Below are 60,948 nucleotides of genomic sequence, written 5' to 3' on the forward strand. Positions count from 1 at the left end.
GTGGTGAGGAACCTTTCTGGTTTGAATTCTAAAGGATCTGACCAAACACTAGGGTCTCTGTGGATCTTCCACAGGTTATGCATTAGTCGAGTTCCCTTTTTTATGTGGTAGCCACCTAAGATGCAGTTTTCTATGAATACACGAGGTGATGAAAGAGGTGCTGGTGGATACAATCTTAATGTCTCTTTCACTATGGCTTGAAGATACACAAGTTTGCTTATGTCTGATTCTCTTATGTATCCATCTTTCCCAATTTGCATGTCTATTTCTTCTTTAGCCTTTTCCATTGCAAGAGGATTTCGTACTAGCAGACTAAGTGCCCATGTAAGAGTAACAGCAGTTGAATCAGTTCCACCCAAAATCAATTCCTGCAAATATGTTCAAGCTTCACCAAGAATTCTTCGAACAAAAACAGGAAATAAACTGGAAATACTATTCAATATTTGACAGAATACAATTTTGCTTCCATGTCCATGTTCATAGCATTTTAGTAAATGGCTCATTACTATACTTACCAGGGTAGTGGCTTTGCAAATGGTATCAGCATCAAACCCATGAATCGGAGCCCCATTAAGTGCTGAAATCATCACATCCATGAAGTCTTGATCGCCCTTAACCTTTTCACCCAAACCCTTCTTCTCACGGTGCTCCTCCAACCACTCACTCAACAACGTGTCCATTTCCTTAGCCGTTGCTTTCATGGCCTTCTCATGGCCCCCCAGATCCAACCACCTCAAGCAAGGAACCCCATCAGCCACAGTGAAAGTGCCCATCAAATTCATGAACTCATCTAAATTCTTCATAAACCTTTCTGCCTTCTCCTTGCCCTCCACATGCGCCACACCAAAGTACCTCTTCCCCACCACCATCCTCACTATTATATTGAAAGTCAAATGTTCAAACCACTCTTTCATGTCCACCAAAGTAGCAGCACCATAACTAGATTCATTCTCCTTCTTGTTGTTTACACTAGTATTGCATAAATCGCATAGCTCTTTGAATGAGGTTTGAATCTCTGAGATACGAATGTGGCTGAGTTGCTCTATTCTGCGGTTGGAGAGAAACTCTTTAGTCACAATCTTTCGAAGCTCTCGCCAATAGGGTCCGTATGGAGCCAACCCTACGAAGGCTTGGTTGTAGGACATGACTTCCACAGCAACGAGTTTAGGGCGTGATGAAACGGCAAGGTCGTTTGTGGTGAAGAGTTCCTTGGACATTTCCCAGTTGCTGAGCACCAAAGCATCTTTCAGACCGAGTTTGATGGTGAACAAGGGTCCATACTTGTCAGCCAAAGCAGCCAAAGTTCTATGGGGTGTTTTTGAACCATTTAACAGTGAAAGATGACCAAGTATTGGCCATGCACCTTTCACTATAGGAGCCCGTTTCTCAGAAGAAATTCTACGATATAGATAGAAAAATAACAAGATTAGAGAAAGAAACGATGCAATAAGAGTGGTGGTGTTTAAGGTTAAGCAATTTAGGAGAAAGTCCATTTTTGCTTGTTAAGGTGGAATGTCTTGAAACTGTTTTTCTTTCTGCTTTTATAGGGAAAGCATGGGTCTAACCTTTCTGCATGGCCACATGTTTGACCAATATGGCGTCATTTTTTGTTTATAATAATGAATGGAAGCTTGTGTGGAATAGTCAAAATTTTTGTAATGTTGTGTATGAAATATAAGATATTCTACTATAGCAACTTTTTGTTACGTGATCTGCAAGTATTATAATATATTAGTCGATAGTTCTGCATAATAGAGACAAAACTTGGAGACGAAACAAGGGTTATTATGAATACTTCAAATATTGATTTTTTTTTTTAAAAATACATTTTTTTTAATTTATAAATAACTTTTTATATTACTGTAATATTTTTTGTTTTTGTTCCTACAAAATTAAAATTCAGTATTTCTATTCTTATAACATTTATTTTTACTGTACATAAAACTTATTTTAGGAAACTCCGAAAGTTTTACATTGACCAAACCCACCTACTAGTTTATTTTAAGGTGGCTGAAGCGAATAATTGGACAACCTTGGTGACCAAGGATAGTTGACCAGGAAGGATAAAAGTGTAGCAGTGAGACATTGACTCATGTGACCAATAACAAGACCAACGCATTCATGCATCTTTCACATTGAATATAACTAATTATAATCAAACAGAAAGAAAGAAAAGGAAAAGGAAAGAGTAGAAAATTGTTATAATTAATTTTAGTAGAAAGATGAAAAATAAATTTTCTATGCTTTTTGAAAAATACAATTTGAAATATATTAAAAAGTTTCTAATTACGTATTTTAGAAACATTATGAAAAAATATATACTTATAAATATTACATTGACCGAAGAACGTGATTGAAAAATAGGAGATAAAAACGTAATAATAATAATGAGAGAACAAAAATTATATTCGTTGAACCTAAACTCTACTAAATTTCGTTTAAATAATCAAAATAATTATAAAATAGTTTAAGTTATTTATAAAAATAATCACTATGATATATTGACACAAATTGTGCCCAAATATTAACAGGGACATTAATAATATGCCAATTTAATTATATTAATATTTAAAAGTTAATTTGATATTTTTTTTACGTTATATATCTTATAGTACTGAATTGTAATTGGGATATATATACGGAAAAAAATGAAATAGTAAAAATTGATAAGCATCACCGTTTTTTGCTATGTATACTTTTAAACTCGCACAATAGACCTTTTTTTACACAAAACCGTTGTCTATTCAGACACGGTGGCAGTTTCGTAATTAACGAAACCTTATAAGCCTCGGTTCAGACGAGACCGGTGCCAAAAAGAGATCTCACTTCGGTTGTGAAGGCAACCGGTGCCTAATTATCAGTGTCTGACGTAGTTTCTGACGCGGTTAAGAGAAACCCGAGGTGAAAGAACTATACGACATTGGTTGGTAGGAAGGACCGAGGCATAAGCCTCTACTACCTCAGACCCGAGGCATATAAGCCTCTCTTTTTTTTCCCAAAATTTTCCCCAAGTTAACCTAGCTCCCTCCGCACTCTCGCCTCCCCTGGCTCTCCCTCCCTCCCTCCCCTGGCTCTCGCCTCCCCTCCCCTCCCCTCGCTCTCGCCTCCCTTGGCTCTCGCCTCCCTCCCCAGGCTCTCGCCACCTCTCGCTCTTGGATTCTTCTCTCCCTCCATTCCATTGCCGCTTCTTCCTTACCCCCGCGAACCTCCCACAACTAAACCACACCACGCCACTGCCAGCCCCAGATCTACCACCGTTTCCGTAAAGAGCACGCGATGAAGAGGAAGGAGAGGCATCGCGTAGTCGGCGGCGGCGGAGGAAGAGCAGCGCGCGACAGAGGAGTGGACAATCTCCGATGAGATGCGGCGGCTGGAGGAGAATATCGGCATGGCGGTGGCGGATGCGGAGGGCGCGGGGGCGAATGCGGAGGGCGCGGAGGCGAATGCAGAGGATGTGGCGGAGGAGGAGGAGAAGCGGCAGAGGAAGCGGTGATGGCGGAGGCGGAGGCGGAGGCGGCGATTGAGGTGGCGGAGGCGAATCCAGAAGCTTTTTTCTCCAGATTTCATTTCTTTTTGTTTTGAATTGAATTGAATCTGAGTTCACACCGAAGATTTGATTTTGTTTTGATTTGTTTGGTTCCTTTGTTAAATTGAATTTGATTTTACTTGTTAAATTGATTTGTTGAATTGAATCTGAGAAGGATCCTTTGTACCAAAAAATTTGTTTTATCTGCCATTGAAGCGTGATTTAAGCGTGTTTGGTCTGGTTTGTTTGTGAAATTTTTTTGTCAAGAAGCTTGAGCAAAGACATAAAAGAAGCTTGAGGCACCAAAATGATACGAGTGGCTAAAGAAGAAGAAAAAAAAATAAAAAAAAAGGACCTTACTGCCTCGGTTCAGGCTCCAACCGAGGCAGTAAAGGGAGTGAAACGATTTCGGTTATTAGAACCGAGGCCTAATCGTATCATTATATGTCCCGTTTCAAAACCGAGACATAAAGTCCACCGCTTTTTACCTCGCCCGAATATGCCTCGATTCAGGAACCGGTGTCTATCAGCGAAAATAATCGCTATTATTTCCCTTAACTGTACTAGTGATTAACCTCTCTTTTTTAATTGTTCAAACTCTTGTTCATAAGTACCGTTTGAGAATTTAGCTAAGTTGCTCAAAGTCAAAACTACTGTCGAAATAATGTAAACAAATTTATTCGTATTGATGTTGGTTGTGTTAAATTCTCTTTAAATTCACAAGGGAAGTAGGAGATAATATGATCTTACAAGGAAGTAACTAATCATACAATAAAACCAGATGCACACAAAACTGAAAATCTTTATCTTTCACTCACTTCCACTGATAGAAATTCCATGATCTGTAACAATGTTGCATGACAAATTTAAGATTACAAAGTGTAGTTTTAACTAATTTATTAGAACAGATAATAACACTGCTACCACATCACATGGATTCATAATAGTTTGAGGACAAACGTGGTTTAACAAGAATCTCAAGTGGAGTAGCTTTTTCATTGGTCATTCCAAGGGCTTCTCTCATATCAATAGTTTCATTAGGTTTATTAAATATTTCAAAAGAATGTAAGAAATTAGCTAGAGTTAAATGAATCATGTTAAGACCAAAGGATATTCCTGGACATATTCTTCTGCCACTTCCAAACGGTAGCAACTCAAAATTTTGACCTTTAACATCAACATCTCTGTGAGTAGTAATAAATCTTTCTGGTTTGAATTTCAATGGATCCAACCAAATATTAGGATCAGTTTGGATCTTCCACAAGTTTGTGATTAATCGAGTTCCCTTTTTTATGTGATATCCACCTAACATGCAATCTTCTGTGAATTCACGAGGTGCTGAAAGAGGTCCTGGTGGATACAATCTCAGTGTCTCTTTCACTACTGCTTGAAGGTATACTAACTTATTCACATCTGACTCACTTATGAATCTCTCTTTCCCAATGTGAGTGCTAATCTCTTCTTTTACCTTTTCTAATATAAGAGGATTTTTCAACAAGAAACATATCACCCATGTAAGAGTGACAGTGCTTGTATCCGTGGCACCCAAAATCAGTGCCTGCAGATATCAAATGCAAATTCTATAATTAAGAAAGATGTTAGGCAAACAAAAATTTTACTTATAAATTAGTTTCTATTAATATTAATAATATAAGTAGCTAAAATTTTGGTAATAATATAAATTAGTTTCTAATTGGAGTATTGATTCTATTTAGCACTTTTAAATTAATTGACATTTTGTAAGACTTGGTTTATAAATTTGAATACCACTGGTACCATGTTATCTTAATAGATTTTTGTTTAGTAAAAGAAATCATTCAGTAAAATTACATGTAAGAAACTAATGAGCTTTCAGTTAAAGTTGGAGTTTTTATAAAAATGAAAAAGATACCCATAGATAAACCTAGAGTAATTATCATATAGTTACTGACTTTTACATGTAAGAAACTAATGAGATTTCAGTTAAAGTTGGAGTTTTTATAAAAATGAAAATGATACCCATAGATATAAACCTATAGTAATTATCATATAGCTACTTACTTTTAAACATGCCGAGGATGTTAAAGGAAAATAATATTTGGTAGTGTAATGAAATGTACGGATTAAATATACGGAGGATTTGAAAGAAAAATAATATATAGTTGATACTTTAATATATTAATGTTTTAATTATATTTGTTTATACATTTTAATAATATTATTATATTGTTAGAATAGATTATAAAGAATTTTGTTTTATAAGGCGCGCGTAAAGTATAATTTTTCTTTAAATGAACCAGAAACAGATTAAAGAAGCAATAAGAAGACCAAATTTAAGCATATACAATCCATGAAAAATTGTTATATGCAACACACATACCAATGTTGTGGCTTTGTTTATAGTAGCAGCATCGAAGCCATCGATGGTGGCACCTTCAAGAACTGAAAGCATCGTATCCATGAAGTCTTGGTCGTCACTTTCAACACCCTTTTCACCAAATAAAGCCCTCTTCTTGCTGTGCTCCACCAACCACTCATCTAAGATCACATCCAATTCTCTGGCAGTTTCTTTCATGGCTTTCACTCCCAAATTCATCCACCTCAGAACAGGAACAGCATCAGCCACCGTGCACACTCCCAACATCTGCATGAACTCCCTCAAAGCCTTCACACACTTTTCTGCATCTTTCTCACTAACCACTGCGGTTTTACCTATTGCCAAAACAAATCTCTCTTCAATATATCTTTAAATTCAAACAACAAAAATGGAAAGAACATTCTTTTAATCACACTTTATAAGGTTTTCTGAGATGCAAGATCAGAAGAGAGAGCTTCTAATGCTTGTTTTTAGACAGAAAGATTTTACCAAATAATCGCTTCCCAGCCATGGTTTGGAAAACTATATTGAACACCAACTCTGTGAACCACTGCTTCATCTCCACCACCACACACTCATCACTCCCCTTCTTCTCCGACCAAACATGAAACAGCTCTTTAACAGAACTTCGAATCTCAGAAACCCTAACGCGGCTTAGAAGCTCCGTTTTGCGGTCGGAGAGGAACATGGTCACAATCTTCCGTATCTCACGCCAGTAAGGACCATAGGGTGCGAACCCAAAACTTGCTTGGTTGTACGCAACGTGTTCAATGGCCACGAGCTTGGAGCGAGAGGAGACGACGACGTCGTTTGTGGTGTAACATTCTTTCGTCATTTTCCAGTTGCTGAGAACCAAAGCGCGTCTAGAACCGAGCTTGATGGTGAAGAGGGGTCCATATTTGTCAGCCATGGCTGCCAACGTCTTGTGGGGTGTTGGTGAGCCCCCGAGAAGCATGAGATGGCCGAGTATGGGCCATGCACCTGAGGCCATTGGAGGTTCTGGCAGATTACTACCGGCTTTGGAGGGACGAAAGAGAAATAGAGAGAAAGATAACAGTAATGTTAGAGAAAAGAGAGCAAGTGCAGTGGTGTTTAGGTTACTCACAAGGAACAAATCCATTTTGCTAGGGTTGATGGAGGAATGATACAAATGTTTATATGTGTTTATATGTTGCTTATATGTATTTTTAACTTAATCAAAGAGTATCTAAATTAAGGGATACCAAAACTTCTTTTACTTTTTAAGATTCATTTCGTTTCTTATTATAAATTTGTATAAATTTGTGTTAAGAAGTGAATTTTAAAACTAACTCAATCTTATAAAATCGGTTTGTAAAGTGAGGTTTGTATTCACTTATATATTATTAAATCGGCCTTATCCCTAATAGATGTAGAACTTCCAATTATCCCTAATCAATGTAAGACTTTCAATACAATCTTTCACGCGGAGGTATATACATTTTGAGTGTGAGACTCAACCCCAAATAAAATTGCATCCACTTATATATTATAAATCGACCTTATCCTTAGTCGACGTGGAACTTTTAACCGTTTGATTCAATTTAATAAATGATGATGTTACATTTTAAAAATAACTAAATGAAAAATATAAAGGGGTAAAAAAAATAGTAATTCATTGGAAATTATTGTCATATAAGAGACGTTTAATCCATGACACTTGCACTACTGTAATAAGAATGTCACTTTTGGTGTTTGTTCAGCAAAACTGGCACACTTGGAAGGATAAGACGTCTAGCACAACTGAACAATTCAAAACAGACAAATAGAGAAAGAGAAAGAGTTGTTCTATGCTTATTTTAAGGTCAGATATACGAAAATAGTTAAGTCGGCTGAGAATAAAATGAAATGGTTACAATCTGCACATTTGTTTAATATTTTCAAACATCTGCCCCATCCCATAAAAAACCGTTATGTTTGGTATAGCTAGTCATAGATTCCAAGTACAGGATTGAACTAATTACTTAATTAAAAGTTTTAAAATTTTGCGAGCAAACTTTATTTTGTCCAGGGATCGATATTAAAGAAAGGAAAATTAATATTTATTATTAAATAGATTCTGTTATCGTTAATTAAATAATTTGATACTAACATAAATATCCATTTATTACATTAAATGTTACTTTATACTAAACTTACTTTAAAAATATCTAAACAATTTTAAAATAATTTTAATTTTTTAACTTTTAAAATTATATTAGAGTTGGCTAAATTTATTCAAATAACACCACAATTTCATCTATAATAATATACGTAATAGTTAATTTGATATTTTGGTAAACTTATTAAAAGTTTTAATAAGATTGGAATTCAACTTACTTCTTCATCAGAAGCTAATTTCTTCTTGTTATGGACGTATTCAGCGCGTCAATTTTGTTATATTTGGTGTAGCTAGTTATAGATTCCAAGTACAGTAGTTATAGATTCCAACAAGTTTGACCTAATTATTTAGTTAAAAGTTTTAAATTTTGACAGGAAATTTGATTTGGTCCAGAGTGATATTAAAAAGGGAAAATTAATTACTGCATTGAGCTTTTGCAAGCAAATCAAGGAAGACAGTTAGGTTTGAGATTTTCATTTCCTATTTCCTCTTTACATAGAAATTGTGTTCTACAGTTAAACAAAGTTATTTTATATATTTTTTATCAAACACCATCCATCCAAGATATTCCTTTTAATTCAAAATCGTAAAACCATGAATTTTATTCTTTAATTTACGTTAAATATAAGAATCAGCCTCATATTTAAAATTTCAACCGTTATATTATAATTTAACCAATTACATAATACTTGGTAAATCTTATTATAACAAGGAAATTTTGATCACAAGCGTAGTTGGTGGCTTATTTAATTGTTGCTTAATAGTAGTACATGCAACTGGTTTCAGCATCTATGAGATTAATTACTTGACACACCTTGGCCAAACACATGCTACACTCGACGATTATTCGACACTTATTATCAAGTTCTAGTTCTTAAAACCCATATAGATTGTTTAAACCTTCCCTGTCATCTTGTCTTGTATTCCGTCTTACCCCTGAATATGTGGGTGCCATAATCGCGTTAGGATCGTTACTGTGTCCAAGCCCCAGATTGTGACCAAGTTCATGCAAACAAACAGTTTCAACATCAATGGTTGGTGATGACCCTGTAGTGCTCCAGTTTTCATCTGCATCCATGTGCATTCTTCCATCATCTGGAGCAAAAGCGTGTGCCAGAACCCCACCTCGCCCATCAAATGGGTAAAAATCAAAGTGTAAGCCACGGTGGAAGCCAGCGACTATGTCAGATTGACCAGTGGTTTCAGTGAACGTGAAACTGTTGTTCTGTCCCCAGGTGTTAAAGGCATTCCTCAATGCTTGTTTAAAGTCATTCTGGCTGACGGAAACAGATGAAGGCATTCGAGTCACTCGATAGGTTAAGGTAAACTTGCTCCATTTTGGATTTCCTGGGAAGTAAGTGTAGTTTTGGGGGGGCGACGACGACGACAAACCATTAGGGTTAGGGTTAGGAGTGGCTGTGATATCAGGCAATCCACAACGTGGGAGGCTCATGGTTTCGATGGTTTGATCATCCACCACACCACTGGTGTGCAAGCCATGGAAAGCTTGGTACTGTTTCAGAGCAGATTCATCGTTTGCATCGAAGTTGTTGTCGGAAGATGATTTGTCGTTTACTTGGTAGCCTAAATTTTTGAGGTGGCTTCTGAGGATGCCTACGCCATCCGCGTTTTGTCCCCTACGAATGCCCCTCAGGTTTTGGAGAGTTCTTATAAATGGAATTGCACACTCGACAGAGGGAAAAGGATTCAACGCACAGAGTACGAGGAACAAGAGTAAAGGTTTTAGAGCAAGAGACATGGTTGGATAAAAAAAGAACTAGGGTTTCTAGTTTTCTAAATGTTTGATGTGTATTTTGGTGCATGGATGCATGGACATTTATAAAAGGAAGGGGAGTTGGGATATTCTAATTGGTGTGGTCAGATGCATATTAGAAAAGATTTTTTTTATGTAAAATTCAATGTACTTTAATTACTCTGTAAATTCAAAAGTCTTATAATCTTTTATTACCTTGGGTAACACCTAAAAATTTATTGGCTACATCTAGAGGGTTGATTTATAAACTTCAGAATTTTATAAACATATGTTTACAAGTTTTACGAAAAAAATGCTTGTTGTTTAATTTGAAATTGGTAATTTTGATTGAATTAACATCACTACAATTACAAAAAATGTGTGTATATAAAATAATTTATCACCTTTATCAATCAAGAGAGTTGAGCAAAAATTATTCTATATATCAAGAAACAAAATTAAGTATTGTTTCAATTTAGACGGTAAAATTGAGTGAATATTATAACAAAGTTCTAACAAATTCTTTTTTAATATTATAATATATATAATAAAAAAAATAAACTCAGTTATCTTTTGCTAAAATATTTCTTTCATTTAAGATCTTAACTAAATAAAAAAAAAATTATAAGAGTTAAGCCCAATTAAGCCCATATAATTTGATCAGGTTTTCATCGATCATCTATCTTGGAGTATTGGGTCAAATTCCTGACGATCCAGATGGTACATAGATCCCAGTGTTGAGCTAGAGTGTATGAAACGTCTGAAAAAGTTCGTTAAGTCTATTTTGAATACTTTCTTATCAAACTTTTTCACTTATTTTGTTTTAATTAGTTATCTTGTTTTATCAATTTTAAATTTGGTGTCATCTCCTCGCACAATCGCTTTAGTTTTCTATCTAGTGCTTCACTTTCTCTAGTGTCATCTTTTGGTACGTTTCTCCTTTAGTGTTCGTCTCTAGCTATGTAATAATTTATAACTTTATTTATTTTTCTTGTAAAATTAAGAACTTATTGGTTTTATTTTAGCTTACCAATGAATGACAACCAATCGTGTCATACTTGATTTAAATTGACCTTTTAGGTCGGCCCACTAATGCAAAAAAAGAGTTTTCAACGTTGTTAGAAAAGTAGTCCCTATATCTCAAGTCAAGAAGGGGGTAAATTGAATTTCAAAAGTTTTATAAATCTTTAAAGAATCTTGAAATCACTGATAAAAGGTGTTTGAATCAATCAAGTAAAGAAATATAAAGAAAGACTAAAAACACAAAGATTTATACTTGTTCAATTCTCACAAGCCTACATCCAATCTTCCCTCAACAACCTTAGTTGGGGGAGGGGGGAATCCACTAATCAAGATTTGAGTCCAAGAATACAATGATACACTCAATGTTATCCTTACCACACTCAAATCTTAACACAATCAATACAATAGAGGATACACTCACTCTCACACTTGGCCTACCCAACACAGGTATCAAATCATACACAAAGTATAAGAACCTAATGAGATTACACTCAAGTAGTGCAGAAATATCAGAACAAGTAAGCTCTAGTGAGTCTTGATGGGTTTCTTGATTCCTTCTTCACCAATGTAACTTCAAAACCTCAAAGAACTCTTCTTGAGAATGCTTGTACTCAACTCAAAGAGAATGCTAGTATATGTCAATCAAAACGTTAAAGAGTCACGACTCCAATCTGATTTATATAGAAAATCAGATTATGTCTCAGTTTAATCGATTAGATTAATAACGTAATCGATTATGCTTTTTTTTCTGTTTTAATTGATTAGATCACTTATATAATTGATTAATTTGACACTTATGCCTTATACTGCTTCTATCAACTAAACTAACAGATTAGGTTATTGGCATAATGGATTAGACTAATGTTTCTGTTTTAATCGACTATGCCATTTATGTAATCGATTAAAGTATCATTATGCCTTGTTTCACTTCATTTCACATAGTCTAACATATTAGATTATCTGCATAATAGATTATGCCTAACTTTTTTTTAATCGATTATGCTACTTATGTAATCAATTATAACATACAGTTTTGTCCTGATTTTGCTTCCTATGTGTTCTTACTTCTTTTAATGGATTAGATTACTTATGTAATCGATTAATACTACCAAAATTATATATTCATGACTTGTTTAAGCCTATTTCACTTATCTACACATGATCTATACATCTAGCATAAACATGTTTAATGTTTTAAACATTTATTCACCAATTATGTTGTGCAAGAATAATTAAAACACTTTCTATTCATTATTAACCACTCATTATCAAAAACTAATATGAGTGGAGTCTAATGTTCCCCTATCAACACAGGTGATCAATTGGTGATGTTTAACAAGTCCCTGTAGTAAAAAAAAACTCATGGTGACAAATTTGCAATTTTAGTGAACTTTTAAACAACGGTTATTTAAATAATCGTCTTTAAAAGTGAAAATGATGACAATTATAGAAAGAACCATCGTTAAAAATGCAGTACTTTCAATAATCCTCTGAAGACAAACGTGGTTTAATAAGAATATCAACGGGAATAGTTTTTTCGTTGGTCATTCCAAGGGCTTCTCTCATATCAATAGCTTCATTAGGTTTATTAAATATTTCAAAAGAGTGCAAAAAATTAGCTAAAGTTAAATAAATCATGTTAAGACCAAAGGATATTCCTGGATATATTCTTTTGCCACTTCCAAATAGTAATAACTCAAAATTTTGACCCTTAACATCAACATATCTCTGAGTAATAATGAACATTTTTGGTTTGAAAACTTCAATGGATCCAATCAAATATTAGGATCAATTTGGATCTTCGACAAGTTTGTGATTAATCGAGTTCTCTTTTTTATATAATAGTCACCTAACATGCAATCTTTTTGTGAATTCATGAGGTGTTGAGAGAGGTCTTGGTAGATACAATCTCAGTGTCTCTTTCACTACTGCTTGAAGGTACACTAACTTGTTCACATCTGACTCATTTATGAATCTCTCTTTTCCAGTTTGAGCGTTGATATCTTCTTTTACCTTTTTTAATATAAGAGGATTTTCCAATAAGAAACATATTACTCATTGTAAGAGTGGTTGTGCTTGTATAAGTGGTGTGAGACCTTGGAAAATTAACCCATAATTATCTGTCTAATCTGTCTTTAATGCACTGCTGAGTCACCTGGCTGCTTCCTTAAATGCACCGCGCCACACACTCAGTCTCATTAAAACGCACTCACACAATCTGACGCACGCCGGCCAAGTGTCACTTTGGAACCTTCTGAATCTGAAGTGGGGGTGCAGGTGTCAGCAGAAGAGCGCACGTCCGTTTTGGGGCATGGGCAACACAGAAAAATCGTTTTCTGAAAAACTCTGCTCATTCTCTGCACGCTCCTTCTTCTTCCTCAGAACTCAACCTCCATTTTTTCTCCACCTTCTCTCTAGAAAACATTCAACTTCTCTCTACTGTTACTCACCCATTTCTTCTCCTTTCAACATTCAGAACCGTAGGAACGTTCCCTGCGCCGTGAGCTTCCATTTGAACCGAACAGTTTTCAGATCTGAAACGGGTAAGTTTCCCTTCAGTAGTTCGTTCTTAGGTTTTCTGAAAAACTAGGTCTTTGGCTGCATGCAAGTATTTAGTCTGAGTATATCGATTCTTCTTGTGGTTAGATTGATTGGAATAGTAAGCGATCGTTACTGCTAGAGAATGAACGTTGGACGAGTCTCCATTCTTTCGTATTAAACGTTGCAGTCATCAATCCGGGTAAGGGAAGCTTAGTAATTTAATTAATACTTGTGTGTTGTATGTAAGCATGATATGAACTGAATGTATGAGATGTATGCGGATTGTGTAGGCATGAACGAACGTTATTGTACTGGATGAATAGAGTATATGTTGGTTGAAATGTATGTTTATGGTTGATACGTATGAATATGAGATGAGCTATAAATTTGAGGTATGAATGATAAATGTGAATCATATAAAGTCTGGAAATTGAGATTGATATGAAGTATAAAGTATGAACTGATATGTTGAAAATTGTTAAATTGAACTAGATGAAAATCTGAAATATGAAGTCCTTGCTATGATAAAATACGTTCGTCATCGTACGGTCTTATACCGTTCGGTTTCTAATCAATTGCTTAAAAAGGAATTCTTTCATTTGGAAAGAATTCTGATCGAGAACGAACGACCAGTGAAGTGCTATGTTTGAGCGTTCGGCTCAACTTAGTCTTACCGTATTCTTCAAATTAAATAATAAAGTATTTCAATCGTCAGTCTTAAAATTTGTAATGCTCGGTCTTATACCAAGCGTTCGTCGTGAGAAGCGCTCGGTCTGATACTGAGCGTTCGTCTTAATTAATTATCGGTATTATATCTAGCGTTCGTCCTAAGTAGTGTTCGGTCTTATATCGAACGCTCGTCCTTACTTTGATTTCTAAACGAGCGTAAATAGCGTTCGTCCAAATTATTAGTAAATGTATATTATCACGTTCGGTCATTGACTGGCAGTCAATCCCTTTAAACAAGTCGTTCTCAGTATAGTTAATTATTTTCTCCTGTTGTGTCTTTATCCATTTGGATTCGACCTCGAGTCTTATACCTAAATTAATTCTGAACATTTATTTTATATCTCTAAGAGTCGGTTCATTCAACTGATTCGAGTAGCATTGACGTTCGTCATATAAGTATGTGTTGACCTATTCTGATTGACAACGAATCTTCTAAATATAGTCTTTAGCGTTCGTCTTCGTCCTTCAGAAGTATGAACGTTCGTTATTTTATACCTTTGAAACTAAAGATGAAAATGATGATAAATTATAAGACTTTGCAGTGCAAACACTATATTGAGTGATTATGAGTTTATGGAATTTGAACGAGCGTTCCAGGGAGGAATGACTCTTATATTTATTAAATATTAAATTTGGTAAAGTATGACTGTGGATAAGTTAAGACTCGTTGTCCATCCTGATGTTCCGTGAGTACTCATCCTCATGTAGAGGGGGTAGGTCATGTGTGGGAACGGCAGGAGGTCCTTAGTCCATAAGTTAACATGGGCGACGTAAGAACGGACTAACCTCGAGTGACAGCTGTGGAGTGTATTTCAGTTACTACATCACTCGGGTGCAAGGACGCTTGTAACTACACAGATTCATACAGTCCGGACGATCGGTCTAGTATATATATATATATATATATATATATATATATATATATATATATATATATATATAGTTCTGATGATGTTTTATATGTTGAGTTATGTGCTTGTGTGGATTGAAATGTTATTGTATATGTTGATGTATAAATTAAATTACCTAAGCTTACCCTTTCGTTTTCCTTGTGTTGCCTGTTGTCGTTGTACGTTCGTCTTGTCATTGCAATGATCATCCGTGTGGATGTGAGCAGATGGAGGTGCGTCACTTGAAGAAATGCTAGAAGAAGAAAATTTGGAAGACGCGAATCTGGTGGAAGTGAAAGTTAAAGCCGAGCCTTAGAGCGCTCGTTAAGTTTTAGATTAATAGACGTTCGTTTTGTTTTTTTTTTAACGTTCGGTTAAGTTTTGTAAAACCGTTCGTCTTTGAACTCTTCGTTTTTGGTTGTAATTGTAATTATCCCCGTACTTAAGTCGTTCGACTTTTTGAACCTCGTTTGTTAATGTTAAGACTGCATTTGTTTACTGTTAAATATAATTAATTCTAATTTATAGTTATTACTGTATTTTGGGATGTTACAAGTGGCATCCAAGAGAATGCCTGCAAATCAAGTGCAAGTTCTATAATTAAGAGAAATGCTAGGAAAACAAAAATTCTACTTGTAAATTAGTTTCTATTAATATTAAAATATAAGTAGCTAAAATTTTGGTAATGATATTAGAGATTAATTAACACTATAATTTATAAATCAATTATAAATTTTATTAATAATAGAGATTATGTTAGATATTGATAAATTTTATTTTCTAAAATAGTGTTTAAACTAGTCAATATAATAATTAATTATATTTATTTCTAAATTATTTGTTATTTAATTTCTTATAATGAATTAATTTTTTAAAGAAATTAATTTAAGTGATTTTTTGTTATTTAAGTTATTTAATTTTTAATTATTTGTTAGGATATTTTTCTGGAAGAAAAAATCTAATTAGAGTATTGATTCTCTAATTTTTCAATTTAATACTTTTAAATTGACATTTGTAAAACTTGGTTTATAAATTGAGTACCACTTGTACCATGTTATCTTAATAGATTTTTGTTTAGTAAAAAAAAAATCATTCAGGAAAATTACATGTTAGAACATGAGTTTTTAGTTTAAGTTGGAGGTTTTATAAAAATGAAAAAGATAACCTATAGTAATTATAATATAGTCACTGGGTTTTAAATATATGTGGAGGATTTAAAAGGAAAATAATATTTGGTTGTAATGAAATCTTTTTATGCAAATTAAAAAATAATACTTCAATATATTAATATTTTAATAGTATTTGTTTAAAATATGATGCCGATTAAAAATAATACTCCAATATATTAATATTTTAATTATATTTGTTTAAAATAGGATGAGGAGCTGCATCTCCATTGTAGTCCGATCAGCCATCAATGTTTTTTAATTGTTTGTTGCCGTCGAAATTATCCCTTTCAACCAATTCATTAGAGGACATTTTCAAGACGTGTTGAGTAAGGGTTTTGAATTTTTAGAGAAACCATAAAAAAGAATTTAAAAACCCACCTTAATTATTTAATTCTAGTTAAAAAAACATGAAAATTGGAAAGCTGCAAAAAAAAAAACTTAAATAAAAAAGTTATTTGAATAATGAGTTAATTTAGACAGATTTTTCAGGGTTAGTCAATATTTCTTTTAAATTTTTATTTTAGTTTAAATAAATGAAATAAATATATCAAACCTTTAAAAAATTAAAATCAATTACTTTTATAATAATTAATTATTAAATTTTAATAAAAAAATATCCTATATGAAAAATAAAATTTGAATTTAAAATATACCAATAAATATTAAATTTCATTATTAAATTGGATCTTAATTCCAACAAAATTATCATTCATTTCTCAAATCTAACCGTTATTATGTATTTTATTAAATTTATTTATCTTTGTTTAGGTCTAGTTATCACTATTAGAGTTTAAACAAACAAAAATTAATAATTTATTATATTGTATATTTATGCAGATAAAATTTAATTTCAAAAGTTGAAAAAAAATTATAGAGTTTGTGATCCAATTCAAATCACATCCAAAACAAATCGTGAATGGCGCACGGTTTATCCAACACCCGCTTGTCTGGCGCCCTCACAACTGACTTAGAGAAATATCTACTAAACTTAATTAATTAAATAATGCATAAAATTCTCCTAAAAATAAGATTGAAATATATTTTTATTTAACTTATTTTACTTCTCCAACCAAATTGTTTGAGTCACAAAATTCCAACAATCTCCTTGTTCACTCAAAGTCAACATATACACTAAGTTTTTTTGTCCTTGACCTTATCATCTAAAGTTTCTTTACTTTTGGAAGTCCCGATCACAATTTCTTGCTTAGTCTTTACGTCCTTACAATATTTCACAATTTTCTCATCTACTTGTAGTTGTTCTTTTGGCTTTTCCGCATTTTCAGCTTTTGTTTTGGGAAGAGTTGTCCTATAATGCTTTTCTTCCTCTAATTTTTCTGGTTTAATTTGACTTTCACTAACTTTAATACCCACTAGCTCTATTTTCTTGTCATTCAGAGATGAAGTTCTTTTAGGTCCTCTGACATCCGTACGAACTGCAGCTTGTTTGTTGCTCTCCAAGATTTGTCTTTTGGAAAAGGCAACCTTGTTTGTTTTCCATATTACAAAGTTGCGCATACGGGTGATTTCTCTTCTAGTTTGGGAAGCCCTTGTATCCGCATATTGTCTTCAACCTTGTGCACAACAAACTGCTCTTTATCAATCAAATTCAAAGCAAAACTCTTGTCTTTCATTCAAACTCTGAATAATTCTTTATTATCTGAATCTTTAATCATGCATGTTTTATCTTCAAATAGAACTTTATAGCATTTCTCTAGAAGTTGGCCAACACTCAACAAGTTTTGGTCAATTTCAAGAACATATAGAACATCAGTAATTAATTTCAAACCTGTGCAACCTTTGATCGCGATGGTTCCTTTGCCCTTCACTACTATTTTTGCTCCGTTTCCAATTCTGACATTTGTGTAGTAGGTTGCATCAAGATCTTTGAATAATTCTTAATCATAAGTGTCAACACCCAATTTCGTCCGGGTAAATATAATTCATCACAAAAATAAATAAAAAAAAAACATAAAAAAAACAAAATGAAAAATACTATTTATTTTACTTTTTGCACCCCCAAATTTTCTTTTAAACACTTAATCCAATGGCCCAAAATAATCTCACTTTTTTACTTCCTCACCACCCATATTTTCTTATCACACCCCATTCTCCACATCACCATCCACCTCACCCTCCACATCATCTACCTTTTTCATTTACTTTTTCCACATCATTTTCATATTAATTTTATATATCAACTTTTCTAATTATTCCACTTACATTTTTTAATTATATATTCTCCATCAACATTTTTTATCCATTTTTCTCCACCTTATTTTTCCACCCACTTTTTATATTATTTCTTTCACTTATTTTCCACATTAACTTTTACTCTTCACTATATTTTATTTCACCTAATTTCTTCACCAACTTTTTATATTATTTCTTCCACTTAATTTCCACACCTAATTTCTCCACCAACTTTTTATATTATTTTTTTCACTTATTTTCCACATTAACTTTTACTATTCACTATCATCATGCGAAGCATCCTTAATTGGTTGATCTTCTTCCGTCAGATTAGGTTGATCTGTTTCTTCAGCCATTTCATCAAGTTGTAACTCTGGTTCGGCTTGATGAGTCTCTCCCCCTGAGTTGTTTATCACAATAGGGCTTTGATCACTTATCAGCTTAAGTGTTGGTTTCTCCACTTTCTTGATGTCTTGGATTGTCTGATCTTCAAAGAACACCACATCTCTGCTTCGAACAATCTTTCTGTTTGCAGGATCCCATAATCTGAAACCAAATTCATCTCTTGGAGAACCAAGGTATATGCACTCTTTCGCTTTAGCATCAAGCTTTGCTCTTTCATCTTTCGGAATGTGAACTGATGCCTTACATCCAAAGACTCTCAAGTTGCGATATGAGGCATTTTTACCAGACCATACTTCTTCTGGAATCTTACCGTTTAATGGTCTTGAAGGTGATAAGTTGATTAAATCAGCTGCTGTCACCACTGCCTCCCCCCAGAATGACTTGGGAAGTTTTGCGTGAGACAACATGCTCCTGACCTTCTCGGCAATCGTTCTGTTGAATCTTTCAGCTACACCATTCATCTGAGGTGTCTTGGGAGGTACTTTCTCATGTTTGATCCCATGAGTCTTGCAATAGTGCTCGAACGGACCTCTATACTCTCCACCATTATCGCTTCTCAGACATTTCAACTTTCTACCAGTTTCACGTTCAACTGAGGCGTGAAACTCCTTGAAGATTCGTAGAACTTCATCTTTTCTCTTCAATGGATAGACCCACAATTTTCTAGAGTGGTCATCAATGAAGGTAACAAAATATTGAGCACCACCAAGGGACTTTTCAGATGTTGAACAAACATCTGAGTGTACAAGATCCAAAATATGCTCTTTTCTTCTTCCATTTTCAGATCTATGGAAGGACACTCTACGCTGCTTACCTGCTAGGCAGTCTTCACATAATTCAAGTGGTTGTCCTTTTATACTTTGGAGATGATCTTTTGCAAGGATCTCTAATCCTTTCTCGCTCATGTGGCCTAGTCTTTTGTGCCACAACTCCTTACTTTCTTCTTGAGCAACATTCGTCTCTCCTTTGTATATTTTTCCTTGCATGCAGTACAAGGAGCCTTCCTTCTTGCCTCGAGCAACAATCATGCTTCCTCGGCTAAGTTTCCATTTTTCATCTCCAAACTGGTTGTTCATTCCAGCATCATCTAGCTTGCCAACTGAGATAAGGTTTAGACGCATCTCTGGTACATGTCTTACCTCCTTCAGCACAAGTTTGTTTCCATTTTCTGTCGTCAAAGTCACTTCTCCTATGCCCACAATTTTGCTTGTGACATGATTTCCCATCTTCACTGTTCCAAAGTCTCCTTTTTGATAGGATGAGAAGAATCCCTCATGAGGAGTAACATGGAAAGATGCTCCGGTATCTACTATCCAAGTACAGTCATCAAAAGCAATATTTAGATAGTTTACCTCAGTGATAAGGAACACATTCTCATCATTTGATACCACCGCCGTTGTGGTCTTTTCTTCCAGCTTCTTTTTGGGATCTACCACATCAGGGTGTACAGTTCCATTCTTCTGATCTCTCTTCAGGAATCTACATTCTTGCTTCTTGTGGCCATCTTTTCCACAATAAAAGCATGTCAAACCTTTGGAACGAGACTTGAATCTTTCTCGTGACTTTTCACGTTTTCCTTTGCTTCTGTTTTCACTCCTTCCTCTATTCTCAACAACATTGGCTTCTGAGTGACTACTCGATCCCCTTTCTTTCCTTCTGAATTCTTCATTCAGTAAACTGTCTGTGATGTTATCCAGACTGAGCTTTCCATCTGGTGCTGAGTCACTGAGAGTGACCACCAATGTGTCCCAGCTCTCAGGTAGAGAACTAAGGAGTAAAAGAGCCTGTAATTCATCATCAATTTTCATATCTGCTTTCATTAACTGGTTCACAATACCTTTGAAGGTGTTGAGATGCTCGATCATATTCTGGTCGTCAGAGTACTCCAACTTTACGAGTCGTCTAACTAGGTGAGCTTTGTTCCTGGGAGTCTTCTTTTGAATCATTGATTCAAGCTTTGTCCATAACTCATACGCATTGGTATAAGTCGATACATGCTCAAAGAGACTTCTGTCGATGTATTTCCGAATCATAGCCACTGCTTTACGATTCAGAATCTCCCAGTCTTTTTCGGTCTTCCCTTCCGGAATTTCCAGATTTGTGATCGGCTCATACAAATCCTTGCAGTATAGATGATCTTCCATCATCGGCTTCCAGTAGGAATAATTATCCGCAGTTAGCTTGAACATGTCTCCTTCCATCTTGAGTTTCACAGGATTCTGACTTTTTCGAACCGGTAGCTCTGATACCACTGTTGGGAAACAGCGGTACTTGTTCCCTCCTCTACGAACCCCAAAATGGGCACTATGCAGAAGCGTAAAAATTAAAACGTAGGAAAAGAGAAAATTAACACTGGAATTTTAACGTGGAAAATCCTCTCGGAAAAAACCACGGGACCTAGTCCAGAAAAATATCTCCACTATGAAAGTAGGATTACAGTGTTTCTCTCACTCTCTGAGGATCTCTCAATAAATATCTCACCCTCTCGGATGGTATACAAAATTCTTTGTATCACACACTCACAAAATAGACTCTCTCTATTTTTCTCTCACACAACTGTGGCTTCACTTCTCTCTCACGTTCCCTTCTTCTCCTATGGTTTCTCACTCAAAAAAATTTGAGTGGCTTCTCTGTTGGTGTGTTGTTGCACGCTGCTTTGCTTCTCAATTTATGGAAGTGAGAAAGCCAAAACAAACAAAATGGTTGTTGAGGTGGTGAGTTGAATTTACGGAAAAGCAAGCAAAGTGGAAGACATTTTGGTGCATTATTTTGCTGATGGGGAACAATGGCTCCTGCATTTCATCGTGAAATGGGTCCCAATATTTGTTTTATTCCAACACATCATTCCACTTATTTATGATTCATCATCATAGTGAGGTGATATATACTTTTTATTTCTTGTAAACTGGTGTTTTACATCTATTAGTGTTTTAATTAGTGTGCTTTTCCATCCTTTTTTTTTTCTCATGAGGATTGTTAAAGGAAAGTGTGGTAACATAAACATTTTCAAAATAGTAAAAAAAAATCACACATAATTAGTTCATTCGAATTAATGTAAAATGTTTTGAGCAATTTTTCTTTCTCTATCTTATTGCTATTTCTTTTTATTATTATTTTACAAAAATTCCAACTCGTTAATCAAATGTTTCAAGAAAAATCTTCGAAATCTAGTAATTGACAAAGTTATATAAAAACCACAAACTCAGCCTGTTCTTGGTATTGAACAATCCAATTTTCTTTATAGGGACTAGATTAAACTTTTTGACAAAAAAAAAATTAACAAATGAGAAAATGGTTATTTTATCTTTTATCGATTGAAAAACCAAACGTAGTGACTTATTTATCTTTTTCTCTTGTAATCCAAAATCATTTTGTTATAATTTCAATCACTTTTAAAAAACTTGATGGTGTTACTCAAATCACTACCAAATCAACAAAAACCAACACATTTTTATTATACATTTGACAATTATTTCACATAAATTAGTGATCAATAATATATCAATATCAAGTTATATTTTGATAACCATATAAAGCTGCTATACCATCTTTATCATCTTGACTTAAATGTCTCCTTACTCCTTCGTAACTAGGATACATGATTGAGTCTCGAACACTACTATGTCCAAGTCCTAAAAGATGACCTATTTCATGCAACGACACAGTTTCTAAATCAATTTCACTACTTCTTGCCCTTGGAGCCACTCTCCTCCGCCAACCCAAGCCCCAAACCCATTCCCAACCCATATTCTCACTTGACCTAATACTTTCACCTCTAGGGCCACTAATCCATGACTCATCAGCATCTAAGTGTAACCTCCCATCTTGTGGTGCAAACGTGTGGGCCAAAACCCGACCCGGTCCATCAAATGGGTGCCCATCTCCATGGTCTCGACGGTGAAATCCTATGGCTACGTTAATCGAGTCAGGGTTAAAATTAGGATAAAGGTAAGAACTAAAACTATTTTGAAATGGAATCTCAGTGAATGTGAAGTCACTCACTCTTGACCAACTTTGAAAGGCATTGTTTACAGCAAACCTCACAAGATCCATTCTCAACACGTTAGTACTTGACACAAATCTATAGGTTAGTTCCCTCTTTGATTCTTCCCATCTCGGTGATCCTCGAAAGAAGGTATAGTTTGCAAGAACCGTCAAGCCTTTAAGGTTGTCGTGTGGGGTGACAACATCTGGTACTCCACAGCGTGGGAGACTCATTTTTCTTAAGGTTTCTGCATCCATGTGACCTGTGACATGTAGGTGATGGAACACTTGGTATTCTTTAAGAGCAACTTCTACGTTTTGGTCGAAGTGGTTGTCGTTAGAATAGTTGTTTAGGTAGCCAAATTTGTTGAGGTAGCTCTTGAGTTCGATCATGCCTCTCATCCTTTGTCCCATTTTAATGCCTCTTAGGTTTCGGAGTGTTCTGGTGAATGAATGCTCAGAAAACTCCATTGTTCTTGGCTCAACAATTAGAAATGGCTTCACTACAAAAAAAAGAAAGAAGGAGATTGAAAATGTTAAAAGATTAAGAGCCATGAGTGCTACTAAGGAGTTTAGGATTTTGTAATGGTTTGTTGAAAAGTTGCATGGATATGAAACTATTTATAAATGTATAGGCCAAAATATTTACTTACTGTGTTTTTACTTGCTAGTATGTTTTTAGAAATAATATATATATATATATATATAAACATATTTTCATCCAACTCTTTTACTTTATTAAAATTATTAAAAAAAATCAATATGAAACTAGTTACCATATTTGCTAAACAAATTAAGTTTAATGGTTTAAAAGTATAGACTTATTACTCTTCTATCGCCAATATTAATTAGGCTATTATATTAATTAAGCTAATTACTAGTAATTAAATATCTACATGTATATAGCCCACAATATATGACTGGATGAAATTAATAGGGAACTGAGCATGACTTTATTTTGTATGTATATCTATCTGTCTCATATACAATTTAAAAGAAAAATACGTATCAAGGGTTTAATTTTGGAAAATTAGTAATTATAATGAAATTTATTATATTAAAATATATAAGATTGAATATTGATAGAATCTAATAGCATTATTGTAACATCCCAAAATTATACAGTCATCAACTATATACTTAGAATAATCAGATGTATTAATATGGCAAAACAGTCTTAAAAAAAATAAAAAATAAGAGGGATTAAATTCGCGAATGGCCGAACGGCCTAACATGCATACATAAGTTACGAGCGTTTACAAAACAATGAGGACGAACGGTTTACAAAATAAAATACCGAACGTCCAAGTATTTACATCAAGCAAAAGGGCGCTCGCTCACAAGCGGCCCGCTATCCTGAATACACTAACTAAAAACCGAACGCGCTACTGTTCGGCCTTCACTTCTACTTCTACAAGATTCTCCTCAGCTATGATTTCCTCTTCAAGCGTTTGCTCCAGTGAAGCCTCTCCTTCTACTCACATCCACACGGATGATCATTGCAAGGACAAGACGGTTACACATATACAGACAACACAAAGGAAACGCAAGGATAAGCTTATTGAATTTAATTCAAGTCAAACATACATTTCATACATATCAAATACATCAAATGAATCACAACACATACATTCAATTCATCCATTAACTCAATCAAAATCCTGATACTAGACCGACTGTCCGGACTGTATGAATTCTGTGTAGCTACGACGTCCGTGCACCCAAGTGGGATAGCTGCAATACTCGTCAGCAGCCACCTGAGGTTAGTCCGTTCTGTCCAAGTTACAGTTATGGACTAAGACCTCCTGCCATTCCCACACATGACATACTCCTCTCTACTTGAGAACGAGCACTCACGGAATATCAGGATGACCCGCCAGCTAAGCTTATCACATTCATACTTTACAAATCTCAATTTCCAACCAAGAGTCGTTCCTCCCTAGAACGCTCGTTCAAATTCAACAATCATAATTTCATCTCTTACACCATTCACACATTTTAATCTTTCCTCTTATTCACACTTTCATTCTTAGTTCCACTTTCATAAAAGAACGAACGTCCAACCCTCTTTGTAATAGAGGACGAACGTCAATACAATACCAAGAAGGTTCGTTCACGAGTGGAATAAAACCAATACAGGTTATTAGACGGACTTCATATTAACTTGACTCAGTTAGATGAACTGAATCTAGTACGATCTGGAAAATACTTAGAATAATTTAAGTTCAATAACTCTGGAACGAATCCAATGGATAGATACGTCACCAACTAGTTTAGATAAATAAACTGGACACGAGGTAATTCAGGAGACCAACCGCCAGTCAATGACCGAGCGCGAAAATAGGCATTTAATGAAGTTTTGAACGAACGTCACTGAAGTCTTGGACGAACGTTACTAGATCTATTGGACAAACGCTATTTAAATTTATGGACGAACGCTATTGAAATTTATGGACGAACGCTATTTCAATTCAGGACGAACGCTATTATAGCTCGTTGCAATTTACGGAAAGAACGAGCGTTCGGTATAGGACCGAGCGCTACTTATCATTTACACTTTTAGGACGAGCGTTCGGTCTAAGACCGAGCGCCACTTAGGACGTACGCTTTGGGTCGAGACCCATCGCTGATTCAAGATATTTGAAATAGGATTTTTCATAAATTAGAATGTTGAAATTAGATTTTGAACAATATGACTAAGTGTTTGAATATAGTCTCAGGCTTCTCAATTTCTCACACAATACTCAGGATATTTACGTTTGGCCGAACGCTCAAACGCAAGGTTAATATAAGAGGGCGTTCGTACTCGATTAGAATTCTTTCCAAATGAAAGGGTTCAGCTATTTCAAAGATGACACTGAGAATAACGAACGGTCAAAGACCATTTCGATAACGATCGTTCTTTAACATAGAATTTCATATTCAGATTCATCTTACAGTAAATACATTTTTCATTATAAAGTTTTATACATTAAATTGCTCATATCATAGTACAAAATCCATACTTTTTCATACATCATCTCATCATACAGCTCATTTTCAATTTAATCAAACCATAGAACATTGCATCACTTTCATACATCAATTCAGGATCATACTCATATGCCAATCATCCAATATCAGAAATCATACTTCAAACAACACATAACGCACATGCAGTACAGTAAAATCATAAGAATTAAATCTAATAAGCTTCCCTTACCCGGATTCAGTAGTGATCGTCCTAAAATGAGTGGATCTTGATTCGTCTAAAAGAAGCTCTCTCAACGTTTCTCTTAAGCTCTCCAACTAAACTAACCAAAAGAAAATGAAGGGCTTAGTCTACATCGTTGCATGCAGCTGAATACAGTTTACAGGAACTCCAGAAACGAGCGTCCAAGTGAAACTTACCAGAACTGTAAGTTGTTCGGCTTAAAATGAAACTCGCGGTGCAGGGAACGTTCCTACGGTGCTGAAACGTGAACGGAGAAAAGGGTGGTAAGTTGCAGAAGAGAGAAGGAGAAGGGTTCAAGAGAGAAGGAGGAGAAATGTAGATTCTGAGTTTGGAAGGGGAGAAGGTGCGCGTGAGAGAGAGTGGGAGATTTTTCCAGAAATTCATTTTTGTTCAAATCCCACTGTCAGACGGACGAGCGTCCCTCTCGTCGACACTTGCACCCCACCACTTACTTCAGAAATTTCCAACTTGACAAGTGGCGCGCATGCATGGCTCGGTGGTGGATTTTTAATGCACTGGACGCGTGGCACGGAACATTAATGGAAGCAGAGAGGTGATTCAGCACAGTAATAAATGAGACGCGACAATTATTGACCTTAGATAAACGATGACAAATATAATATAACATTACTTGTCAAACTTGAGCTCTTTCCATGTGTTTATTGTTCAATAATTTGATTTTTAAATTACGAAGTGATAATTATTATTTTTGTGTGAAAACATCTAAAAGTAATTGAGTAGTTTAAAATATTAAATAGTAAACTATCTAATGTATGATGCAGTAAAATATTTTTTATTTATATCTATCTAAGTCTCTATTTCCAAAAAAGAATAGATTTAAGCTCAAATTAAATTGATCAATTTCGGGCAGTTCTTATTATTTGTTATGATCTCTTTTTGGTATTTTAATTATACGAGTTTTTTTTCTTTACAAAGAATTTTTTTTTTCATACAAAGAATATATTTCAACAAGTAGTCGAAAGTTAATTGCGCAAAGATTGAAGTATTTCTCAATAATATCTTATGCTTCGTATACATAATTAAGAATCGAATTCCTCATAGCATGTTTCAAAATTCAATGATCTATAAATTATGTTGGACTTTGTTAGGCCAATCAATAAAATTCTTATATTAAGTAGGATACTTAATGAGTTTAATTCTTATATTGTTTTATTTATATTCTTAATTCAATAAAGAAAATTGACATCTAGTGACAAATAAAGTCCACCCACTAATAAAGGATCTTTAAATTGATAGTGCCCACAAATTCGAGCAAAAGAAACACCCACTTGAAAGAAAAAAAAAGTTCTATAATAATAAAACTAATGGCAAAAGTTTCTTATTATAGATTCACAAAATAGTGTGATCATGCCAAGATTCAAATCAAGAAAAAAAAAATCACCATGAGTTTATTTAATTTAGCCTAATAATCTAAAATCCATGTAAACTTCTTTGCCCCTTCTAAAAGGGCAGATAGTGATGATGACATTATGAAAAAGGTTCATATACTTATGTTGGTCCCAAGTAGCTTCTAAGAAGAAAGTTTCGGATTATAGAACTCCAAATCCATAATTACATGTGTGCAAATGACGAAAGATGAGCCTAATTATCTCCAAAATATCTTACAATTTATAGTAAATAATATTAGTGAATAATAAGTTTTGGTTTCAAGAAAACAAAAGTTTTCAAAATGGAGTGAAATTTTTAAAATTATTTACACACCTATAAACTTCAATTCTAAAATAATAGATTTCGGTTCTTCTTATAATTTTTGCAAATAATTTTAAAAAAATGTCACTAACAATATCTTTTAAAATATTTGCATAACTATAAGTTTCGGTTCTACAAATAACTGAAATTTATTTCTTTTATTTAAAGTTAAATCTTTAGAAAAGTTACTTTTCTGTCACAACATTGTGTTGCTACTGTGAATCATTCGTTTATAGGTTTGCTCTTTTTTCTTGTTTCTCTTCTTGCTTTTTCTTTTGGTTTTTGTCTCTCGTTTTCTTTCTTTATTTGTAGGGTCATTTCTAAGTCCTTCATTAGCAATTTCTTCATTCGCAAAGATCTATTTGATGTTTGTTATTTTGATTCGTTGTTTTTGTTTGTTTGTTCGTCATTTGTATGTATTCTTTTTGTATATATATGTATAGTAAAAGCATGAAAATCTATATTTCAATACTAATTCTTAATTTTTTTCCTATATTAAACTTTGGTTTAATTTTTTAAGTTGTTTAATACTGAATATTTTTTTAAATGCCACAAAAGGTATAGGTTTCGACTGAATTTCAAAACTGAAACATATTCTTTTTTTTTATATATAATTTTGTATTGTTTTAAGTTTCGGTTTTAAAGACAACTGAAATCTAATGTTGAAGTTTATGTTTTAGTTCATACTAAAATCAAAAAACCTATTTTTTACCTCATCTTAATATGTTTCGACTCAAGAACTGAAATATAATATTAAAAATAACCAATATCAAAATCCTTCCCTAGTATAGGTTAAGGTAGATACATTCTAAAGAAATGTTACGCATATAGAAAATATCTTCTAAAATGTGGTATTGATGCTGCGAAATTTAATTGTGGAAAGACATGTAACTCTTCCCTATAACTAGGTTTGCATCCCTCTACTCAATTTTAAGCATGTTCATTGAAAAAAATAATTACTTATGAAAATATGATCAACAAGAAATTCATATCTATTGTTATAAATTTTATGTGAATCCAAAAAGGTTTAAAGGCTATCAAATAAAAGAAATTAAGGTTTAAAGGCTATCTAATAAACTCGAAACAAAAATAAATTCAAGTCTCAACAAAAATAAAAAAAATACAAAAAATCTTGTAACTTTCTTCCACTTTCTTTAGAGTGACTAATAGTTATCACGTTCATACATAAGTTAACTACTTAATGCATACATCTGCCAAAGCAAGCTAAAGGATACTTAGGTCTATAGACAATGTTCTTAAAATTGTTTGAGGCCCAAAATAATTTAAAAAACACCTTAATTCGCCTAGTCACTACAAAATAAAGTTAAAATGCTAAATATGTAATTATACAAGTGAAACTTAAAACCTTACTCAACTCGTACCTAAGCAAGAATCTTCTTTTAATTTTACTTTTTAAACATATATTTTACCCTTCAAAAACGGCACTAAATATATTTCAAGAAAATAATTTTTTTTTATTTCAAACAAGAATCGTGAGTGAAAAAGCATTTCACGTTCCCCACATTCATGAAGTAACTAACTACTACTCTAATGTTGCTACCTTCAACTCACTTCCACTTCTTCCACACTTTTCCTCTTTCTTCTTCTTTTCACTTTTTCCCTCTCCAATTCCCCAAAACCAAAACCAAATTCTTCATTCGTTGTTCAGCTACCAACTATGAAACCGGATCCCGTCGCTCCCCCGCCATTGAACAAATGGCGGAAAAGCTCCGCAGCCTCGGCATCACCGAATCGCCTCCCTCCACCTCTTCCGGCGGCGAAATTCGCGTGCTGTTCCCTCACGAACTCCCGAAGAAGCTCGGGGAGGAAATGTTCGAGCCGAGTTGGAGCACGCCGCTGAACCCGGTGCCGGTCCCTGGGAGCGGCATCGCGGTGTTGAGCGCGAGGGAGGTGGAGAGGCGGAGAAAGCGGAGGGAAGAGGAGTTGGTGAGGCGGAAGGAGCCGGTGCCGACGCTGGCGGAGCTGAGCCTCCCGGACTCCGAGATTCGGCGGCTGACGACGCTAGGGTTTGCGGCGAGGCGGAAGGTGCGGCTTGCGAAGGCTGGCGTCACGGAGCGGATTGTGAACGTGATTCACGAGCTGTGGAAGCACACCGAGGTGGTGAGGGTCTTTTGTGAGGAGTTTTCTAGATTTGACATGAGAAGGACTCATGATGTGTTGGAGGTAAGTTAATAAAGACCACTGCCACTTTTTGTATAGAAATTTTGTTTGTTTACACTTTTTTTCTTTGGCTTCCATGGATACCCATTCATGAAATTGGATTAAGCTTTTTCAATAAATTTCTTTATCAACACTATGTTTGAACAGAAACTAAGAAGGAGTAATTAAGCTTTTTTATTTATTTATTTATAAGGTACAATCAATTTATGCAGTTAACCTTATAACTTTCGTAAAAACTATCTCATAACTTTGTGGAGGCGCATGAATCAATTTTAACTTGTGTGAAAGAAAATAAGGTTTATTTAAAATCAACTTACATACTTAACTTGTGAAACAGTCTCTCATTTGACCTTTTTTTGAAAGTTGTGATGTATAAATTGATTTAATGTATGAAAATTCAATTTGTTTTGCCTTCTTAAGATACTGGGTGGATAAACCTATCTGCAAAACCCTGGCAAAGGAAACTAAAAGGGTAAAATAAATAAGGTTTCTCATACAAACCAAAATCAACTTGTGCACTTCAGTTGAGGCATTTTTAATTTAATTTTGTAAAAGGCTAAGGTACATAAGTTGGTATTAAAAAAGCATAACTTGTTTTACCTTCTTATTTTCTTGTTCTGCAAGTTTTTATAGTGAAGTTTATTTAAACTAAGACTTTATTTTCTTATCCTACAGGGAGTGCTTCTTGAGAAATTTACTAAAATAGAATTTTAGTGCAGTGAAAATGAGATTTGGCTTTGTACACGACATTTTATTTTATCCTTTTAACTCAGTTAAAATGTAAGGAAACCTCTTCAGCTGTGTAAGTAATGTAGGAAAACTGCATGTGGTTCAGAACTCAACAATGCAGCTCTTGGAGTTGTTAAACGTTACTGTTCATGAGTGAATATAGAAAAATCCCATTTGGTTCTAAACCCAGCAATGCAACTATTGAAGTTGTTAAACTATTAAGTATTCTGCCTGTGCACCAGTGAATAATTGACACCAACTTGCAGGGTTTGATTAAGTTCCGGGTTCTGCTTGTTAAGTTTGTATTTTTTTTTCCTATAAAATTACAATAGTGTTACTTTATTTCAGGTTGTCTCTAGTTTACAAGACATTGTTAAAGAAAATAAAATAAAATGATTTGTTGCTTTTATTGTTACCCGGGCAAATGTTTTGAGTTAGGTGGCAAAGTGAAAATAAAGTATTATATTTATAGTTATAAGTTAAAGCATATAAAGTGAAAATAACCAAACGCTGCTCAAGTTTTCAGTCACCGTAGCTCTTTACCTCCCCCATCAATAACCTATTGTTGGAGAGCTATCTGCACTTTAGCCTTTTTTCTCTCCAGTATGATATCATATTATGGTGCCCCGTGTATAAAATGATTTGATTGTATCCTTTCTTTTTCTTTCATTGTCAGAGAAAAACTGGTGGCCTTGTTGTTTGGAGATCTGGAACTAAGGTAATACTGTACAGAGGGACTGATTATAAGTATCCTAACTTCCTATCAGATAAACTTTCAAGACAAGACAACACTAGTGATGATGCTACGCAACTTGTCAACGGCGATGATAAATATTTTTGTAAAAGTGAGAGTCACTTATCTGAATCAAATTCAGAAGCAACTGCTGTGGAAAATTCATATGCCAAAACAGCAAAACCTGCACTGATACTAGGTGTTGGTACTCCCAACAAAGTACGATTTCAACTGCCCAATGAAGCAGAGCTAGCTGAAGATACAGACTGCTTGCTAATGGGGCTTGGGCCAAGATTTATTGATTGGTGGGGAAGTGACCCTCTGCCTGTTGATGCTGATCTTCTGCCTGCCGTTGACCCTGGTTACAGAAAGCCTTTTCGTCTTCTTCCATATGGTGTGAATCCTAAACTAACAGCTGAAGAAATGACCACTTTGAAGAGACTTGGCAGACCTCTACCTTGTCATTTCGCATTAGGTAAGTTTGTGCTACTTTTTCTTAACTGACCAAATTTAGGTTTAATTGCTTTTCTTCTTTTGTTTCACAGGGAGAAACAGAAACCTTCAAGGATTGGCTACTGCAATTATTAAGCTTTGGGAAAGATGTGAGATAGCCAAGATTGCTGTGAAAAGAGGTGTGCAGAATACCAGCAGTAAGATAATGACTACAGAGTTAAAGGTCAGTTATTGTTTTCACTGTTAATTTTCAGATTTTATGAAATTTAGCGCTTATAATATGAATAATTTCTTAGAATTTAGGTTTTAGACTTAATTTATGAAACTATCTTTTTGCATTCCATTTATAGACTACATTTTAGTCGTATACTAGTCAATATGGTAATAAACCTCCTCCTTTGAGGTTGCAATTAAGGAAAACTTTAAAGAGGTCACAACTAAGGTGGGATATATAGTGGTAACTGCAATTAAAGCTGGTTTTCAACAATCCCTCTCATGCTGAAGACATTGCCTTGAGTCTGGCAAATGCAGTTGGCCCAACACTCTGGTACCATCTTAGAATTTAAGTTTGAGCTTAACTTAACTCTACAAAATTAGTTTGTAGGATGAGATTTTGAATCTTATTTCTATATATCACTAGTGGGACTAAACCGTGTTAGCCATATACTGCAAGTCTATGTGGGATTAAACCACTGCTGGAGATTGTAATTAAGACAACTCTCAAAGAGGCTCCAACTAGTCATAAATTGTTAAATAGTTCTTTTAGTACTTGTGATTACTAAAGATTGTAATCACCTTATGATGTTCTTTTATTTGGTGTAATTAAAATAAGTAAAATGTATCTTGTGAATAAATTCTTAATGTTTTGATCTCTGGTATGACTCTTGAGGACAGGAATAGTAGACCTGAAGATTTGGAACTGATAGGGTTGGCTTTTTACTTTTCTCTTTTCTCTTTTTCCTGAGATGAATAAAAAGACATAGATCCACTATCATTTTTGAATTTAATATTACATCATCGTTCTGCAAACTGTCAGAGGAACCTGTTAAACATAGGTTTTGTAGCAATAGTAATCACATAAATTTTATGTAATTGTAATTTGTAATATTTGTGATGGTTGATTTGAAAAATTTAATTACAATCGAATCTTGTATAAAAATCAAAATGATATATATGATAAAAATATCTGCTTCTTTGCAGCGTCTGACAGGAGGAATTCTCCTTTCTCGGGATAGAGAATTTTTTGTTCTGTATCGAGGAAAGGACTACTTGTCAACTACAATGTCTTCAGTCATTAAAAAGCACACAAAAAATAAAATGCACGAACTGAAGGCTAGAAACAGTTCATCCGCTAAAGCCACTCCAGAAGAGAAAGGGGGAACCATAGAGTGTGATTCTGAAGTAAAGGTTAGGAACTTCCAGAATAATACTAAACGACGAATGTTGACTAAGGCTGAGTTAGCTATTGAAAGAATTAGCATCAAATTGTCAATGGTACGATTTCATTAAAAAAAATCAAATTTGCTAGTTTTTAGGTTTTCTTTTTGAGTTACAGATGGTATAGATTTGGCATACAGGCAATAGAAAAGAAAGCAAAGGCGGAAAAACTTCTAGCTGATCTGATAAATGCAGAGAGTCCCCGAGAACAAGAACTTGATAAAGAGGGTATTACTAAAGAAGAGAAATACATGCTGCGGAGGATTGGTTTGATGATGAAACCCTTCCTGTTACTAGGTGATTTGTGAAGTTCATTTTTGACGTTCACAATCATAGATAGTTGATTGTTCTAAATTTGGAAAAAATGCATGACATCTTTAAAGCTATTTAAAATACATGATAACAACTTTTTCTGATTATTCTCAGGTAGACGAGGAGTTTTTGATGGAACCGTAGAAAATATGCATCTTCATTGGAAGTATCGGGAGCTTGTGAAGATAATATGTAACGGAAGTCTGGAAGATGTTCATCAGATATCTCTGACCTTAGAGGCAGAAAGTGGTGGAATATTAGTGGCTGTAGAGAGAGTTAGAAAGGGCTTTGCAATCATTGTGTATCGTGGAAAGAATTATAGTGCCCCTCCTTGTCTGAGGCTTCAAAAGCTTTTAAATAAAAGGCAAGCTTTGAAGCGTTCTATAGAGGCACAGCGCCGTGAGGTAAAATTGTCATCTTCAGCTTGTATTGGAGCAGGAGTTTCAGTTAATTTGTTTCAATCTTCCTTCGTGAAAAATAAGGGTAGGATGGGGGTATTTATTGCCTGTTAGTTACACCACATGTAAAATTATAACTATAGGTTGGTTTTTCACGAGCTTTCAGAAAATTGTCTTTTTGTGATTTTTTGTTTTCAACATTTCATTTGTAAAAAATAAGGGCAGGATGGGGCTGAGATTTCTTTGCCTATTACACATGTAAAATGATGACTGTAGGTTGTCCAGCACCAGCTTTCAGAAAAATGACCTTTTCTATCAATTTTTTTTCTAAATACCTTCATAAAAAAATAATGGCTATTTTATGTTGGATATCAAATTTGAGAAGCACTTTTTTTATGTTTGAATTGAGCAGCATCTTTAATGTTGTAAAAGTTATCTTTCTTTACCAGCACAAAATCTCTTAAAAAAAAAAAACTTTGTTTTGTTTTCAGTGCTTCATGCCCTTTTTAGCTCAGATGAACCCACTGAGATATATATAAATATATATAATAAATACCTTCTTTCTTATCTTGAAAAAGAACCTTATATGGTTGATGCTTATTTGGTTGATATTTGGAGTTAATTCTGTTACTAGTGGTCTTTAAGGTGACCATTACATTGCGGCATGGATTTCCTTCCTCCCCATATATGTGTGTGTGTGTGTGTTTATTTTTTTTTTTTCTTTTTTGATGAAGGAATTGACGGCCAATCTTATATGATATAAACACCATCACCTTATTCCTTTTCACTCATTTCCTGCAGTCATACAAGCGTCGTATTTTGATGCTAGAAAAGAAAATAAATGAACTGAAACTTCAGATGGTAAGTGGTCCACATTTGTAGCATTGTGTTGATGAAATATTTCTCCCCTTGATTTGAGTTATGTAATATGATTCACTTGATTAGGTTGAAGATAACGAGGCTAACAGTAAGCATATAGTTGAAGCGTGGAGATTTGACATGGTAAACTTTCTCATCTAATCTCCTTTCCATAGTGCAAATACAATATTATTAGCATTTTTGTTACATCAGGCTAGACTACATGATCTTTTATAAATGTTTAGGTTGACAGCTGACCTCTAACTTAAGAGCCGTTTCTTTTATGTCTTGGTGGAAATAAGAAGGATATGTTGAGGAGATAAGGTGGAAATTCCAAATATCCACTGTATATTTTAGGAAAAATATAAATGAAGCTTTTTTGGGGGTTCCATGTATACAAACGCGTCTCCTCAAATTGTCATGAAGTTAAGAGGGAAATATTTATTACATTTTCTCTCTCTCTCTTTTTTTTAACTTTTTAAGATTAAATAGTTTTTTAACATAAAATTCATAAATAGTAAATAATTTTATTTAAGAAAAGTATTAATACAGTAGAAAGATTAAACGTTAAGTTAAACTTATTTTGGGGAAATTACACCCACCTTCTTTGAAGAGTCATCTTAAATGACACTCATACCCTCTCTAATTTCTAAATAGACCTGTCTTATAATTTTAATAAATTAACATTCACCCCTTATTTTATTTAAATTTACACTTGTATTGAAATATGTAAATAATTAAGTTAATAAAGTTATCCTTATATTTATTACTATTTTGTTATATTTAATAATGTTCTCATAAATATAGCTTTTTATTTTTATTTTATGACAACATATTATTGGATGAAAAGTTTATTTTTTATATTGTTAATGTATAATAATTAAATCCTTCATTTTTTCGCTTATAAAAATTCTTCAAATTTTATTAAAACTTTAATTTTAACGTTCATAATTTTATTTGTTTAAATTAACATGTTAGTTAACTTAAACATGTTTAGTAAAATAATAAGTTTATCCTTATATTTATTACTATTTAATTTTTTTTATATTTAACATTGATCTAATAAAACTGACTTTTTATATTTTTATGACAAGATATTATTGGATGAAAGTTTTATTTTTTATATTGTGCTTTTATAATAGTTAAATCCTTCAATTCTTTTGCTTATAAAAATTCTTCAAATTTTATATTTTAAAACTTTGATTTTTAATCTTCATATTTTTATTTTGGTTTAATTTAACACGTTAGTTATTAAATAAAATAAATTGTGCTTCTGTTACTTATTGCAAAACGAGGTGAGTGTCTATTTAGAAATTAGAGTAGAAATTAGAGGGAACGTGAGTATGGTTTATCAAGACTTCAGGAGAGATAAGTATATTTTTTTAATATTTTTTGAAAGGTTTTTGTACAATTTATATCTCTACTCATTCAAATTTCTCCACATTCAAATTCCCTTACTTTTATTCATCCAAATAACAAATATTTCTACTATATTTCTTTTTGAATTCTGTCCTTTAGTTTTCTTTTTCTCATTTCTTCTCTCGGTTTCACTCAGTCTCAATAAGAACACAGTCAAAGTATTTAATATTTGTTTTTATTTATTATGTTATTTGCATATTTGCTGTTAGACCCGAGAAAATGTAAAGTTTATAAATTAGACTTGAATATGTTTTATTAAAATCTGCATGAGGGCACAAGGTGTTGTGTAGTTAAGTTGGTAAGCAGTCTTGAGTAAAACATAAAGTTCTATGTTATTTATTTATTTTGTTGATATAAGTATAACACATGTTATTGTATGATTGTTAAATTTATGATGTGCTATATTTTCAATGTGATGTGTTGACTTGTTGGTAGAGATGGGTGTCTAGAATAAATGGATATGATTCAAATTTTAGGGAGATAGGTTTATGAGAAAACTTTATTTTATTTTAGTTATATTTTTGCCTAAAGACAATAATGTCTTTTCCCTTTGTGTATTGAGGTAATAAATTGAAAAATAAAAGTTTAGAATATAGAAGTTATGTTTGTAATGAGTGATTGAGATTTTATAGGAAGCACCATCTAAACATTACTTTTTAAGTTATAATATATTTTAAATTAAAAATAAAATAGGGACTTATTGAACAAAAAAATAAAAAGAAAGAAAATTTAAAAAGAGAGATACGTAAAAATTGAGAGGGAGGAAAAGAGAACACCCTAAGATAGAAATTTTCTTTTAGTGAAGAAAGGAATTTTTGGATAAGTTTCCATATCTTGGTCAATTTTAGAGCTTTAATGAGAGATTAATCCACCAGAGATTCATACGCTCCCAGGCTTATGTTAACTTATCCAAAAATTCCTTTCTTGACTAAAAGAAAATTTCTATCTTAAGGTGTTCTCTTTTCCTCCCTCTCAATTCTTACTATCTCTCTTTTTAAATTTTCTTTCTTTTTATTTCTGGTTAAGTCCCTATTTTATTTTTAATTTAAAATATATTATAACTTTAAAAGTAACTATTTAGAGGGTGCTTCCTATAAAATCAGTTTTTCAAACATATAAATGCTATATTCTAAATTTTTATTTTTCAATTTATTACCTCAATACATAAAGGGAAAAGACATTATTGTCCTTAGACAAAAATATAACTAAAATAAAGTTTTCTCATAAACCTATCTCCCTAATATTTGAATCATATGTATTTATTCTAGACACACATCTCTACCATAGGCCAACACATCACATTGAAAATATAGGACATCATAAATTTAACAACCATACAATAACATGTGTTACACTTATATCAACAAAATAAATAAATAACATAGAACTTTATGTTTTACTCAAGACTTTGCATATCAATTTAGCTACACAACACTTTATGCAGATTTTAATAAAACATACTCAAGTCTTATTTATAAACTCTACATTTTCTTGGGTCTTACATCTGCATGTGTTAACGGTATTTTCCTTTTTTAGTTGATTTTTCTGCAAGATTGTAATGGTGTAATTTTATCCTTTCTTATGAAAGAAAACAACAGCATGCAAAATTCTCAACAACACCAAACATGAAATTCATGTGTAAATTCATTGTTTTATAGTCAAATTACTAAAATTAGACGACACTGATTGTATGTGAAGGGATTAATGTAAAATAATAGTAACTGACTATACTTTACGGTTTAGTGAAATGAAAAAAAAATTATATGGTACTGAGTTGTGCTAAATTAATCCTTGTGTGAATTATTTTGGCCTTGATTTAAGCACCTGATTTCAGAGAGTGTCGTAGGTTGTAATGATGATGGTCGAAATGAAAAATGCTAACGGTATGGGAGTGTTTGACTAGTAGAAGTTTAGTAAGAATCATTATTGCATTGTTGTGGCTGGTATTGGGTCTGTAAATAATATCTGAAATAGTTTATGGCACGATTCAAGGCTACGGACAAACAAGAAGCTTTTTCAAATTCCATAAGTTGGAATTCTCCTGAAGCATCTGTTGACAATCAACAAGCAATACAGGAGCGGCCAGTTGAGCTGATTGATAGTGGTGAAGCGCATCAAGGCAAACTAGAAAATTCTATAAATTGGAATTTTCCTACAGAAGCTTCCGTTGACAATCAACAAGCATTACAGGAGCAGCCAATTGAGCTTATTGATGGATGTGGAGCTCATCATGGTGTACCAAAACATTCCATAAATTGGAATTCTCCTAAAGAAGTTTCTCTTGAAAATCTACAAGCAATACAGGAGCACCCTGTTGAGCTTATTAATGGACTGGGAGCTCGTCAAGATGAATCAAAAAATTCCAATTCCATAAATTGGAATTCTCTTAAAGAAGCTTCTGTTGACAATCTACAAGGAATACAGGATCAGCCAGATGAGCTGATTCATTGTAGTGGAGCTCAACAAGGTGAACCAGAAAATTCCACTAGTTGGAATTCTTCAATAAAAGCTTCCATTGGCAATCTTCAAGCAATACAGCATAAACCAGTTGAGCTGATTGATGGTGGTGGAGCTCGACAAGATGAACCAGAATCCTGGCCTAGTTTGATTCACAAGGAAACACAAGTAAGCACACAGCTTTGTAGATTAAAATTGAACTGTTGACAGCCATTATCTCCCGGATTATCATATTGTTTTGGCAAAGTTTTCATTTGACTTGTTTCTAGCTTCTTTTTTTTTTAATTATTGATTTGGTAAAATTATCGAGGGTTTCAGTTGGATGAAATGAGTGATTCTGATAATGAAAATTGCATCTCCAATAGCAAGACAATGGAGCCATCATCATCAAAAAATGATCCTGAACCATCAGCTCCAGTGATAAATATGAGTTTTCCTTCTAGGTCTCTGCATCTTTCAACCAAAGAGAGGCTTCTTCTACGGAAGCAGGCCTTAAAGATGAAGCAACCTGTTGTTGTCATAGGTATTGTTTTCAGCTATACTTTCATTTTGCCAATATTGGTTGTTCTAGATTGCCAGGCGAGGTGGGGGCGATGATCCGCTTTAGGGACATAAACTAGTTTTAGCAGTGACCGACTAGCTCTTTAGGTTTTTGTCTTTGTTAAATTGTTACAATAAACAATTGACAAAAACTATTAGCGTTTCCTTTCTAACTTCAATTGATGTCAACATCTTGAAAATATTTCATTCTGGATATGTATAAATTACTTTTTCTCCACTAAGCTCTGGAACTGCTGCCTACTGATGCTTCTTGTGTATTTCTTTTGTATTTTTCTGCAATTATGCTAATTGGGAGGAATAATATCTACTTTCTCTTTTCTATGATCATACAATTCTCAGGAAAGAGCAATATTGTATCTGCTGTTGTGCAAGCAATTAAAGTTCATTTCGAACAGCACCCTCTTGCTATAGTTAATGTCAAAGGAAGGCCAAAGGGGACCACGGTTCAGGAGCTGGTGTTCAAGCTAGAGGTATGCATGCGTAGAATTCCTCCGTTTTCCTCATCTCTTTCTCGTTGAATCGTTCTTCCTTGCCTCTAGCACTAAATACTCCCTACATGCTAACATTTTCTTTACCCTGTTACTGTTGCAGCAAGAAACAGGTTCCCTTCTAGTCTCTCGGGAGCCTAGTAACATCATACTTTATAGGGGTTGGCCCGCAGATGAACCAGTCCATGCAACAAATGTTAATAAAATGAGTAAAGATAGAGCCTATACACACAGGAGCAGGAACACGAAAAGAAGAATAAGTATGATAGGGAGAAGAAGAATTAGTACTAGGATAGGGAAAAGAAGTATTGGTAGGACAAGCTCTAGGTCAAATTTTAATTTTAGGAGAAACTCTACCCCCATCTTTAGCCCTAGTTCGTAACACCATAATTTAGTTATGTGAAGTCAGGGAAAATTTTGGGGGTGATTGAAGGGTATTGAAATTTTTAGTGGAAAAACACTCAGCAGGAACTGAAAAAGAAATACTATAGGAAAGAAGCCTCCACTAATTTCGAAGCCTTCCTTCACTCCTCAAAGTGCATAGTGTTTTGTTTGTCAAACGTGTTCTTTCTCTGGGACTCAACTCACATGTCTCATCACATCTCCGACCCAGGTACAAAGTCATAATACTCAATATACTTGAATCATATTTGGGTAATAAAAGAAGAAAAAAAATTGAAGTTTATTAAAAATATTAATCTAACAAAAAAATAAAGGGATGAAGGCTCATTTAAAAGTTACATTGAATATGAATATTGCTATTGTAAAACTAAGGAGGTAAATGTTATCTAGTATAATCTTATGAAAAATAATTGCAATTTTTCCTAATAAAATGAATGAGTGGAAATGAAAGAAAAATAGTTTGTTTTTTTTTATATTTAAATTAGGTAAAAGAATATTAGGTGATAGCAATAAAAACAATTTTAGAAGCATAAAAAGTATTTTATTCAATTTGATCTACTTTTATACTATTATTTAATATTCCTTATTAAAATTAGTTGATGTATAGAATTATATTAAAAAAGACCATTTATTGTTGAGATTGGTGTTCGTAATACTACCTTGTAAGACATTTGAAAGAACTCTAGTTTTTGTCAAACATAAGAATTAAAAGTGGAATTTTTTAAAACGTATTGCTTTAACTAATGTCATCTTTTTTTTTTAAGTAAAAGAAGCATTACAAATTATGTTAAAATTCCGTATTAAAAATAAAATAAATAAAAATCAAATAATGAAATTAAAAAGGACGAGGGTGAAAATATGTAAAAGAGAAAAAAATGAGAAGATCTTTAAGATAGTTGAATTAGTAGAGAAAGGATTATTATAAACATGTAATCTATTTATCAATTTCATTATTTTCTCTCTTTCTTTTCTATTTTTTTCAATATATTTTCCTTCTTTTGATTTTTTTTCTTTCAATCCTTCTACTTTAATTCCTTCCAAAATTGGAAAAAGAAAAAAACAAATCGCCTAGGTATTTAGTATTTTTTTATTTCTTAAGAAAAGAAGATAAAGGAAAATGGAATTGCCATTGAATAGGGTGGGGAATCATAAACTCATTTCGAAGCAATTTTAACTTGCTTGATAACCTTTTAAATTGAGAATAGATAAATAGTATAGATGAAAATAGAAACGAGTAAAAGGATGTGAGAAATTATATATATATATATATATATATATATATATATATATATATATATATATATATATATATATATATATATATATATATATATATATATATATTAAGTGTTTATTGATGATAAGTAGAGATGTCAAAAATGAATTTGAATCTGTAAGCCAACTTGATTTATTACCGTGTTTAAGTTGGATGGGATTAGAAAAATTTCAAATATTTTAGTTTAGATTGAATTGACTTAGGTAATCCAAAGGTTAAATTGCTTCAATCAAGCTGGCTTGAGGATGGATTGACCATTAATCTGCCACAAACAAGACTTTATTAGTTTGTTCTTATTTTTGTAAGTTTTTTATTATAATTATTTAATATTTTTAATTATATAAATTTATAATTTGATCTTTTTAAATATTAGTATATTATTCAATAATATTTATATTGTTAATTTAGATGTTTAATTTATTTTTGTTAAGTTATATTTAGTTTTTTAATTTTGAATTGGGTTACAAAATTTCTAAATCTTAAAAAAGTAAGTTAAGTTTTTTTTAACACAATATATGATAAGCCATGTGACTTAGATAGACTCTTTAACAACATAACAAGAAAAAAAATAATAGAGTGAAAAAAATAGAAATAAATAATAGAAATAAATCATGCCTTTTCTTTAAGATACATCATGCTTAGAGGCTGATGAAGTATATCATACATTATTTACCTTGTGCAAAACCCATTATTGAATATTTCTATAACTCCATAACCTTCTTAGTTGTAAAGGCGACTCTCCCAAACGTATATTATAACAAAATACATTCGTGGAAAAGAAAAAAAAATAAAACTTAAAGAAACCTTCAAATTTAAAAATAAAAAACATTAATCAGATAATTTTACGTATAACGATTTATAAATAGAAACAATCGTATATATCTTGTTTTTCAGGGTGGAAAGTTGATATTTATCGAAACACCACCAGATAGAGTATCGTTATCCATGTCTGTATGCATGGAGTAACTAACTGCTTCTCTCAAATGTTGCTTCCTGCAACTCACTTCAACTTCCGCTCATTTCCTTCTTCTTCTTCTTCATCATCATCACTGCACATTTTCCCTCTGCAATTCCCCAAACCCAAACTCAAATTCCTCATTCGTTGCTCCGACACCGAAGCCGAAACCCTCCCCGAATCTGCCATTCAGCGAATAGCCGACAAGCTCCGCAGCCTTGGCATCGACGACCAGTCCTCCATTTCTCTTCCCGCTCCAGCCTCTGGCGCCGGCGAGATCTTCGTACCGCTTCCGCAGCACCTGCCGAAGCGGCGCGTGGGGCACACGATCGACCCGAGCTGGGCGAGGCAGGAGGAGCGGGTGCCGACGCTTGCGGAGCTGAGCCTGTCGAATGCCGAGATAAAGCGGCTGACGACGGCGGGATTGAGGATGAAGCAGAAGCTGCGGGTGGGGAAGGCGGGGATCACGGAAGGGATCGTGAACGGGATTCATGAACGGTGGAGGAATTCAGAGGTCGTGAGAATCGCGTGCGATGATCTCTCTAGGTTTAACATGAAAAGGACTCATGACTTGTTGGAGGTATGTAAACAAAGCAAAACAAAAACCCCATTGTTTCTGCTATTTCTTCTAAATTGCTAGCATTTTAAAATGTAACCCTACAGTATGTTCAAAACAGTGTGTTAGGGAGTATTCTGCTAGCATTTTTTCCTATTGTTTGTGGTCTGTGGAAATAACACGAGTTTGGAGTTTAAAGCCCTGGACATGTCACTCAGAATTAAGAATCGTAGTAGCTAGAATTTTGAATATATTTGGATAAGTTTTTCCAGAAACCCTTGCAGGAGAACAAAATAGTAGCTGGATTGTTTTCTTTGTTTTGGTAAATTTCAATCTTGCTTCTTCTATCTTTTTAGCATTTTAATGTGTTTTTATCTAGTTGTACTAATACACAAGATTTCAGAAACCAAACATACACTTATGCACCTTGGCTTCAGTTCGGGAAAAACTAGGCGAGATCCATCAAAGTTAAATGCTCAAGTTGATTTTTAGACACTTAATTCACTTTAATTTCTTAATTCAATCTCTTATTAAGCGTTTCTAAACAAGTTTATCCCAAAAAACCTTTTATTAGAATGCACTTCTTAGATTGTCATTCAATTATGCATGAGATTTTTTTCCCAACTATCACGGATGCTAATAAAATTTCTCAGCGAGCACACCGAGTTCTGACATTTGCAAAAGTAATCCTTGCTATTACTGTAAATAAAAAAACAGTGTGCTCTGTGAGAAATTTTTATTGGCAGGTGTGCTAGTTGGGAAAACAAATCCATGTATGACTTGTCTGGTATGATAAAATTATTGGCTTTTATAATATGAGGAGTGCTAACAACTTATATTGTTTTCAAAGTCATATGAATTTTTCTTGGTGATTTCTGTTGGTTGACTTTGACAGGGTAAGTTTTTCTAATAATGACAGGTCAATAGCTAGTTCCAAAGGGGGTTGGAAATCCAATTCTTGCTATTTGCAATCAAATCTGTGTATAATTTCTCTTCTTTTTTTTTTCTGGTAGAAAGTTAACAATTAATACACGAATACTTCAAAATTGGTGATATAGTCGTATTGTATCAGGATGAATAAGTAGGGAATTTAACTAAGTGATCAACAAAAGCTTCAAAAGAAATCGATAAGAACTTCAAAGTTTAAGATGTGGTTGTATTGCACCCAATTCATGTACCAGCGCAATACTAAGAAGTTCCGTTCAACCATCAGGAAATGCAGGAAATATTGTGTGGTTCAAAGCTCACCCTTAAATTCTACTAAGCGAGTTTTCTGCCGCTGTGCAATAAATTATATTTACATTACTTTGCATGGTTTGCTAAGTTCAGAGTTTCATACCTACGACTGGAATTGTTTAATTTTCCATTATCAATTGATATGATTTAATCTATGACTGTTATGAGAATGCCATTGTGTTTTCATGTTGTCATGATGTGTTTTCAGTGAACTCTTAAAATAGCAAAAACATGATTTTGGTTTTTTTCCCTGATCCTGTTTTCTTTGCAAATTCTTGAAATGAAGAGATAAAGTGAAAATATGTCATTTATAATTATTAGTTAAAACTTATGAAATTAAAATTGAAATAGAAAATAAACCTAACCTTACCATGGTCTGCAACCATGTGAGGTTTTCTTCAATAAACCTATGGCTGGAGGGGCTATCTACATTTTATCCTTTTATTTACTTCAACGTGATTTCAGTGCCCCTTGTGTAATTATGTGATGATTGTCGCTGTCAGAGAAAAACTGGAGGCCTTGTTGTTTGGAGATCTGGAAGTAAGATAATATTATACAGAGGGCCTGATTATAAGTACCCTTACTTCCTATCTGATAAAGTTTTGAGAGATGACCACAGTGATGATGCTTTGCAACATATGAATGAGAATGATAAAAGCAGGGATAAAAGAGAGAGCCACTTGTCTGAAAACAATTCAGTGACATACACTGGGCAAAGCTTAAATGCCCAAACGGCTAAACCAGCTTTGATACAAGGTGTTGGGACTCCCAAAAAAGTAAGATTTCAACTGCCAGGTGAGGCGGAGCTTGCTAAAGATGCAGACTACTTGCTAGCAGGGATTGGGCCACGCTTTTTTGATTGGTGGGGGTATGATCCTCTGCCTGTTGATGCTGATCTTCTACCAGCTGTTATTCCTGGATATAGGAAGCCTTTTCGCCTTCTTCCATACGGTGTGAAGCCAAAACTGACAGATGATGAAATGACCAAAATGAGGAGGCTTGGCAAACATTTACCGTGCCATTTTGCATTAGGTGAGGTTCTCTTATTCTTATATGACCAAAATTAGATGTAATTGTTTTCTTGTTCTTTTGTTTCACAGGTAGAAACAGGAAACTCCAAGGATTGGCTGTTGCAATTATTAAGATTTGGGAAAGATGTGAGATTGTCAAAATTGCTATAAAGAGAGGTGTGGAGAATACTGATGGTGAGGTAATGGCTGAAGAGATAAAGGTCAGTTTTTTTTTTCTGATATTTTTCAAATTTATGACATTTGGCACTTATGATTTAAATATCATGCTAAAGTGTATAACCTGTTTTATGTATTGCTGTCAACCACTATCATTCATTGATACCATAGTGTAAATTATTTGAGGTGATGATTAGCATGTATATTTCACTCTGGATGGTAATTAAATTTGCATATTTGCTGTCATTTTTATTTTCATTCTACTTCTCATAAAGTTTAGGACAAAAGTGGATGCCAGATATTTTTGCATTACATCAAATTGTACCGCATGTTTCCAATCAACCTGTAGGTAAAATTTCGTAGTGCCTGAAAAGAAATTTATAGAATTGTATATGTTCTGAATGGATTGTGTGTCTAATGTAGACCACATAGCATGTATTTATAGGCATAATACATAATCAATTATAATAAATAAACCTAATAATTAGGAATCAATCATCCTAATTTCTTAGATTATGCGGAGCCTAATTCCCTAGAAATATGTAACAATTGATTTTATTTTAACACTTTCCCTTAAGTTGGAGCATATATATCATATGTACCAAACTTGTTACAAATGTACTCAATCACACCACTAGGGTGTGAAGTAGCCGGGTTGGAGCACGGTCTGTTGGGTTGGAGGACGGTCAACCAGGTTGAAGCAGTGAATGAAGCATAGTGGTCGTTGAAGGAAGTCGGTCTCAATCATTATGGTCACCATAGGAAAAGGATGCTTGGTGATAGAGAAAAGGCGCACACAGTTATGGTAGGTAGAGGCAGCGGACAGTGGACAATAGTGAAAGACAGAGAATTGATATTAGGACAACAAAACTGAGGTATTCAGACACAAGTGTTGAAAGACAAAATTTTTATGGCCGTTGGCAGGCGACAAAGACAGCGGTGGAAGAAACTTAGAAGAAACTTAGAGATCATGCTCTTATACCGTATAGAATTGTATATGTTATGAATGAATTGTGTGTCTAATGTAGACCACAAATGTAGACCACACAGCATGTATTTATAGCTGTATTTATAGCATACTACATAATCAATTATAATAAATACACCTAATAATTAAGAATCAATCATCTTAATTTCTCATATTATGTGGAGCCTAATTCCCTAGAAATATGTAATAGCTGATTTTATTGTAACAAAATTCATAATTGTTGTTACGTTAGCTTACAAGTTTGAAATGACAATTACACAGTTTGTTTTAAAAAACTGTTTATTCACCCTCTCTTTTCCTTGTATAGATTTTTCTTCATTGAGATTATTAGTCATACTTTGGTGGAAAACATCTAGCATACTACGTTTAGAGTGCTCTGATTGATGATTTGAGTCAAAATGGAATAATCAAAAGATCAAGAGATGTCATTTAGTACAATCTGTCAGAATGTAACTAATGATTAAAATTCAGGTTTTAGAAGTAAGCTGAACCCAATACCACACAAAGAACACCAACAACAAGCCAAGTTTGGCTTAAAGTCGGCTTCTTAATAAATCTAATCATAAAATTCTTATCAATTTTGTCTGTCTTGAGAACAGGAATGGCAGCCCTGGAATCATGTCTAAAACTCATGTAATTTGCCTTTTGCTTTATCTTATTTTTCAACTTTTGCCCCAAGAGATGTACATAAGAACTCAAAGATCCACTCAGTTTTATATTGATTGTATTACTGATCTGACCGACTGTTAAGGCAGCTAGTTAAAGTTTTGTAGCAACATGGAAAATAAAACATTTTTTTGGTAAATACTAGCTTGAGATAGTTGTTTTAAAGAACTTAAATAAAACACAATCTTGTTCATGAGCAAAAAAGAAAATGTAATAATATTATAAAACTATTATATCTCAATTTCAGTTCAATAAAAAGATATATTTCTCTGCAGTATCTGACTGGAGGAACTCTCCTTGCTCGGGATAAAGAATTCATTGTTTTCTATAGAGGAAAGGACTTCTTGCCAGCTGCAGTGTCATCAGCAATTGAACAACGGAGGAGTATTGGACTGTATAAACTGAAAACTGGAAATAGTTTGTCAGTTACAGATGCTCCAAGTCTGAATTATGGAACCATAGAGTCTGATTCTGAAGTACAGGGTATGAACTTCCAGAAAGATACTAAACCCGGAAAATTGACTGAGGCTGAGAAAACTATTGAAAGCACCAGCGTAAAATTGTCAATGGTATGATTTTATTAACAAGCACCAATTTGCTGCTTTTCTAGTGTCTTTTTCTAGAGTTACATATGGTATAGTCGCATTCACATTCAGGCACTAGAAGAGAAAACAAAGGCGGAGAAGCTTCTAGCAGAGCTGGAAAATGCAGAGAGCCCCCAAGAAGAAGAAATCAATAGAGAGGGTATTACTGAAGAAGAGAAATACATGTTGCGGAGGATTGGCTTGAAGATGGGTCCCTTCCTGTTACTAGGTGATTTTTGGAGATGACATTTAAAATGCATAATTATGTATATTTGATTGTACTGAAGTTGAACTGAATGACTGACTGAGACTTCTATACCTTTTTAAAGTACTTGACTTAGGGAAACTTCTTTTCCTCATCAATCCTCTCTTCTTTCTCAGGTAGACGGGGTGTTTTTGATGGAACAGTGGAAAATATGCATCTTCATTGGAAGTATCGGGAACTTGTGAAGATAATATGTAATAAATGCCTGCAGGATGTCCAACAGATAGCTCAGACCTTAGCGGCAGAAAGCGGCGGAATATTAATTGCAGTAGAAAGATTGCGCAAGGGCCATGCAATCATTGTGTATCGTGGAAAGAATTATAGCCGGCCTGCAAGTTTGAGGCCTCGAACGCTTTTAAATAAAAGAGAAGCATTGAAGCGCTCTAAGGAAGCACAGCGCCGCCAGGTAAAGGTGTCATCATTAATTTATATTTGCTGAGGAGTGTCAACTGATCTGTTTTCTACATCTTTTTATGGAAGTGAAGGTGGGAGAGATGTATTTACCAGTATATCACATGTGAAATGATTATTATAGTTTATAGATTGGTTTTCCATCACCTTTAATAAAACGGATCTTTTATATGTAATTTCTTTCGAGTAATTTTCTTTTGAAAAATGTTTTGATGTAAAATTTGAGAAGTACTTATTTTTTAACTTTTACTATTTGAGCCGCTTTCTCATGTCGTAAACATGATGCTTTATTACAAGCATCAAACTCTGCTTAAGGCAAATATTTGTTCTTTTTTAAATGCTTCGAAGAGTTTGCCTTAAGTTAGAGTTTGGTGCTTGCTCATCTGAAAATACTAAAATGTACTGTTGGTGCTCAACAAGTGAACACTACATGTGGCATGAGTCTTTAACCGTGTCACTCATTTGCCCCATCATTTGAAATGGGTGTTGATTTCTAATCTTATATTGGAATAAATATCACTAACTTATTCCTTTCTCCTCGCTTCTTGCAGTCATTGAAGCTCCATGTTTTGAAGCTAGGTAGGAACATAGACAGATTGAAACTTCAAATGGTGAGTGGCCCTTGTTTTCTTTATTTTGTTCCTGCAATACATTTTGATTTCAATTAAGGAATATAGGTTATTCACCTTATTAGGCTCAAGATATGGAGGCAAACAGTTTGCAGACTCCTGTTGACAATCAACAAGAAATAAAGGAGCAGCCAATTGAACTGAGTGATAGTTTTGGAGCTCGTCAAGCTCAACCAGGAAATTCCATAAATTGGAATTCTCCTCATGAACCTTCTGTTGACAACCGACAAGCAATACAGGAGCATTCAGTTGAGCTGGTTGATGGTGGTGGAGCTGTTAAAAGTGAAGCTGACAATTTCATAAATTGGAACCCTACCCTAGAAACTTCTGTTGATAATCCACGAGTAATGCAGGGGCAGCCAGTTGAGCTGATAGACAATGGTGAAGCTCATCAAGGTGAACCAGAAAATTCTGCAAATTGGAATTCGCCTGAAGAAGCTCCTGTTGACAATCAGAAAGCAATACAGGATCAGCCTGTTGAGCTGATTGATGGCGGTGGAGCTCATCAAGATAAGCTAGAATCCTTGCCTAGTGCGATTCCTAAAGATACAGAGGTAAGCACATGACTTTGACTGATGAGAAATGAACTGCTGACCTCAATCCTTTCCTGGATTATAATCCGTTTATGTCAAGGCTTCCTTTGACATTTTCTGAATTCTTGCTTCTTGTCTAAATTCTAATTTGGTAAAAAATTATCTTGGAGTTCAGTTGGATGGAGTTAGTGATTCTGTGGTTGATACTGATCATGACGTCTCAATTCGCAAGGTAACGGAATCATCAATCATATCGTCGAAGAGTGATGCCGACCTATCAGCTCTGGTGAGAGATATGAGTTCAATTGAGTTACCTTCTGGATCTGTATATCTTTCCAACAGAGAGAGACTTCTTCTACGAAAGCAGGCACTAACTATGAAAAAGCGGTCTGTCCTTTCTGTAGGTATTGTTTTTGGCTTTATTTTCCTTTTGTCGATGTTGCTTGTTTGTTCTAGTTTGTCTCCACAGTTTCCAAGTCTAAGTTTATGCTATACAGTCGTACTAAGAGTTTTTTGTTTTGTAGCTCTATCTAGTGTGGCTTGCTACTTTCTCTTTTCTTTTTCTTCCCTGGGGGTTATTAATCACAGAAACCATAGCTTGTTTCAGCAAATATAGCTAACTAGTATTCTAGGTTTTGGTCCTTAAGTAGCGTTTGGCCTTGTTATTGGCGGGGCTTCCCCTCTCCTTATGTTGTTTGGTTGTGAGGATGGTGAGTATGCAATTAACATCCGTTGTTGTTTGGCAGACGAGAAAGAGAAGTGAAATAATTTAAACAACGACAAGACTTATCGAACTATTTTGCACTTATTTTTTTCTCATACTTTTAATACCTTTTCTGTTTCTCTTCAATCATGCACTTTTATACTTTATTTTTTCCCTATTTCTATTTATTCATGTTATCTCTATCCAACTTTTTTCTCTCCTCTTGAACAAACAGAGCATAAAAGAAATTACACCAACACAATGTTAAAGAAGCGATAGGAAATAAATGTAGCTTTAACATATTTAATCAACAGAAAACAAAAACAGAACCTTCTATAGAGAGCTAATTGGCGGAGCTTCTTGCCTGAGAAGACAAGCTAGAAGGAGTACTTTAATTTTAATAATATCTTCGTTCTAGTTGATGTGAATTTTCAATTAATATCAACATCTTGAGTGGTCTTCATTGTAGACGATGTATTAAGTACTTTCTTTCCACGTGGATCTGGAGGCTGAAGCTGCTGTTTTATGCTTTGCCTTATCCCTTTTTGTATTTTCCTGAAATTATACTAATTGGAAAACTTCGTTTCAGGAAAGAGCAATAGTGTAACTGGTATTGCGAAAGCAATCAATGCTCACTTCCGGAAATACCCTCTTGCCGTAGTTAATGTCAAAGGAAGGGCAAACGGGACCTCAATTCAGGAGGTGGTGTCCAAGCTAGAGGTTCACATACCGAAAAAATTCCTTCCCTTTTTCTCATTTCTTCCTCGTTGAATTTTCATTTCATGTCTTAGGCTAACATCATTCTCTAAATCCCTGAAATTTGTATTCTCTATTATTCTTGCAGCAAGCAACAGGTGCCGTTCTGGTCTCTCAGGAGCTTCACAAAGTCATACTGTACAGGGGTTGGGGGGAAGGAGAGCAACCAAGCACTGCTTTAAATGTTAAGAAATTGGGTCAAGAGGGAGCGGCAAAGCTCAATATCTCTCCTGAGCTCTGGGAAGCTATCAGAATTGAATGCGGATTGCAGTAACAAACATAACATTGCTGCTCATTACTGATAAAAAACATTGCCAATTTTCTCATCAACACAACACTAGGATTTATAGAGATAGATCTACTTAGTCCAAATAATTTGGGAATTGCTGGAAAAGAAATAGGAAATACACAAAAGGGAGAGCTTAAGTGTCTAAACTTCTGTCTGTTTAAACTCTTGTAATGGCTCCCATATCATTTCAACCATGGATAGGTGAGTGTAGAAGTCCGTGATCTACACTCAAAGTCAATTATAGCAATGTGGCAAGTGACGTTGGATAGTTGATGTGGGCAGAGTGTTGGATTTTTTTTTCTTTGACAGCAAGTTATGTTAATAGTAAGATAGTTTTAACCCTTTTACAAAAAATATATATAAAGTATTTTCTTTGTTTAACCGGCAATTTATCTGTATTTATATTTTGATGCAAAACGTACGAATTTCCATGTTACTTTTCACACAGACTTTATCTAAAGTAAATCAGAGTAGTTGAATCAGCATTGTTTCACGCGTTACTCACATATAAAAATGTTCAATGAGTTTGTCTGCATAAACTCTGTCTAAATAAATCAGCATTATTGTTCCCTCATTAAATCTGCATTGTTTTATGCGTGGTATTGAGAGAACGTCACCCACTTCAATCTCCTGAGTATCAGTTTTAGTAATGTGGTAGGTAACTTTGGCAAACCAGGTGCCGTATGTTGTTCATGATTGGACGTGACACAAGTTTTGCATTTGTAAGAATGTAAGCGATCAGATAGTCATAAAATTGTCTTAACATATTAAAATATTCTAAACAATGTGTTTTATGTGGCGAGGCATTTTCCTTTTACACTCTAAATATTGGATAACACCTTTTTCATTCTGAAATAGATATGTCGGAATGTCTTTTTCAGGATTTAGGGTTGGGCTCTACTCATTTCCTGAGTGAAAGTGCTTGACTCAATATTTTCTCTTTTTCAAAATTCTCCTAAAAGGTATATTTCTATTGTTATGCTCTTTGAGAAAGTTCAAATACAGACTGCAAAGTGAAAGCACCAAACTGGAATTGAATGTTAATTCATACATCATTTTCTTATGTAATTAATGTTAATTGATACGTCATTCTCTTATTCAAATAACTTCTTTTACAGACATTTATGGGGCAACAGTTGAGGATTCTAATTCATCATGGATTATCATGTCATATAAATAAAATGTTAGTTGGTACATAATTTTCTAAGTTTATAACTTCTTTTACAGCTATTGTCACTTCAAAAGTTTCTCTCAACACTTATGTGAATTATTCATATTATTTTATATTTTTTTATAGACAAGTATGTGTACTTGAAAAAAAAACCCTTGGTTGCTTTCTACACATGTCTAATTGATTCATATGATCTCCTAAGCATAGTGAATGATCTAAAAACATGTTTCTAACTTAAAGTATTTATTTCTATGCATGACCTCAAACTAAAATATAAAAGAAAAAAGAACAAAAACTTACTTATTCTACTGCAAAAATTGATTGGTAAAAAATGAGAGAGTTCACCGTTATGATCTTTTAGAAGTTTTTTTATCCTTACACAGAAAATTCAGAAAAAAAAATTTAGAAAGGAAAAAAATAGAACTCAAAAAAAGAGTTCTAAAAATATGCATAATATTTTAAATAATATAGTAAGTTTATGAAATTTTATTTATATTATTAAATTATTTTAATATAAAAAATATTCAGTGTATTATTTCAAAACGTTTATTGTAACATCCCAAAATATAGTTATTACCATAGATTAGAATTAATTACAATTAACAGTTAAAACATGCAGTTTTATACTAAGCGCAAAGATTCCAAAACCGAACGTTCTCACGTACAGAAGTAAAATACCATACAGCAGTATTTCAAAGTTTAAAGACGAACGGTTTTACAAACTTTAACCGAACGTCCAAAAGCTAACAGAAAACGAAAGCTACAACTAACGAGCGCTCTAGGGCTCGGCTTTAACCTCTACTTCAATCAGATTGGCGTCCTCCAAATTTTCTTCTTCCAGCGCTTCTTCAAGCAACGCCTCCCCGTCTGCTCACATCCACACGGATGATCATTGATAGACAAGACGAACGTTCAAGGACGAACGACAACACAAGAAAGAGACACAGGGTAAGCTTAAGTAATTTAATTCATACAACCCATATAACAATTTAACATAAGCAATTAACATACGAGACATATAACAATACATCAAAGCATAAAACAAATCATCCAAACTCTCATAAGACCGACCCTTCAGACTGTATGAATCCATGTAACTACAGGCGTTCTTGCACTCGGGTGGTGTGGTAACTGGAAACACTCATCAGCTGCCACCCAAGGTTAGCCCTATCAGTCCAAAGTACTCAAGAGGACTAGGGCCTCCTGCCATTCCCACACATGACCTACTCCCCTCTACTTGAGGACGAGCACTCACGGAATATCAGGATGAACAACCATCAGTAATTTTACCATGGTCATACTATACAACTCATCATATTCAAATCAGAGAGACGTTCCCCCTTGGAACGCTCGTTCAAATTCCAAACTCATAGTTTCATCTCATATATGGTTCGCACATTATATACTTCCCTCAACATCACATTTTCATTCTTAGTTCCACTTCCCTAAAAAGACGAGCGTTCAGACCCCTTCATAATGAGGACGAACGTCATCATGATACCGAGAGACACTCGTTTCTGACAGAAGAAAAACGAACGTCTTTCCGAGGACGAACGTTATGACCACTTGAATCAACTAAATGGACTGACTCTAGAACGATTTAACTGATACTTAGAATAATTTAATTTCAAGGACATTAGATTGAATCCAAGTGAATAAAACATCATAAGACTTTTAGATATTAAAACGGTCACGAATTTATAAAAGGTACTACCCGCCAGTCAATGACCGAACGCGGTAGCGGATATAAAGTTACTGTTTGGAGGAACGCTAATTAGCTTTATGGACGAACGCTATTTTCATTCAGGACGAACGCTATTATCGCTCGTTGAAATTTTACGAAAAGGACGAGCGTTCGGTCTGAGACCTAGCGCCACTTAGGACGAACGCTCGATACAAGACCGAGAGCCCATTTGGACGAACGCTCAGTAGATGACCGAACACTAATTAGAACGAACGCTCGATATAAGACCGAGCGTTACGAATCTGAGTTCAATTATTTAAAATCATTGGACACCACTAGGATGAGCCGAACGCTCAAACCTAGACTTTCACCAGAGGACGCTCGTTCTTAAGCCGAATCCTTTCCAAATGAAAGAACTCTTATTCTAAATCAATTTCCAGGAAAAACCGAACGGTAGAAGACCGTTCGATGACGAGCGTGCATTATCAAGTAAGAACTCTTATATTTTCCAGATTTTTCATCTATAATAACTTCACATTTTAAATACGATTCATATCTTATAATTTAATCCCACCATAAATCTCATACATTACAGAATTCATATTATCATATATGACTTACAGAAATCATCCATTTTCCAATTCATACGTTTCAGTCTCAACATACAGTTCATACAATATCACTCATACACAACCAGTACAACAGGGTTCGTTCAATCACATTTAAACATCATGCATTTCATACATCCAGTACACTTCATGCTTTCACACACATTTTACAGTATCAATTAAATTACTAAAGCTTCCTTTACCTGGATCAGTAGTGAACGAACGTCCTAACGTGAAAATCCGTGTTCGCCCAACTATCACTTCTATCCTCAAACTACTCAACTCTTGGAACTAAAATCAAACCAAAAATCAAAATTTGATTCAGAGACAGAGAATGCATGTAACCATATTTGGTTTTTGCATGAACCCTAATAATGAACAGCTAAGGGACGAACGTACCAGAATTCAAAACTGGAACTTGTTCGATTTGATGGAAAGCTTACGGCGTCTGGATTGCTTCTACGGTCTCTGAAATTGGATCGAAGAAGAAGAAGGTAAGATATGGTAGAGAGAAGATGGAGGTTCTAGAGAGAAGGCAGAGAATTTGGAAGCAAAAGTTCGGGGAAGAAGATGAAGCATGCAGAGAAATGGGAGAGGGTTTTCCAGAAAAGAAATTTCTCTTCCCACGTAGGACGAACGTCCATTCGCCTGGTGCCACATGGATTCCACTAACGTTTTCGAACGTTCTAAAGTGACACTTGGCAGCTGCATGCAGAATGAGTGTGAGTGCGTTTTAATTGCACTGCACGTGTGACGAGGGTGCATTAAATGGCGTCAAGAACGAGAGGTGGGGGTTCGTTTCTTAATAAAATTTCTGGACAGGATTTGAGAATAATAATTACGTGATTTGACAGGTGGCAGTGGTTTAAATTTTCGAGACCTCACATTTATTAACTCTAATACTCTATATTTGTACGTAATAAAAAAAACTTTTTATATTTTTTTTCATATTATAATAGATTATTGTTTTGAACATGTTAAACGACTTACACAAAATATTGACTTTCCATCTTAATAATATTATTTTTGCGTGTCAAATAAAGGACACGTCATGTAATTAATAAATCTATCATAAAATAAAACATGTATAATTATATATACAAAACTTTACTTTTATAATATCTTATCAAATCTATAACATTGACCAAAATAGAACTGCATAACTTTATTTTCTTTAAATAATAAGATTGGTTTTTCCAGTGATATTTTAACGATTAGACAAAGTCTACATTTTTTTCTTAAGAGAGTAAGTCCAGTTATATTAAATTAAAAGATTAAAATTATACCTAAGCCAATGGAAGAAGATAATAAAAATATTGTATCGTCTAGAAATAACTAAATTATCTGAACGTCATGTGAAAGAAAACATAAATATTTTAAAAAAACATAAATATTTTAAAAAAACATAATATGTTTGGTGGAGTGCATGAACAGAACTTATGTTATATGTTTGGTAAAAGGAAGAGATGAAACTTTAGGAAACTCAAATGTAATATTTCTCACATGTTTTTATCTATTTTTTAAAATATTCTTCATTGTTTTTCACATATTTCTCACATACTTCTTCAATATGTTCTTTTTAGTTATACAATTGACCAAATAATAAAAGTTGGAGAAAAATGAAAGAAATTTATTTCTTTCATTTTTCTTTTCCAAAACATTAGCTAGCATTTCACAATCTTGACTACTGTTACCACAGTGAGAGAGTACAATTCAATTTAACTTTTTACTTCAGTCAAACTTGTCAGACAAAAAGAAAAACAAAACTATAGAATACATCATATCCTATCTTTTTATTGTGATAAACACGAACGTGACAAAAACTAAATATTTAAATAACGTTTTCGACGAAAAAAAATTATACTTTTAACAAAAAAAATCTTCTAAATGTATAAATTTTAGTAGACGAATTTTTTATATATAACCTTTTACGGTTTAATAATTTCGTTTCATTTTTCCTGTCTCACTTTCATCTTCTCTTTTTTCTTACTCACGTCCTTTTTGTTTTGTCTTTTTAAGCATAATTTAAAGCATTAAAATATAACAAATTAATAACAAAGACAGGATTAGACTATCTCAAATCAAGATGTTTATAAAATTAATAACACAATAACAAGTATATATAATTCCTTGATGGATTTGAGAGGGAGTATTGATTTTTAAGGTAAAATTTATCTTGTTTTTTTTAAGAAATTTATAGGTAAAAATAAGTGAATTTAAAAATGAAGTTTGTAAAATTAAATTGATGTGATATAGATAAAAACAAATTTTAATAAATAAATAAATAAATATTACAAAATTGTCCTTAATGTTAAAAGTAGTATAAAATAATGTTTAAATGAAATAAAATTATTTATTTGAAAACCTCATATTCAATAATTTAAAATATATATATATATATATATATATATATATATATATATAATAGTAATAACAGGTAATATAATTTATGATACATCAATATGAAACTCCTTCTTTCATATAAGCAAATAATTTATTCTTACGATATTGTGTTTGCATGCTCGTGATATGTCTTGTATGTGATGGGTGTGAAAAAGGAAAATATTAGTACTCTCTGAATAAGTTGTTATCCTATATGTTTATTGTGGATAAGAACTCAGAAATTTGCATTGTCGTATAATGAAATGAAGGCTTTTGATGAGACGAAGGTTATTAGTATCACTGAAGAGGTCATTTTGTTTTTTCAATTGTTGTACGTTGGCAGTTAACAAGGACAAACATTCGTCTGTTAAGATCATTTGCTTCCTCATATGGATCCTTGATTTTCGAATCCATTTAAGTTGAACATATAGACATGAAGATTTTAATAATAATTATAAAAATATACTATAAAATAAATTCAAATTAAAGTCATTAAAATATATTCAAGCAAAGAGTAAAATTCTTATCTTTGTTAAGTTTGTGAAGAAATTAGTTTACATTAAAATTCACTTCATCAAAACGTCGGTCAATATCGAGCATCAAAGCTGATAAATTGTCTTGTATTTGTTGCACTCCCCCATTTTTAAGTTAAAAGTTCATGTTGTGACTAATCGGGAGGTTGCTAAAAACTATCACGATCATGGTGAGTACCTATCGTTGTGTGCCTCTTCATGCAAATGACTGTGGGGTGGTGGTTGTTAGTTGTCATCATATATGGCCTAAATGTGCTTCCATACGCCGTTCACATTAACTATATTCAACATTTTCGAAGAATGTGTAGAAAAATGTTTTTTGAATGTTATAGTGTTGTTTGTCTCGACAATAAGGTTTACTCCAACATATTACATTATTGTTGTGATCAAAATATCGTATGGAAGAGACATATCACTAGCCCTATATTTAAGTGTGACCCATTACTGAAAATATCATTTTTAGTGCCCAGATCATGGAAATGTTCTCTTGTGTGACTTTTAAAGAAAATAATAAGACGAGGTGTCAATATATGCACAAGAACATAGTGAAATAGTTTGTCATTTATATTAAGAGAACTAATCGTTTTCACACTTTGATATCGTAGCTTCAATTTCATCGTATAAACGAATTTCATGGTCATAATAACTATTATTAACATTTTTTATTTTAACAACAATAACATGCACACTGACACAATCATGTCACACTTACACACTTATGACCTATCATCACTAACACACAACACTCACAAGAATCGGTTCCATAATCGATTCTCTCTCTCTCTTACACACACACGAGAATCAATTTCATAACCGATTCTTCGCTCTCGCACAACACACATTAGAATCAGTTATGTAACTAATTTTTTCACCCTTTAACACACACCAGAATCTGTTATGGAATTGATCTCCCACACCCCCACACACACACATGAACATCGATAAGGTTCGTATACCCTCACACACATGAACATGGAATTTAGAGGTATGTTCTTCACCAACACCCTCACGCGATTCACATTTCATTCCACTACTCACTCACCTCTAAAGACTTGAGGACAAATAAGATCAACATACATACTCCACCAATAGATAGAGTTGCCAACTTCCCAACTTTCACAAGTTCATATTCAATGCTAATGGCAATTGAATATGTGCACCGGTGCACTTGGTAAATAAATTCAAAATGAAGAGTTGTGAATGGTGTGATTGATCATTCTCTAGTCAGGAATATTTATTGTATGGCCAAAAATCTCACAGCAAAAGCAAAAACAAAAAGAAAGAAAAGCAATATGAAAATGAAGAGGGACATAATGGTAAAAAGATAATTTATCCTCAGATATCCTCTCAACTTTGACGAAGTAGGATTAGATATGTATCACACAAATTCATTCTCGCACTCTCTCACAAATCAGAACATATGAAAACCATCCACACCCGCAAATTCATTAATGAAGATTGATGGAATAAGATTAAGTAATTAAAGATACATTCAATTATTTGAATAAGAACTTTTTCCTACTTAATATTGTATTTTATTAAAATTTTAGCATTTAATTTTAAGTCTAATTATTCTTATAAAATTAAAATTAATTTATAATAAAAAATTTGCATTATATATATATATATAATTTTTAAAAAGTGGTTTATTTAACATTATAATATAAGTTCATAATGATTAATCAGCATGTCAATTCATTGAGTTACAAATAAATATTAATTTGTTAAAAAAATATAAAAATTATATATTAGGTCATGTTTTTTTTTATAATTAACCAAACATTGAATTGAAATTTAGCCTAACCCAAATATAGGAGTTGCTTTTGTTTGAGAGATTGGTCAAAACTTGATTAGATAAGAGGCACAAAAAGTTTAGTTATAGGCTATAATTTATAGAGAAAAAAAGTTTAATTATAACGTGTCTATGTCAATTTTAAAACCAAAATACACATTATACATTTGGAGTTATAGGAATCATTATATTTTACATACAGTTAACCTATGCTTGAAAATAATAACCAGAGCTTAAGGTGTAATTTTTTTTTATTATTAATTTAGTCTTGTAACTTTATAGTGACTAATAATTATTTAATATTTTGTATGAATAAAAAATGAATTAAGAGGAAGGGAAAAAATTAAGGGAGAAAATGCATTGTTGTTAGGTCGACAAGAGGATATTGGGATGGTCCACGTACCAAGAAAACTTTATATTTTTGGCTTTATTCGGCTTCAAGGAAAAAATATTGAAAAAGAAATGTGAGAGAAAAAAAGTGATATGAAAATAAAGAAGAATTGTTATTTTTAAAATAATAAATAATTCATTAAAACTAAACAACTGCATTATTACAAAGTTATCATATATTTATCATAAAAATGAGAGAGATGACTTTTAAAATATCATTTTTCTTAATTTTCAGTGTTTTGTGTTTATATATAATTGAAAAATAAAATATGTAAGACCTCATGGAAGCGTTATCGTTCTTTGTCATTTTCACTTGAACACGTAAAATGCTTTTTCCATATATTAATTTTCTTGTATCACTCACTTTTCATTAAACAAACATACGTAAAATTAATAATGATATTTTATACACACAAAAAATTTAAAATATTCTGAATAAAGCTTTTAATTATTTTTTATGGAATAAGAAGCCGTTTTTTATATAATTATTTTTCAAAGATTATTTTCTCCTATTTCTTTTTAAACAATAACTTTGTCTATCTTATTTCTACTCTACTAGTTATCGTCCACTTTTTCTGCTGTACTTTTTTTCCTCTTCTTATTTAAATAAATAATAAATAAACTCTTTTCAATTGAAATAACTAGTGAAAGATAAATAAATAAAGATTTATATAAAATGTTCTTACAGACATGACAAGTATCCTTCACTAAAAACAATCCTCACTTGAGTGAAGTGTAAGCATTTTTTTTTTCACGTCAGAACAACTTTATGTCAATTCATAAAGTTGATAACAATTCAATCTCTACCAAAGTTTTTGAACACATTCACTAGAATTGTCTAAATTTACTAGAAAAATTTACTTTTTTATTTGCATTCTTCTACGATGTGATAAATTTCAATACATTTTCTAATCAATGATAACATTAACAAGAGTTATAAATATATGACAATCACATATACATCTAAAGAGACGTTAACGGTGCATATATACATCAACAAAGAAAAATCAATATGCTTAAGAAATTCTTCCGCAAGTTAATTAAAAACATGAATATTTAATTCTTTTTTGTATTTAACTATGAATCTAAATCTTTTATCTTAATTTTGCTGATAAAAACCCTATCAATCTTGCTTATAAAATGATGGTTAATCTATTGTATAAATCATATTTTTTTTTATTATTATTGTATTAATTTTTTCAAAATATTTAATATTTTTATTTTAATATAATTACATCGTATATATGATTGTTCGCAGGCTATTATTACTGAAAAATAAAAAGACTATAGCTAAGATCATATAGTAGAAAAACTTGA

At 33.4% G+C, this 60,948-nt stretch overlaps 6 protein-coding genes across 9 annotated transcripts in view; 2 read left to right on the forward strand and 4 right to left on the reverse strand.

The window, feature by feature from the left end:
• Nucleotides 1–1,525, reverse strand: part of LOC128193635 (cytochrome P450 82A3-like) — a 2,047-nt gene extending 522 nt beyond the window's left edge. Inside the window, exons 1-2 of the mRNA XM_052867600.1 lie at nucleotides 516–1,525; nucleotides 1–368 (exon numbers count right to left, since the gene is read on the reverse strand). The exon at nucleotides 1–368 is cut by the window's left edge and continues 522 nt beyond it. Of these exons, the coding sequence (XP_052723560.1) occupies nucleotides 1–368; nucleotides 516–1,493 (1,346 nt within the window). The 5' untranslated portion in view covers nucleotides 1,494–1,525. The remainder of the gene's footprint in view (nucleotides 369–515) is intronic.
• A 2,929-nt stretch (nucleotides 1,526–4,454) lies between these two features.
• LOC108323709 (cytochrome P450 82A3-like) lies at nucleotides 4,455–7,002 on the reverse strand. The gene is made up of 3 exons (XM_052867507.1): nucleotides 6,372–7,002; nucleotides 5,886–6,217; nucleotides 4,455–5,084 (listed from the first exon to the last, which is right to left on the reverse strand). The coding sequence occupies exons 1-3, from the start codon at nucleotides 7,000–7,002 to the stop codon at nucleotides 4,455–4,457; spliced, it is 1,593 nt and encodes a 530-aa protein (XP_052723467.1).
• A 1,639-nt stretch (nucleotides 7,003–8,641) lies between these two features.
• On the reverse strand, nucleotides 8,642–9,820 carry LOC108318821 (uncharacterized). Its single transcript, XM_017556258.2, has one exon. It carries the CDS (start codon nucleotides 9,758–9,760, stop codon nucleotides 8,876–8,878), a length of 885 nt encoding a protein of 294 aa, XP_017411747.2. The 5' UTR covers nucleotides 9,761–9,820; the 3' UTR covers nucleotides 8,642–8,875.
• A 12,334-nt stretch (nucleotides 9,821–22,154) lies between these two features.
• LOC108344587 (metalloendoproteinase 1) lies at nucleotides 22,155–23,271 on the reverse strand. Its single transcript, XM_017583018.2, has one exon. The coding sequence runs from the start codon at nucleotides 23,238–23,240 to the stop codon at nucleotides 22,209–22,211; it is 1,032 nt and encodes a 343-aa protein (XP_017438507.1). The 5' UTR covers nucleotides 23,241–23,271; the 3' UTR covers nucleotides 22,155–22,208.
• Nucleotides 23,272–29,114: 5,843 nt separating this feature from the next.
• LOC108345522 (CRM-domain containing factor CFM2, chloroplastic) lies at nucleotides 29,115–40,218 on the forward strand. 2 transcript variants are annotated; one of them, XM_017584097.2, is made up of 12 exons: nucleotides 29,115–29,793; nucleotides 31,196–31,727; nucleotides 31,798–31,928; nucleotides 32,906–33,199; nucleotides 33,283–33,439; nucleotides 33,569–33,858; nucleotides 34,654–34,713; nucleotides 34,798–34,854; nucleotides 38,104–38,754; nucleotides 38,905–39,109; nucleotides 39,487–39,617; nucleotides 39,739–40,218. In XM_017584097.2, the coding sequence occupies exons 1-12, from the start codon at nucleotides 29,161–29,163 to the stop codon at nucleotides 40,015–40,017; spliced, it is 3,420 nt and encodes a 1,139-aa protein (XP_017439586.1). In that variant the 5' UTR covers nucleotides 29,115–29,160; the 3' UTR covers nucleotides 40,018–40,218. The 2 variants fall into 2 exon arrangements, with proteins under 2 accessions (XP_017439586.1, XP_017439587.1); XM_017584098.2 differs by having other exon boundaries at nucleotides 29,116–29,793; nucleotides 38,122–38,754.
• Nucleotides 40,043–51,452, forward strand: LOC108345523 (CRM-domain containing factor CFM2, chloroplastic). Of its 3 annotated transcripts, none has more exons than XR_008245101.1 (12): nucleotides 40,043–40,248; nucleotides 42,208–42,848; nucleotides 44,564–45,092; nucleotides 45,161–45,291; nucleotides 47,177–47,470; nucleotides 47,558–47,714; nucleotides 47,867–48,156; nucleotides 48,713–48,772; nucleotides 48,856–49,344; nucleotides 49,499–49,723; nucleotides 50,616–50,746; nucleotides 50,871–51,009. XR_008245101.1 is itself a non-coding variant. In XM_017584099.2 (12 exons), exons 2-12 carry the CDS (start codon nucleotides 42,267–42,269, stop codon nucleotides 51,054–51,056), a joined length of 3,078 nt encoding a protein of 1,025 aa, XP_017439588.2. In that variant the 5' UTR covers nucleotides 40,046–40,248; nucleotides 42,208–42,266; the 3' UTR covers nucleotides 51,057–51,452. The 3 variants fall into 3 exon arrangements, 2 of the variants coding, with proteins under 2 accessions (XP_017439588.2, XP_017439589.2); XM_017584099.2 differs by having other exon boundaries at nucleotides 40,046–40,248; nucleotides 49,499–49,727; nucleotides 50,871–51,452; XM_017584100.2 differs by having other exon boundaries at nucleotides 40,046–40,248; nucleotides 49,556–49,727; nucleotides 50,871–51,452.
• The last annotated feature ends 9,496 nt before the right edge of the window (nucleotides 51,453–60,948 follow it).

This window comes from Vigna angularis, chromosome 8 (genome assembly GCF_016808095.1).
Source record: "Vigna angularis cultivar LongXiaoDou No.4 chromosome 8, ASM1680809v1, whole genome shotgun sequence".
Classification (NCBI taxonomy): domain Eukaryota; kingdom Viridiplantae; phylum Streptophyta; class Magnoliopsida; order Fabales; family Fabaceae; genus Vigna; species Vigna angularis.

What these genes read in the sequence shown, in the direction of transcription:
- LOC108318821 (XM_017556258.2), bottom strand. Translation starts at nt 9,760, where the DNA reads ATGTCTCTTGCTCTAAAACCTTTACTCTTGTTCCTCGTACTCTGTGCG.
- LOC108345523 (XM_017584099.2), top strand. Translation starts at nt 42,267, where the DNA reads ATGCATGGAGTAACTAACTGCTTCTCTCAAATGTTGCTTCCTGCAACT. An exon ending in GGACTCATGACTTGTTGGAG is followed by an intron (nt 42,849 to 44,563) that starts GTATGTAAACAA and finishes TGTCGCTGTCAG; the next exon opens with AGAAAAACTGGAGGCCTTGT. An exon ending in CGATTCCTAAAGATACAGAG is followed by an intron (nt 49,345 to 49,498) that starts GTAAGCACATGA and finishes CTTGGAGTTCAG; the next exon opens with TTGGATGGAGTTAGTGATTC.
- LOC108323709 (XM_052867507.1), bottom strand. Translation starts at nt 7,002, where the DNA reads ATGGATTTGTTCCTTGTGAGTAACCTAAACACCACTGCACTTGCTCTC. An exon ending in GGCTGGGAAGCGATTATTTG is followed by an intron (nt 6,218 to 6,371) that starts GTAAAATCTTTC and finishes TTTTGGCAATAG; the next exon opens with GTAAAACCGCAGTGGTTAGT. An exon ending in TAAACAAAGCCACAACATTG is followed by an intron (nt 5,085 to 5,885) that starts GTATGTGTGTTG and finishes TGATATCTGCAG; the next exon opens with GCACTGATTTTGGGTGCCAC.
- LOC108345522 (XM_017584097.2), top strand. Translation starts at nt 29,161, where the DNA reads ATGTTGCTACCTTCAACTCACTTCCACTTCTTCCACACTTTTCCTCTT. An exon ending in GGACTCATGATGTGTTGGAG is followed by an intron (nt 29,794 to 31,195) that starts GTAAGTTAATAA and finishes TTTCATTGTCAG; the next exon opens with AGAAAAACTGGTGGCCTTGT. An exon ending in AGCTGGTGTTCAAGCTAGAG is followed by an intron (nt 39,618 to 39,738) that starts GTATGCATGCGT and finishes TTACTGTTGCAG; the next exon opens with CAAGAAACAGGTTCCCTTCT.
- LOC108344587 (XM_017583018.2), bottom strand. Translation starts at nt 23,240, where the DNA reads ATGGCTCTTAATCTTTTAACATTTTCAATCTCCTTCTTTCTTTTTTTT.